The sequence below is a fragment of the Rhipicephalus sanguineus genome, chromosome 9, assembly GCF_013339695.2.
Source record: "Rhipicephalus sanguineus isolate Rsan-2018 chromosome 9, BIME_Rsan_1.4, whole genome shotgun sequence".
Taxonomy (NCBI): Eukaryota; Metazoa; Arthropoda; class Arachnida; order Ixodida; family Ixodidae; genus Rhipicephalus; species Rhipicephalus sanguineus.
The window spans coordinates 43,767,659-43,829,894 of record NC_051184.2 but is presented as its reverse complement, the minus strand read 5'-3'; the positions used below and the strand labels follow the sequence as shown (position 1 = coordinate 43,829,894).

The window sequence follows — 62,236 nt, the reverse complement described above, 5'->3', positions numbered from 1 at the left end:
CAGGGTTCCAAAGTGGTCGAGGGGAGTTCTGTGTGTAAATGGACTGCAAGATGTTTGTTTGCTTGTATGTATGTATGTATGTATGTATGTATGTATGTATGTATGTATGTATGTATGTATGTATGTATGTATGTATGTATGTATGTATGTATGTATGTATGTATGTATGTATGTATGTATGTATGTATGTATGTATGTATGTATGTATGTATCATCATCAGCAGCAGCCTGTCTACGCCCACTGCAGGGCAAAGGCCTCTCCCATGTTCCGCCAATCAACCCGGTCCTGTGCTTTCTGCTGCCACGTAATACCTGCAAACTTCTTAATCTCATCTACCCACCTAATTTTCTGTCTCCCCCTCACGCGTTTGCCATCTCTTGGAATCCAGTCAGTTACCCTTAATGACCACCGGTTATCCTGCGGACGTGCTACGTGTCCGGCCCATATGTATGTATGTATGTATGTATGTATGTATGTATGTATGTATGTATGTATGTATGTATGTATGTATGTATGTATGTATATGTGTGTATGTATGTATGTATGTATCTATGTATGTGTATGTATGTATGTATGTATGTATGTATGTATGTATGTATGTATGTATGTATGTATGTATGTATGTATGCATTCATGCATGCATGTATGTACAATGAGTCGGGGCGCTTTCGACACGGCCCACTTTCGACGGACCTTATCGCTATTAGGGAATATTAGAAATAAGACTTCAAATGCTAGGGAACGCAGACTTCCTGGCGTGCAAAAAGAACGCAGCGTACGTCACTACAACGAAATCTGCTACATGTTTTTTTTTTTTTTCACGCGTATACGCTAAGGCTCTTGTGTACGCGATTTCTACAACTCCCTATTGTCTTACCGTTCTCAATCTTTTCACTCGATGGCCTGAGGTACGGCTCTGCCTGCGAGAGGGCAGCTGCAGAATAGTCGACTGAATTTTCTTTGCCGGGTGGCTATCTCAATTCGCCGCATGCCTTGACAATTGCAGAAACACAGATATTCTCATCGCAACTGCACATGCTCCTCTCCTGTCTACTTGACGAAGGTCAGAAGTCCATAGGTCGGCAAAAAATGTGCAACTCAGTCAGACTCACTCATGAGATATAGTTTGCCCTTATAGCTCACTCGGAATAACTCACCAAAATTTTCCTCAGCTGGACTCTCTCGGGCTCAGACTCACGGCTCTATCTGAGTTTGAGTGAGTCTTAGTGAGTCGACTCATGAGTCCGTTAGCGTATAATTGGCTTTTTTGACCATGGTTTCAATGCTCTTTAACACCAATATCTCGCATATTTGGTGCTCTACTTGGCGCCTTTTGATCTCGAACCTTCAAATATGAGTTATCAGTGGTTGCAATCCAGTAAGGACATTTTTAATGAAAGTGGTGACTCATAAGAAATACTTTTATCAAGAACTTCCTGTGAAAAAGTTTGCGGGGAGGGGGGTGGTCGACCTACCCCCCCCCCCTCCCTTTCCTTCTACGTAACTCACGCCTCTGATTAATAAATAGTGAGCTGGCGTATGAACGCTAGTGCTTTGAAGTATGTGTGAGTCGGCGGATGTATAAACGTGAGCCGACATAAGGCTGATAGTCATGCTGAAGTTTTGTAGATAGAAACATATAGGTCGGCAAAGAAATGTGCAGCTCACTGAGACTCACTCAAGAAATATAGTTGGCGCTTAGGGCTCACTCGGACTCAGACTCACTAAAATTTTTCTCGACCGGGCTCACTCGGACTCAATCTCACCAAAATATTACTCACCCGGACTCACTCAGACTCATACTCACGGCTCTGAGTCTGAGTCTGAGTGAGTCAACTCATGAATGAGTTTGCCGACTTATGGTAAGAATAGACCTGAAGCGTCGGCGTTTCTAATTCCCGGTGACTGTTTAGTGGTGACCTTCTACGTCGTATTTCTCAAGAACAAAAAAAAAAAAAAGAACCTACCCGTATTTTTAATAGCCTTTACATCTTGAAGCCAAACATAAACGCCGCACGATAATTGAGGTGCGCGTAAAAGAGCACCAGATGGTCAAAATTTCCGGAGGCCTCCACTACGGCGTCTCTCATAATCAAGTCGTGGTTTTGGGGCGTTAAACCCCAACAATTATTGTTATATTAACAGCGATAATTGAACGCAACTTACTTATGAAATGACCAAGACATCGGTCCTACGCGACCTCTTTCCGCAGGTACACATTAAGCGTAATGGTCGTCGCGGGCGTCGTGCAGAGTCTTGAACTGTTAAAGCTGAGGCAGGCGCTGCACAACTCCATGGTGTCAGCGGTGGCCGACGCGTCGTCCGCCTTTCAAGGCAGTGACACTGAGACGACACCCGTGGTAGTTAAGAAGGTGAGACCGCAGAGGCCAGTTCAAATGGCAACAGCTGTGCGGAAGCATAACAAAGACGTTTTAACGAAGTTCGCACTCGAAGACGTGTCTGTGTCTGGAAGAAGCATCGCTAAAAGCGACATCCTGCGATGCCCGTGATTGCTGATGTTTAAGTTCTCGTTAGATTGCTTGGCGAGACGTTCGCGCTTTCAGGTAAGATATATCAACACCACCTAGCCCATTGAGGTAAACTACCGAATGGGGGCCATGATCCTGACCGCGATGACTGTGGGTATACAGAAGGTACATTAAATATAAACGCTTCTTTACTTCCTGGAATGCTGGCAGCCATCTGTAGAACTAACACTAGAAGAAAATACGGCTAGCAGTCAGGAGCGCCGTGCGCGCGAACTATAATGAAAAGGCAGAGCCTAGCAAACGACAAATTCGAATCCCCCTGGCAGAGCTTAGCTGAGCGTAGAGTTACTGTATATGCTACCTTTAGGTAGCATAGCATATACAGTGGCTCTAGCAGAGCGCCTTTCGTAGCGCCGCCATCCGGTGCACGAGGCAAATAACAATGCTAGCATCAATAAAAACATCAAAAAACAACAGCGCAACGACGAGTCGCTGAAGAATGTCGCAACATCTTTTCAAGTACAGACATATGTCGTTTCGGCCTGGTTTCGTCTATGTGATTTATATCCTTATGGATAGTTTTGCTTAAAAGTCCTGCACCTTGTTCGACGCTGTACTCAATTTATGGAACTATTTGCGGTTCTGCACAACTTGAGGGGAAGCAAAACGTAGTAAACAGCATGTGCGCTTTGTGCATTTGCGGAGGCTGCGGGATGAGGGATAGACGACGAGGCAGTGAAATCGCTGGCTCCGTTGGCGTAGGTCGTAGGTGTAGCTCCATGTACAGAAGGGCCGTATAGTGGCCCGAAAATATCGAATAAATGCAGTTCCACGAACGGTGTGCGGAAAGGGCCGAATAGTGGCCCGAAAATATCAAATATATTATTGAAGAATGAAAAAAAAAAGGCGCCAAGAAATGAAATCTGCTCGTGTCCTCGAGCACATGACGCGGTGAGTGACTGCTACCGAAAGACAACTGTCACACAGAAACACAAGCTGTTCCGCATCACCCGTCTTCAGGCTCTTTCACCGGTGATGTGATGGTGTTTCCTGCAGTTGGAAACGTTAGCAAGACCTGGAAGTATCTCATTTACATGAAACGTGTAAATAAGATAGATGGTCACAGTTTTGTTACGCGCTTGTTCGGGAGGCTTTTTATTTTCGCCTTTTATGGGCGCGCAAGCATGTTGATAGAAGAGCCACCATTCCAGTCAGCAGCGGTGCTCCAAACTTGCTAACGGCTAACAGAGGGTGGTACAATGGCTAAATTTTTAAAGGCTATAAAGAGGTTTATTAGCGGCGACGATACTCAACAGCGACAGTCAAGGCGGGGCCGACCCTCAGCGCGAGTTGCGTTCGTCTTTGACGAATACCTTGGTCGCAGCCGATGAACTGTCTGCCAGCGTCAAATGTGAGAATGGTGAGAGCTCCAATTCGGCTGGTGCGCAATGAATGACGGCGTCGTGGCGGGCGAGAAAATCCCATCCCAGGATGACGTCGTGAGAGCATGAAGAAATTATGATGAATTCGACGGCGTACAGAGCGTCCTGAATGATGACACGGGCTGTGCATACCGCCGTCGGGTGAATACTTTGGGTGCTGGCTGTACGGAGGGAGAGCCCGGAAAGCGGCGTCGTCACTTTTCGTAGCAGGCGGCTTAGTTTAGCATCCATAACAGATACGGCGGCTCCAGTGTCGATAAGGGCAGATGCGCGAACACCGTCCACAAAAACGTCTATCACGTTCGATGGTCTTCGCTGAGGGCTTTCGCAGTTCGATAGCGTCGCAGCCCTTGCCTCGTGGACTGCGACGACTAGTTTTCCTGGGCGCGCGGGACCGAACGTGGCCGCATCGGTGACAGCGAGCGGCGTCGTGGTGACGGTGAACGGCGGGTAGATGCAGCTGGGCGAGACGGCGGCGACGGAGGCGTAGGTGGGTCGTAATACGGCCGGTTCGACTGGATGGTGGCAGGCGACACGTCTCTAGGCGACTGCACGCGATTGCAATAGCGCGCCACGTGGCCGGCGTAACCGCATGCGAAGCATATGGGGCGGTTGTCAGGTGTGCGCCATCGGTTCGCTGGGGCAGGGCCCGCCCATGGTGCAGGGCGGGATTGACGGGGCGGCAACTGATAGGACTGCATGGTGGGCTGCAGTCGTGGCCTCTGCGTGACGTCGGCGTAGGCTACCGGTACGTCAGCTTCGAAAGAGTGAGGTCCAGTGGAGGCTTCGGAGTAAATGTGTGGGGCAGCCGTAGCGATTGATGGGGGCGGTCTTGCGACAACTTGGGCGTAACTCAAAGGTGCAGGAGCCGGATGGTGCTGGTGGTACTCGGGCATGACCTCCGCGATTTCCTGCTCAATTGCTCGTCGGAGGGGAGGCAGAAGGGTGGTCGACGGCTGTTGAGCGTACCGAGGGCGAGCAAAGTCCAGCAGAGAGAACTGGCGCGCGATTTCCTCGCGCACGAATGTCTTCATCTCTGCGAGCAACGCGGAGGGGTCGGTTACAGTCGACAAGCCAGCGAGCTCGGCGTCGCGTGATGGAGAGCGACGGGTCATCGATCGCTGCCGGCGCAGCTCCTCATAGCTTTGGCAGAGCGTTATGACCTCAGCCACTGTGCTGGGGTTCTTGGCGAGCAGCATGGTGAACACGTCGTCGTCGATGCCTTTCATGATGTGCCTGATCTTGTCACACTCGGACATGGTGGCGTCGGCTTTCTTACAGAAGTCGAGGACGTCTTCAATGTAACTGGTGAATGATTCACCGGTCTGCTGAGCGCGTTCACGTAAGAGCTGTTCGGCCTGGAGCTTACGAACGGCAGGTCGGCCGAACACGTTGATAATGGCGGTCTTGAAGTCGGACCACGTCGTAAAATCGGATGCGTGGTTGTTGTACCACAGGCCCGCCACACCCGCGACGTAGAAAACCAGGTTAGTCAATTTTCCGGCCTCGTCCCATTTATTGGGGACACTCACGCGCTCGTAAATGGCGAGCCAGTCCTCCACGTCGGTACCATCGGCGCCAGTGAAGACTGGAGGGTCGCGAATACGAGGGACACCGGGACATGTCGGTACGGGCGGGGTCGTTTGCTGGGAGGCGTCTTGAGACATGGTAGGCGGCAGGGTACGGGATCGAAGAGCCAGGGGCATCGAACGAGGGCCGAAGTTGTTGTGAAGGCTCAGCACTCTCCACCAAATTATAAAGAGGTTTATTAGCGGCGACGATACTCAACAGCGACAGTGAAGGCGGGGCCGACCCTCAGCGCGAGTTGCGTTCTCTTCGAAAAGAGCCAAAGAGGGCGACCCACTAGGAGGTGTTCGAGAGGACGACCCATTACCAAGTTCGATCGCTTCGCTACAAGGCGAAAGCCTTTAATGTCTCATGCTCGCCGTGTCCGTCGTCCGTTCGTCCGTGCCCTGGAACGGTGCCAGCTGTGGCCTCTCCCCCTCACACTTCCCAGCAATCACGTGATGGCCCTGCGGCGCGTAGCAACAGTTGCACAACGCGGCGGCGGCGTCCATCGGCGGCGTCCGTCCGTCAACGCGCAACAGCAAAGAATGTGGATTCCCCCGATACCACGGCATAGTCACTCGAATGGCCACGAGCTTTTGCCGAGCACACTTTGGAATTTACAAAGTGTCCTTCAATTTTTTCCCCTGGTAGCGCAATACGGCTCATTTGACCACGGTAATGTGCTTCATCGTCCTTAGTGCTCCGGGTCAAAAAATCTGCGGGCGCCCGTTCACAGCAGCGTTTTAACTGCGCGCCGGGCCAATGGGAGTTTCTGAACGAATGCTGCGGTGCGGCAGCGGCAACTGCACAGCGTGAACAAGTTTTCACATATGAAGCCAATCACGGAGGGTTTCGCGGGCCATAGTCGGGGCGTTTTACGGCGCTTGATGCATACGCGACCGAACTACGCAAGAAGTCCGTTCCTTCGGTTCGGAAGCGAAGTTGTGAAGGCCTTGAGAGTTTCTTCGTGTGCATTCTTTTACGTGCGGAAATGACATAATAATAATAATAATAATAATAATAATAATAATAATAATAATAATAATAATAATAATAATAATAATAATAATAATAATAATAATAATATAAACATGCTCTTGCTTTTGAAACAGAATATCGGTGAAAGTGTTAACGAAAGGCCTACTGTAACGACGCAAGCGTTAGGTTTAGCCACCTCACCCTAACCAAGTTTGCACCGTTCATTTGCTTTTGTCGCATTTTAGATATTCTTTCTGTCGAATTATTCGAAACTTCGAATACTAGCCATTCGAAAGTCGAATAGAATTATTTGATTCTGTATTATTCGTTTCGAATTCCAAACTCGAATGTTCCCACATCCATAATTACGACCATTTTCTAAACGCAGTGTTCAGCTCTAAAGGTCGTCTTTTATGTAGTCGACCTCCTCCTCTGAAGTTTGCTATGCAGATTTGGCTTACTGCTATCCAGTCGTAGAGTACGAAGTACTCTAAATCGTTAAACACTATTTCTAAAGGCACAACGTTTAAAAATTGATGTCACCCGTCTGTGATAAGTTTTGTCGAAACAAAATGTCGACATTTCTTCACTGGGTCCCCAGAGACCTGCCTAAGTCACTTTTTCCGTTGTCAAAAAAGCGACTCTATAGGCACTTTGGGGATTCTACCTACCACGGCATATCAGCCTGCGTGTGGGTGTCAGTACTCGAAGATGTAAAATGACATGTCCTGGAAGCGCAAGAGTACGACTTACCACTGTTGGAAAGAAGGTAGTTAGCACAGACTGTATTTTGCGGCCGTGCATGGTACATTTTTCATGTTGTACAGACCTCGTTGCGAATAACTAGGTCGTTGCAATCCCTTCTTGGCTCATCTTTCTGATCAGGTGGAACTGAGCTGGTCTGCCGTGCTGCTACGAATTTGTTCCCAAACAAGCGGCTGGATCTACCTAAAGAAGCACTGATAACCGAAGCAATGAATGAATGAATGAATGAATGAATGAATGAATGAATGAATGAATGAATGAATGAATGAATGAATGAATGAATGAGAAATGCACGCAGGATCTCCTTTGGGAATTGTCCAAGGAGGTTTTCTTAACCACGCAACAGCGGTGGATTCGCGTTCCGATCTGTGTGTTCACTGCCGGCTGCTTGCTCTTCGATTATTGCTTCACTTGTGACACGGTGATCAGTGTCCCGCGCGTGATCTTACTTGCTGTTTCTTAGGCACTAAGATAGGCTATTTGTTACCGAGAGCATGGCTAAACTCCGCGCTGCAAGTACTTAACGCACCTGCACTTTACTCCACAGTAGTAGCATTTTATCGCCACGCACAGCAGGTTTGTCCTGCTGTAGAATACTAGAAAACAGTGTTGTAGATACAACGGCGGTCCTGCTGCTCCCTTTGGTTTCTCGAGCCCGTCTAGCACGGGAGCCGTGTCTTGTGGAGCGCCGGCATCCTTTCTGCCTGGCCACTTCGATCCGCGACTTCATGTGGCGTCTGGGATGGAGAGTACTCCCAACGCGAGACAGACTGGAGAGGTGGGGCATGGTCCCATCTTCGACTTGTCCTAACTGTCCACTAACAAGAATCCAACCAACATGTGCAACAGCAATGTGTAACTGCAAGGGTATTTTAGAGAGCCGTTACCACTGGTTTTCGTGGCCTGGGAGTGAATTGTTTGGTGTGACCTGGTCGTTGCTCGCGTAGTCGCTTCGCACGCCTTCTCATTGCTGCGGGGGCTTTTTGCTTGTGGTGTAACGGGTGTGAGGCTGTTGCAAGGGGTCATCATCGCTGTGCTCTGTTTCCTATTCTGGAACGGTTGTACTTCGAACTTCTGTCCTTCTTGTCGGAGGATCGAATCCCGGCCGCGGCGGCTGCATTTTCATTGGAGGCGAAAATGAGGCCCGTGTGCTTAGATTTAGGTGCACGTTAGAGAACCCCAGGTGGCCGAAATTTCCGGAGCATTCCACTGCGGGGTCTCTCATAATCATATCGTGGTTTTGGGACGTTAAACCCCAGATATTATTATTATAATGAAAGAACGAACACAATGACAGGGGCTCAACGATCATCATCAGGAGCGGAGGCACCACGAGATCTGCGTTCGAACACCACCATCTTCGCCCTGTGCTCTATCGCCTGTTTCTTAGGCTTGTCCAATAAACCTCATTACATTATTAGGGGCGAAGCTCCTAAAGCCGTGGGTTTTTCCCTCCTAGCTCGTACGTGACCGCCTATGCCGCGTGTATGTGCCAGTGGTGATGGCAACGAAGCAGCGCGAGTGTTCTTGGCCCAGCGCAGGGACGAAGAAGACGTTGCAGTTCTTTCTCTGATCGATAAAGCGTGTTTGTCGTGCTCCGTGTCCTCGTCGATCCCACGTCGTTACACTGGTGGAGGTGCGGGGTAAGCTTCATGCTTGGCACTCCATCACGGAGCCGACAATCGAGCCCGGAATCGCCACTACGCGTCGAAACACCGGTCCACCGATTCAGTCGCCGTCTGCTAGTCGCCGTCATGACCGTGTACCTCGCACCCAACCTGTCCATCGGGGACGTCAAGTCGTTTATAGACGCTGCGTTACGTGACTACGACAACAAGTACAAGAACCGTCCGTTTGTGCTGGTTGGGGACTTCAACGTGGACCTCATTGCCAATGACTGGATCGTTCAACACATGCTTTCCAAATACGCACTCAGATGTATCCATATGCAACCTACCACGATCCGAGGGACGTGCATAGACTTAGTGTTTGCAAACTTCCCACTGCAGCCAGTACAAGAACCTCTCTCGCTTCATTTCACGGACCATAAAGCCATCATAATGAAGGGACCTCGCAATCCAGCCGCCATGACAACGACGAAATGAAAAGAACAAACGAAGAAACGAAACAACAAACGAACAAGAACAAAATAAAAGTTGATTTTGTATAATATACGCACAGTCTTACGTCTTTCTAATGATGTAATGGGCTAACTTTCACGGGAGAGTTACGGTTTACCGATGATCTCCCCCTCTCGAGCTTCGCCCACTTATCATCATTCATTCCGTGGATATGGCGTGATTTTTTATTATTTTTGTCGGAGCACTTGTTTTTCCTTGGGGAAGGGGAATTTCTACGGCAGTGGTCGTGCCGCTTGCTGTCAGTAGTTGATGGACGCGTGCGGCTAGCTTTTAATCTGGCCTGGCCCTTGTAGCCAGTTCATCAGGCAGTGACTGATTAATGTATATAATTGTAGAGACGTTTATTCGTTTCTCTTCTCCTCCTTCCTGTCACTGCACCCCTGCTTTTATTCCCTGTCTCCCTTAACACTCTTACAGTCCAATCGGAAAGCAGGAGCAACTCTCTCCTTGTCTCCCGGTCGGCTGCCGCTGAACGCCCCAGGCCCGGATTCTCCTCGCCACCTCCTCGCAGGATACCGCCTCTCGCCCGCCGCTCAGCTCCATTTCACCCCGGTTTCCAGAACGTTCGGCCTCAGGCGTGCCGGGTCGTCAATACAATAGGCCCGTGCATCATTGCCGCTGCCTTGGCTGTCACAGCGAAGGCGCAAGTGTACCTTCCGTCCCGTAGCCCGGCTCAGCCACCGTCCGGAAGTGATCTTTAGTGAGTCAGGAGGGCAGATCACCATCACTTTTAATGATGGCTCCCTTTAAGGTACACCGAACTGGCCTAGCGTGCCGGTCACTTGTGTTGCGGAACAACAGCCGAGCCGGTCTGGGTGCATGCGACATCCGTTGCTACACCGCGGTGATGACGGTCGAGGTCTCCGCTGTTGCTTACCCGTGCTTGCATGCGCCCGGGTAATCCAGTCGCCTTGTTTGGGCTCCACCCACGAGGTCCATGTCGGTCGTTTCCGTTCTGTGCTCGGTGACTCTGTTCGCCGCGACGGACGGCGGCCCCCTTGGTCGGGTAGGACACCGCTGGCCTTCGGCCACGCGGTACTTCCTGGGTACGTCTAGTTTGGGTGCGGCGACCAAGGTTGCCGCGCCAAACGGTACCCCAATGCGGTCGCAGTTCAGTGCCCGACGATTGGGACTCGTCGAGCCGAACTGTGGCCCCCCCGTCCGGGTAGGACCCCGCCGGCTTCCAGCCGCGCGGTATTTCCTGGGTAGTCTGTTTTGTGTGCGGCGACTGAAGTTGCCGCACCAAACTGTAGCCCCATGGCCGAGTCTCTCTGGCGTGGGGCCGTGAGGATGGCTACGTCTGGTTTGGCGCTTATTTATTATTTCTGTCGGTGCATGTCCTCGTATGCGTGTGGGTTCTTGTATATATACATTTCATGCCAACATTGTACAAACATGCAAATTACATGCACCATAACACCTGTTGTACATATATACTTGCATGTTTGTAATAAATGTGTGTATGTTAGACTTTTAGCTTCACTTGTGCTGAACGGTCTACTCTTCTAGCATTGGCGGAAGAAGAAAAGGAAGACTACAGAAGAAAGCGTCACGTCAGAATCCTGAAGCCCGTGTTCATTGACAAGTTATACGGCTTTAGTTGCATATATCGGTGCCGTTATCCAACTCGAAGAAAATTTGATGCGAAAAGGGTAGGAGAAATGTCAGCTTGTGGGAAGCCTGCTACGCAAAGCTGACCATTGGGCTTATATCTATGTTCTTGTGGGTATACATTAAAGAACTAAAGGAGGGAGGGGGTCGGGGCATACTGAGCACCCCCCCCCTTCTTTTCACCCGCCCACTGAATTTGCCCGTGTACAAACCAAAACGTTCCATAAGAGGTCCGACAAGCATGAGGACCTATTCTCAGGTAGATAGATAAGGATAGATTTCTGGACTTGGTTGGTGCGACATATTCGGTGGTAAACGCCGAACTCTGTGACGGAACGGAACACACGAGCGCTGTGTGTGTGTGTGTGTGTGTGTGAGTGTGTGTGTGTGAGCGTGTACGTGCGTGCGTGCGTGTTCCTTTCTGTCCCGTCTCGCCATATAAGTTCTGCGCTTAACACTGAATGGATAGATAACTTCATTTATCCAGAAAAGCTAGGACCGAATGTCGCTATTGCGGGGAGAGGGAAATGAGAACGGTGAGAGGTATTGAGAGAAGTTCTTCGCTCCTTGGGGCCGCAGGTTGAAGACCTGGCTTTTCCCGGCGTCAGCGCCAGCGCTTTCGGGGACGCGATCGAGGCGAAGACGCCGTACTCGAGGAACTCTAGCGTGCTGGAGCCGAGCCGTCTCAAGGCCGCGCTGGAGTCGGTGTGGAAGCACATGGCCCCGCCAGATCTGTTCCTGTGGACCAGTTGGGACGTTCTCGAACAGACCGCCCAACTCGTGGAGCCATCCCTGACAGGTTCCCCGGGGTGCGTCATTTGTATCCGTCAGAGGGAACAGGAAAGAAAAATAGACCGACACAACACCTTAAACATTTCATAAGCTCATCCGATGAAAAGAGAGGAGTAGAAACCACGCTTCGCAAGAGAAACAATATGGCAACCAAGACGCGTGTTCTGTTATTTATTTATTTACTTATTGACTACATTATTCATTTTATTCAATGCTGCGGACTCATGGTCCAAGCAGGGAACGAAAACAATAATAAAGGATGAAAAACGTTACTTTGCAGTCTGATCGCTTATTTTGATAAGGCAGTTCCATGCACTAATAGTTCTTGTGGAAATAAGAAAACCTAAGTAGGTCAGTGCGAGCAAAATACGGGTTTTGGGCGCTTTGTTGGGAATTTCGGGTTGGCCTGCTAGTGAATACGGGGATGGATCTAGATCTAGTTCGTTATTCGAAAGTTGGGAAAGGAAGAAATTTTATTCGAGATTTCTGCCTTCATGCCTGTAATAGGGAACTGTCATTGGCTTGCATTAAATGAGAAAGCGAGTGTAACGCGGAAATTGTGTTAAATATAAGTCTTATAACTGTGGCGTAGTTTGATTCCCCCTAATGCAGAACCCTGAACACAGTTATCTCCCCAGATCTTATTGAAAATGAAATAAACGATAGCTTGATTGATTGGGCAAGCGTGTTATTGACTGGTTGGCCGACGCATTGGTTGATCGAATGATTGATTGAAGTGTTTCCCATTACAAGATTTATATAATGTCTCTCAAGAGGGGCCTTGCTTCTTCCAACCGTCAGATCGGTGGAGGAAGAGGCGTTCACGTTCTTCTGCCTGCGCATGGTAGCCCACGTCATGGAACCAGCCCTGGCTGCCCTAATTCACCTCGTTTCCGACAAGGAACGGGCCGATGTCACCGGCATGACGAACGCGATAGCCAGTTGCCTAGGCAAGAAGTGAGTACGCTCCCGTGGCATCTGAGGCACTTGGGTTCTTAGGTGGGCTATTATAGTTGCTTCGCGAACCTTATATGGCATAACAACGAAAAAATACGGGACAGTGAAACACGCAGGATACAACGCTGATTCGTTGTGCGTTATTTCCTGTGCGTTTCGTAAGCATGCGCACCAGGGGGGCGGGAGGGGGGTACACCCCCCCCCCCACCCTCTTATCAATAAAAAGGGGCGCCGAGTCCACCCCACACCTTTAATCAGGCGGACCTGTCCCGTGATTCCACGCAGGTTTTTGACGATAATGCCAGCCGAGGACCCCTGATATCACATCCAAAAAACTGTTTACTACTTCCCACGGTTACCCCCGGGAAGCCGGGCATCAAAATCAGGCCGTTGTGAAAAACACGACATCGTCTCATTTTCAGTTTTGCATCCGTTGCGAAGCTAAATTGCTTTCGGACTCGACCAACCGTAAGAGGGTTGGGGGAGGGGGAGCTTCAATGACTCCTCCCCCCCCTTTCCGTGCGCACGCCTATGCGTGCGAATGCTGTGAATTCTGCAAGCAGATACCGCCAATCAAAGGGCACCGGATGTTCATGCCATGCTTTGCCATCCATGTTGTGTAGGGCGTCATGTGATGAACATGGCCCCTGCGTGAACTAGAAGTGACCTTGCCGCACAACATCTGATTGCCAGGCGGCATATCAGTCCTCAATGATAGCTACCTTTCGTGGCCATAGTATAGTGACCCGCATTTCACCGACGCCGCACTTTGTGACCATGGGCATTCGTGTTTATGAATTGCGCGCTTGGCGTGTTCATTCCCTGCTCGCAGGGGTGGTCGTTTCAGCGCTTTCGTCCAATGGGATTTCACGTCCGCAGGGCTGGCAATGGATAGCGAACGGAAAAGTAAAGCGACCCTGATGCAAGGCTTAGATGTCTGAGAGTGGCACTTGCACCGTGTGTGTTGGTAAACTTATGATTAACTGTGAGCCATCTTCATTTAACGGCGAAGCTATTCTTAGTCGAGGCTTTCGTGTCCGGTGTCGGCGTAGCGACGATCACGTGACCTCGCCGTGTGGCGAGAGTGCGGCTTGGTAGGAAGGGGAGGGCTACGCCGTGCACGCTTCGAGAGGCGAGGGCGAAGGACGTCGAGGCTCGGAGGAAGGGTGAACATTCGAGAAACGCGCCAAGATAGGGTGAGGATGAAGCTCTGTGGAGTATAAAAGAGCGTGTCAGTGTCAATGTTAAGGAGTTCGCGCTTTCAGAATGGTAAACATTTCTCGTTCTCCCGATGAAGAAGCCGCCCGACGTGCGCGTCAGCGAGAGATGACGCGAAGACGAGCGTGTCGTCGCCGAGCCAACCGCGATGTTCGCGCAAGAGAGGCCGAAGCTAAGCGCCAACGAAGCGAAGACTTGAAAAAATCACAGCATATCCACGGAGTGAATGATGATGAGTGGGCGAAGCTGCGGAGGTTCATCGGTAAATCGTGAATCTTCCGTAGGAGAGGAGAAAGAGGGGGAAGCGTAGGAGAGAAGAGGGCGATACATATCACGTACTGTCGCAGCGCATTGTCTTTAGGGAGCCTTCATGTGTGCACGCCTCCTCCGTTTTTAAAGGGGTACTGACACAAAAATGTTGGCCTCGCGTTTTTTTGCTGCAATGTGTTGCTGGGGGCCTGTTAGTCGTAACACGGCACATCGTTTGCTGCAGCGCGCGACAGATAATTAATACAGGCTCCTCATTACCGACCAGTGTCAGTTTCGGTTTCAAAAACGACAAGCCTCCGGGTGCAAACTATCACACCTAGCGGCTGCAGCGCTCGATCGTCAGCACACGGAAGTGTGACGCACTCCGCGCTGTTCGCGTCGTCTCCTCGCATTCGCACGCTTGCCGCACGTGCTGCGCGATGTCGTCGCCATCATCGTCCTCGTTGTCGTCGTCCTCCTCATCGTCGTCTGTTGGCGACGATTTCCTTGAGAACCAACAGCGCAGCGGCGGAGCGCGTCAAAACAAAAATGGCGGCTACGACGTCATCATCACAACTTGTTGTACCGCGGCTACAACGGTTACGTAGGGGAAGTAGGGGTCCGTTTTTAAGACTGGTTACACACTACTACGACGAGGACGAACGGGTGCCGCTATAAGGAGCTTCGCCCCTAAAACATAGAAGTATACGATTATAGCCTGATGAAGGAGGGACATCGGTTTCGCTGTTTCGACAGTGTTCGCGAAGTGGAGCTGTCTGGATTTTTTTCCCCTCTCAATTGATGTATCGATCCTTGCTCCCACATACCAAAAGCTTTCTTTACCTACCGTGGTTTTTGCACTGCCTCCGGAAGCACTGCAAGCTTTTTGCAGCTCACTTGGTTTTACACTGCCTCCGGAACCGGCACACCTCTGACAACGCAACAGTTTCGTGATGACGTCATTTGGTGATGTCATCTCATGTGACATCATAGTGACGCCACTTAGATTTTGTGTATTATCAGATATAGCGTGGCGCTGAAACGTTGCGAACCATCGGGAAGAGAACCGCGTGCGTTATACCATATTGAGGCGACCACCCCTGTGGAACCTGATCCGGCTCACCTGATCCGGCTTTGGTATCGAACACTCTAAAAAAAAAAAAAGGAGAGAGACAGAGCGTAAACAGGGCGTCTATTTGTCCCCAAACAATGACCATCATCTGGCTTCCTCGCGTTTCCGTTTCTTGAAAACCCGGCTCTCGCCAATTTCCTATCAAGAATGCCATGTCACGCTGATAGCGCACGCGCCGTTTATGACCGTGAAGCGCCGGAACAGCGGAAAGTACGCGAGGTAGGTGACGATTATACATATACATGGTCAATGCCGCGCGGTAAAATGCCTGAGCCGTCCTCGGAGTTCTGTTCGTAACTCGCAGAAAGCAGTGGCTGTCGGCGTTCTCGACGTCTCCGCCGCTGGTGGCCGTCGGCATGCCGCCGTACGTGGACAGCGTAAAGCTCCTGGACGCCTTCTACGCGTCGTTTCCGACGCCTCGCGGATCGTTCTTCGAGGACTGGCTCTCGACGGCGGAGGCCTGGCGTAAGCGCGTCTCCCCGCACGACTTGCACTTCGATCCGCTCGACGGCGACGTCGAAGTGGCCGCCAACGGCATGGTGCTCGTTCCCGTGCCGCTTCTCGCGGTGCCCTTCTACGCGTCGGACGGACCGGCGGCCGCCAATCTAGGAGGACTCGGCCACCTAATCGCTAGGCGCCTCGTCACCAGGTCAATAGTGCTGTAGTGCGGTCTTGTCGGTGTGACGTCATCGAGTAATATTGAGGCGCGTATAAACGGGGACACTAGAAATCGTGCGCGCGCGCGTGTGTGTGTGTGTGTGTGTGTGTGTGTGTGTGTGTGTGTGTGTGTGTGTGTGTGTGTGTGTGTGTGTGTGTGTGTGTGTGTGTGTGTGTGTACGCGTGCGTGCGTGCGTGCGTGCGCCGCATTTTCTCTCGTATAACCCGCACAACATATACAAAACATTCGGCGCTAAAAGTCGGGCTGTCTGTTATACGCGAATTTGAACGCGCAAGTTGGCTTCAGGCACTGGTTCACCGTAATGCAAGGAAGGCGGTTTCATGGCAATACGCGGAAAATTTTTTCTCTATTATTTTTCCGTGGTATGTAGTTGGGGTGCACGTTATTGTCACGTGGTCGTGACGTCTACAAAGGCAGCAGTCAGCGCTTCCGAGATTAAACTCTTTATTTGGCCAAATTTGTGGTCGGGAAACTGAAAGTCAAACTACAGCAATACAATGATGCACAGCGTACACTGATAGCGGCGAATAGAGCGTCGACCGCCGAAAAACTGACAAGCGGTGAAGCGCGTCGGAATTGATACACGTGTCGTCGAATATTCCAGCGTTATCGCTGGTTGTCGCGCAAGTTCTAGAATAAGCTCGAGTGTTCGCGTCTTGCGCGCAATGTTAACAAAACGATCTACAATAATCGCGAAGCTCCTCGAACAATGAGGCGCGGTTCGCGCCGAGCGTTGCTGACGGTCTTTGTGGGCGAAAACCGAATAGAGAAAAAGTGATAATAAGAAACGCACGTGGCATTATATTCAGGAGCGGGTAATACGCAAAAAAATACGTTATGTATGTATGTCAGGCCCGTAGCCAGGGGGGGCCCCTAGCCACCCCCCCTCCCCCCAAATTTTGGTGAAGTACGTGTTTTTACCGAAACTGAATAATGAAAATGTGTTTTCCTCAAATAGTCAAGGTTTTCAGCAAGTGCCCCCCCCCCGAAAAAAATTCCTGGCTACGGGCCTGATGTGTGTTGTGTGTGTGTGTGTGCGCGCATGCTTCTTGCTTGTATCCCCGTTTACACGACCTGTAACATTTACCGTCGTCAACTGATATCGATACGTTAGGATAAGGAGTTGGAGATCAGGAAGGCGTTTTCCGGAAAATAAAAACTGTGTGTGTGTGGGAGGGGGGGGGGGGGCTTTGTCTGTACTGCTGTTTCTTACAAAAGTTATTAGAACGAACCCTCGCGCTGCGATTGCGATGTGTCTCTATACTTTGCTCTTGTTTCTTCAGATTGTGGAGGTTCAATATAAACTCTCACTGTCACTTTAGCGGTAAGTGCGAAAGGAATGCGTTAGCATTGTCTTTAATAATGCACTGAATAGTGCGTATTTTCGGGCGTCTCTTCTATCACACTGCAATAATCGTAATCCATCTTTCGTTCGGGGCTATCCTTGCGATATCGCCGCGCGCCCGGTACTTCCAGGTCACCAACGGTGTGCGCGCTGTCAGCGTGACATTTCATTCTTGATACGCTCTTAATCAGGTCCCGGATGAAATGCTAGATATAGCGAGGAAACTAGACAAAAAAGGTCTAGCTTCCTGGCTATATCTAGCACTCTATAAGGGACTTGATTAAGAGAGGAAAGCGTCGAGCGCCGAATTTTCAAAGAAGGAAGCGAAAGCAAGCCATATGGCGATCGCTGTTGTGAAACAAACAAAAAAACAAAACATTGTTGATCCCTCCATCATAGAAATTGATGTAATACGACAGCGTTATACCGATACTTCACCTCTCCTAGGCGGCGACCCCGCCCCCGCCAATCTATGAGAGTGAGAAGTCGTGAGAGATTTAAGGCGCGTTTGTGAAACCACGTGCATTATTGTCGGTAGCGCAGTAGGTAGAGAGCCCGGCACGTATCGTTGCGTACCAAGATGTGGGTTCGACTCCCAGGTGATCCATATCAACGACGCTTCAATTTCCGTTCCTTTTTTTTGTCATCTGTTCGCGTGCATTTTACCGACGTCACTTCCGTGACGGTAACGACGTTATTGAAATCTTGGTGGACCCCGGCATAAAACACTTTCGTGTCATGAAGACCCAATATGGTGCAAACACTTTTTAGAGTGCGTACGTGTGATTTGGGCGTGCAGGTACCTCAAAGCCGGTGTCACCAACGCCAGCACTGTGCCTGCAGAGTGCCGTTCGCCGCATGGCTCGCCGACCGACGGTGTGTTCGAAAACCTCCTGGCGTACGAGTGCGTCAGAGTGGTGTTCGACGCGACGAACGCGAGTGCAGACCCGCGGCTACCCCGACTCCCCTCTCTCAACCCGCTCAGGATGGTCTACACGGTGGGCTGCCTCACGGTAAGGCCACGTGCACTTGCCACCAATACAAGGGTTCCTATGTGGGCTAGTTAGTTCATGAACATTGTGGCAGAACAGCGAAAAAAAACGGGACGGTGAACACAGGAGACAGCGCTGACTGTCATCTGAACAACTGATAGTTCTGTGTCCTGTGTGTTCACGGTCCCGCTGTATGTGATGTTCTGCCACAATGCCACCTATAGTCGAGCCCGCTTATAACGAACCCGGAAAATGCGAATTACGTTACATACCGAAAAAAAATTGGCTCAGGTTAGCCCTTGTAGACGTAGTTATCACGATCGAAAGTTATGTTTGGCTTGGTTTCCCAAAGAATGCGCCCACAGTGTTTCATTAAAGGGCCCCCTAAGCCACCAACGGATTCTCGGAGAGGTGGAGTAGGTGGTGCTGGACGAACGGACGAACGCTGGTATAAAAAGTCGACCAGTCTGCACACTGTCTCATCTATCTATCTATCTATCTATCTATCTATCTATCTATCTATCTATCTATCTATCTATCTATCTATCTATCTATCTATCTATCTATCTATCTATCTATCTATCTATCTATCTATCTATCTGTCTGTCTGTCTGTCTGTCTGTCTGTCTGTCTGTCTGTCTGTCTATCTATCTATCTATCTATCTATCTATCTATCTATCTATCTATCTATCTATCTATCTATCTATCTATCTATCTATCTATCTATCTATCTATCTATCTGTCTGTCTGTCTGTCTGTCTGTCTGTCTGTCTGTCAACTATCTATCTATCTATCTATCTATCTATCTATCTATCTATCTATCTATCTATCTATCTATCTATCTATCTATCTATCTATCTATCTATCTATCTATCTATCTATCTATCTATCTATCTATCTATCTATCTCTTTCTTTCTCATTCTCTGAGTCTCGTACTCAAAGCCTGCGTGGCGTATTTCCTCCAGGACTGCGCCGTGCAGAATGGAGGACCTGCGAGCTGTCGGGCTCCCCTGCAGTTACTCGGGTCGTTCGACAAGGCCTTCTCGTGCGCGTCGACGCAACAGCTCTGTACGCTCTCCTGAGCCGTCGAGTGGCGCTCGCGGTGTCAGAACTGCACGGCGACGTCGACGACGACGCGAGCGAACGAGGACAATTTTCGCGACGTCGAACGAAAATTTCTCACCAGCTATGCAGAAATTTTGTCTTGAACTCTTCAATGAGTCATCCAAGCTAATTGTTTTCAAACCACTCGAACGCGTACTTCTTTCTTTACAGAACTCGCGGAGCATCTTTTGATCTTGTTGCGAAGTTCGTTTTGTAACGCATGGAATGGGGAGGAGGGGGCTGCTAAACCCCAGGATACATGCTATGTTCTATGGTTTCACTAGTTCAGAAATGCAACACTCTTGGATTGTCCTCCTTGAGGTTAAATCAGTAACTTTGCCCAGAGAACACAACCTGCCTTGGAGGCAGAGAAATCTGCGGCAAACTCCCTAAAATGAGCCGCCGTAATGTGCAAAGAATTTCATGAAGTGATGCACAAGCGCAGTAGTATAAGGCGGACACCTGTTACCTGAGCGCTCTTTGTTCGACTGAGCTGCGCACTGAACGACGCTAACGCTGACCGTGTTGATGCTGTTGAAGAAGACAAAAGACGTATACAGTCGTGGGCAATATGAGCTGGAACACCGAACTCGTCTTTAAGTAAGGATTGCTTGTAATGTACCGATATGAATGCGACGCACTCAATTGCGAGAGACGCCTTTCCGCTTGAGCATTTCGTGTTGTGAAGACTTCCGCGCTAGCAGTTTAGCCACTATGACGTTTAAAAGGTGATTTCACTGTTCCATTTTATATTGTTCACGTCTGCACGCTATGCTCCCAGAACACATGCATTACTTAAATGCATTTTTTGTAACAACTGATAGCCAGCGTTACCCAGCCCGAGGAGTGGAAGAATTAAGCTCGGTTTGGCGGCTGACAGCTGTATAGTCAATTGCGAAGTGCATTTTGCGCAAGAAACCAGGGACAAGAAAGGAAGAAAAAGACACGAAACAAGCGCATAATATCAGCTTGAAATTTTATTGTCGAAAGCACACATACTATATAGTGCAAAGACACGTGGCTAAGATTAAATGCTGGGGTTAGATAATCAATTTCAAGTTTATGCAAGCTCACCGACGGCAAGCTCATCTGAGCAGCAGCTGAAAGGAAAATTGAGAGTGACACGAAAAAAACGCACTAAGTGTGACGTGAAGCACAGGCACGGGTTAGTCGAGTGTGGAAAGGGGACAGTCTATCGTATTCGCCTGTCATGTGGGAGGTGTAATAGGTGTAACATTGCTCGAACCGGACGTTGTTTCAATAACCGATTAATGGACCACATAACCTCGTTGAAGGGGCTGCCATCTTCTAATCTCTGCGTACATTATAAATACTGTGTCACCATTTACTAAATGAAACCGAAGTGTTGTCAAGGCTCAAAGAAAAGACCGCGCGAGAGATTGCTGAGGCCTCCTTCATTCATAAGTCAGGTGAGGTGTGTGTGGCAAAGCTGTCAGTGAGCTTTCACAAACTTGAAATTGATTAGCTAACCGCCAACCTTTAATCTTAACCACGTGTCTTTGCACAATACAAATGCGTGTTTCGGACAATAAAATTTCTAGTTGATAGCCTGCGCTTGTTTCGTGTTCTTTCGTCCTTTCTTGTCCCTGTTTTTTGCGCAAAATGCACTTCACCATGGATTACCAACTGGCCCAACGCTCGGTTCTTCTATGTGTAGTTAATACTATAACTTAATTGTATGACCAATCTTCATTTGTTTCGAGCGGCTGTTCTCGAGCGATGGGAATGACGGTCATAATAGGCGTTGAATTAGCACCGAGCATGTCTTGCAGCTTTTCAGTGCGAGGGGGAGAGAGCCGACGGCATAGTCGTACAAGGTGGGCGGTCACCCAAGTCCAGGATGCCGCCCACCTTGGATGAACAGCTCAGAACTTGGAGGACGCTTGAGCTTCGCCTTGAATAGTAGAACGCGATCGCTCGTAATCGGACCTCGCGCGCATCGCCTTCTCAACTCCTAGCCTGGCTTCGCGGTTCTCGATGCATGCCTCAACCGTGCCGCTAGGGAACGAACGTCTGTGCGCGTAACTTTGGCCGTTTCAAACTATCCTAGAATGCCTACTGCAAGTACAGTTGAGCAGTTCATCCATAATTCGTCCTCTTCCTCACGTCATATTCCTTCCTTTTTCGAATCAGCGAAGGGCCCCACTACGCGTCCGTAAGGCAACGCGCGAACCTACGCAGCTGCTCACTTTGTTGCTTTTGCAGCTGATGATGATTAAATATGTCTGAACGCTTTGTAATGAGCGGACCTTCACCCAATCGCTGCGCAATTCACTTAGTAGGACATGTTTACTAGCGAGAAGGACGTGGACGAGAAAAAGGAGTACAGGACAACGCTAGCGTTGTCCTGTATTCCTTCTTCTCGTCCACGTCCTTTTCGCTAGTAAAGATGTCCTATTATTCACGTTACCAACTAGCCCAACATTCCGCCTTGAAAGCAATTCGCATGTTTTGATGCCCGAAGCGATTCTACGCTTCTGCCACGCAATATTACGTGCGTTAAGGAGACTCCTCCCACTGCAAGACATTCATATAGTGTTTATTTCGAAGCTGTGGTCTGTGGTAGAACACGGGTACGTAGCCGAAACACTCGCCTTGGCTTGTTCCGAAAGATTTAAAGACGTTCAAGTGGGTGCGAAAATAAAAACAAGAGAAATAGTCTTGCACGAAAAAATGAAATTGTCTCGCTGATCGCCTGGGTCTAGTCGAGGAAATATTTGACATACACTCAGAAATGAAGTTTTCACTCGGAGGCAATAACTGAGTACGTTGTAGACGGCGATAATCAATCAACTTCAATCAATTTGTTTATTTGAGACATACATATACAATGTGAAATATGTCCACGAGGTAGGGCAAAAGGAGACGCGTATGTCTCCTCACGAGGCCTTCACCCCGGACTTGCATGTCTGACAGCCAGGAGTGAAACCTATGAAATGTTAATTATAAAAATGATTACGCTGCTCATTACACAGTACGCAAACCAGAAGGAAATTTAACCCTTTCTGCCCTGGCGTCGTCAATTGACGACACCACACAAAATTTCTCCTAGCACCTCAGAAACTAAACCAAAGCTGCTATATCTTGGGGGAGTATTTCAACCATCCTCACTGCAATCGACACCACCATTGTGGCATTTTTGCGATGTTGGGAGCCGCAAAGAACAACAAACTTGACCGCAGTCACGGGTGACGCCGAGGTGGGCAAGCTGTGGCGGGTAGGCGCCGTTTTCGGGACGAAGTCCTGAAGTTGTTTCAAGGACTTCCACGCTCCCAAATACGACGTTGGTTCAAATTTTGTGTACTCTAGTGAGTAGCAGGAGTAAAGAAGCCATTTTTTTTTCATTTCATGACCACTGAGCCCTGATGACCTAATTTCACGTCATGTCTGTAAATCTATAAATGCTTACACCAATGGCTCAATTTTTTGTTTTTAGTTTTCTGAGACCGTAACTATTAGGAAAATACGTACTAAAAAGGTATCGGACAAAAATAAAAATTTCATGGCTGGAAGGGTTAAAGAAAAAAAAAATTGGCCGCGTATCTGCGTGCTTCGCTGCAAATGTCGTGTAAAGACGATAGAAGAGGCGCTGTGTGAGATATGGACGCCATCTGGCAATACGTCGGGAAACATGAGTGCTGTGTTGCGTGCTGGTAGTCCCGGCGCAGCAGCAGGCGAAGACCGGCGGTGACCAACGCGACCGCCGGGGACGCCAGCCAGCCCGAAAACGCGGTTTGGCGCGAAGCGCTGAAGCAGAGAAACGTCCGCACTCAACGAGTACTCTCCACATACTCTTTTATTTACACGTCGCCTGGGTAAAACAGGAACGCCAGAGCGGCGCCCACAACCGGCAGCCTGAAGGCCGCCCACAACGCTGCTTTTTCATTTTTTAAATATTTTTTTTTCACCTTCTTGGCCTTCTCAAAACTAAAGTTTTGCAACACCAACCCATGGCATTCGTACAGTGCAATACAGAACCGAAACCGAAACACAACAATGAGCTCGTGCGAAGGGCACGGAGGAAGGCAAATGTCAGCGCAGTCGCATTTTCAGCTTTGTTGAAACAGCGCTCACTAGACGACGACGAAGTAAAAGAAGGCACAGGACAGGCGCTGCCTGTCCTGTGCCTTCTTTTACTTCGTCGTCGTTTAGTGAGCGCTGTTTCAACAAAGATGAACGCATACCAACTCGCTCAAGCTTCCATTCTTATGCATTTTCAGCGCAGCTTAAGAAACTAGGGTCCTTAAAATTACGCATGTATGCATTTTCTATTAAAGGAACACGCCACCTAATACTTGCCTAGTGATGTTGCACCTCAGATATGCATGATATTTACTTTTTGATCGACAACGTTCACAAGTATGAACAGCCGCACCAGTTCAAGACGGCTGGCCCTTGGGCAAGTGGTTCAACTTTGGCCGAGTGGCTGAATCGAGGGACGTGCCGACAAACAGAAAGACAGAAAGACAGACCAAAATTTCTGCGTTTAAGTTCTCCAAGAAAGACTATCGTCTTTAAAATTACAGCATATCCACGGGTGAATGATGAAGAGCTTGGGCGAAGCTCCTGAAGCAATCATGGTTACACCATAGAGAAAAACAAAAGTTAAGAGAGGACACTCCGCGAAATCTGGCCTCAGGAAGTACGTCACGACTACGTAACGAACTAGTGCTCTCACCAAACGCCAGAGGACGCAAGCGCGAAAAAAGAAGTAAGTTGTCGTCAATCCAACAGAATTGTTTTTACAAAATAATAATTATACGCCCAAAGTTGACAGGTTCTTTATACATAAAAACAATTTACTCAACACACCTCACTTGGTTATTTTCATTCAGCCGTACTGTCATAAACACCATCTCAAAGCGACAAACCCATGCATGACAGCGGGAAGGTTTCGTCCACGTCGGCTGCGTCGGTGTTTTCGTGTGTGAGGCAACAGGTGAGGCACGTTTGCAAGAGAAGCTTGTAGAATGAGATGATGTTGGGTAGTTGGATCATTCATTCAAAAAGAGGTTACAACTGCGCGAATAAGACATCACGTAAGTAACATAGAAGCTCGCACACACACACACACGTTGCTCTTCGTGTGTGTGCGTGTTTCTGACCCGGTGTCTTATTCGCGCAGTTATAACCTTTTTCTGAAGGTTGTAAGGACGGCGATGTTCGCTAAAAAAAACAGTTTGCGGCTCTATGCGGCAGCTAGACGTGAACTTTGTGCAACGTATGCGTCAAGCCAAGGCGACGCGTGCTGCGTCTGCCACCGATGCGAGCGTCTCTGCGCTGAGCTCGGTGCGAAACATTGAGGAGCGTTCGCTGGTCCTCGCATGCTTCACGGCGCGTTTCCCGAAGCCTCGGACCACGAATAAATCCTGGCTTTTCTGGTATATTGTGTCCTGTGGTTTCTGTACGCTCTTTTTTTTTCAGTGCTATATTTCGGTGAAACGCAGTCGTGACTCGCGACTTGATTGTTATGTGTATTTGACTTCTTCCTTCTTCAACTTTGTGCGCTGGGTTTTTGCCAGAGATCCTTACGGCCCAGTGTGTCATACTTCACCAGCTTCTGCCAACTCTAGCGATGTGTGCGTTGTCTGCGTTCTCTCTGTATTTGTTACAATTTATTTGTAAGCCGAGATGCATTTGTTGTCTGTCTTGCATTTCTGTGCGGTGCTGTTCTCATTTTGTGCTTTTTATATGCTCAGCCTCTACCGTGCCTTGTAATAAAAACATTGCGGATACGCTGTGTCTTTGATTGATATATAGATTGACCGCTTGTTCCAAAAGAAAAACGCAAGCGCGATAATGAAGCCGTAGTGAATTATGATTTCCTGCATCTCTTTCTATTATAACCTAAATGAAATAAAAATTACGTCACGACATCAATTCGCACGAACCATTGAATTATACAAAATAGGGAATCGCTAATTGAAAACGACAAACAATAGCTTTGCCATTTGGCCGAAGAAATAAGTAACTTTCGCCGTAGCCAAACGTCGGTTACGCACAGTAATTCAAAATTCGCGCCAGTGAAACCGAAACAGGAAGCGCAGGCCACTTGCTCTCACCAACCACCAGGTGCGCTAGGGTCGATTGGGCCGCTGGGGTCTATGGGAGTGTCCACTCTTAACTTTTTTTTCTTTCTCTATGGTTACACCGTGAAATGTTCAGTGGTTTCGCCCAGCAGTAATCAAAGCGATACGCCGCTTTGATTACTGCACGCCATCTAGCGTGCAGGGTGCCGCTGCTTTTTTTTCTTTTTTTTCTTTTTTTTGCACACATATTGCACACATCTCTATGGGACAGTGCCATCTAGTATATCGTCACCCAGTTTGCATGCATATCTATGGAACAGCGCCATCTATTGAATGATACGGGAGACGCGACGGCGGGGACACGCCGCATGGAGCGACGACCGACCAGGTGATGCTATAAGGAGCTTCGCCCCTAAAACGCTTTAACGTGAATATTAAGGGAAAGCTTTATACTTGTAGCACTCAAACTCTTGTAGCACATGCGCTTTGCATATTCTACATTGTACGCACACATTGCAACAGTCTTTGCACATGGAGCTCGTTCAATATGTAGCACAGAGATAATTATCAGCATATTATGAGACATCACTGAAAATATATTATAGGTTTGAGAAAGGCATGAAAAGTAGTTTTACTTGTTTTTTTTTTTAAACGAGACATACATGAGCTTTCATTGGCCAGTTTGATTGGTCGACACAAATTCGCGGCCGAATTTAATAGAGACGCGGACATGACGCACATGTATGGTATATTACACTCTTGGTAGCCCATTGACTACTGATACAATGAAACTTTTAATTTTGCGACGCTTTGTTTTGCGATTAAAGAAGGTGCTTTCTACATTCAGCAGCTAACAACTGGCTCGATCTCGGGCTTGAGCACCGGCTTGAGTACCGGGCTGAGCTTTAGTCCTGTCCTTCACCCGCTTGTACAGTTGCGACTATTGTTGTAATAAAACATTTAATTTTGTGACGTTTCGTTTTACGATTGAAGAAGGTGCTTTCCACATGCAGCAGCCAAAAACTGGCTCGGTCTCAGTCTTGACCACCGGCTTGAGCAGCGGCCTGAGCTTCAGCCCTCTCCTTCACCCTCTTATGCAGCTCCTGAAGTCGTGTGAGCAGCGGTTCGTACTGGATCGTGGGTGTAGCCGGCATTATAATACGTTCCAGGCACTGAGTCCACGTGGTTGTCTTTTGCTTCGACTGCTCAATCAGGGATCGAAGCAGCTGCTCGTACTTGTCGTACGACTCCGCGAACGTCTTCAGCACGGTCTCGGCCAGGTCGCGGGGCATTGGAGGCTCGTCCTTCAGGCAGCCTTGGACCGCATCGCAGATGGCCACTCGGACGGCGTCGTGCTGCACGCGTTCTTTGTACCTCCTGGCCATATCCGACATCATACCGGGTCTGGTTCCCGGCTCGTTGTAGAAGGGATCCTCGTTGAGCAGCGATTGTATCGAGACCAGGACGCTGCCGATGCACTGGGCTGGACTCCAGGGTGGGCCGTCCCAGGTGCCGAGTATGCTGAGGCACACCTGTTCGAATAGACAAGTATTTGTCACTCGACTGAGTTAACTGAGGACAGCACTGTAGCCACATTCGCGAGTTGGAGTTATCACCATAACATTGCTTTCAGTGCGCGCTGATAAGATCGTCGAGAAACGGCAGGTATGTACACTCTTTTCGGGCATTGGGCAGAGGGGAAACGACGTCACGCAAAGCGTCACTGGCGCCGAATGCGATCGTTTCAGAATACGGCCCCTGGTGTCTTAACAGCTTATTACCAATAAGTTAACCATCTTCAGCCTGCGCTAGCTTAAGTAAGCCGTGGTGAGAACATTGATTATATATGTGAAAATGTGTTAAAAACAGTAGGTGCGTCGTTCACTAACCTACTCTCCAAAGGATGCTAAGCATCTTTTGTGGATATCGCTAATTTGTCCTGCTCTTGACTACGCAACTGTAATCCGGAACCCTTATAAGCAGTGCGAAATGAGCAGACTAGAAACAATTTTATTGCGATAGCAACCATATGGTCACTCTCGACGGGTTCTTGCCGTCGCCGTCATTTTCTATATAAAGTCCAAATCGATAACATCGCCCCTCTCATCGCATTTCTACCCGCGATCAAAAGCGGGTGAGCGCTGGCGACGAACGCGGCTGAAGCAGAGATAAAACGAGCCGGCCACCTCCGTCGCACGGAGGGCGCATGCGATAACACCGCCCAGCGTGCGAGGCCTGCCGTCGATTGCTCCTCAAACAGCGAGGGAACGTCCCGCGCGTCTTTCGTTGGGCGAAGGAGCAAATGAGACGGAGGTGGGTAGGGGGCAGGGGTGCTGCGTCGCTGGAGCACCATCCGCGAACTTTGTTCATGGTTAGTCGTGAGTTGGCGCACCACCTGACCTGTAGTCCGTCTCGTAATACGAAGCGCAAGAAGAAATCATGAACAATCACCAACTAGCCCAATTAATCGTTCAGCTGAACGCTCTGCTAAATGCGAACCTCGATCAGGGTGCGGTCGATAGCGCTGGCGCGGGCGCCGTATGTCTCGGCAGACATACGCAAACGGCCCGCTTACTTCGCGTTCAGACGACAGACAGCACGAAAACCACTTCGCTGCCTGGAGCGGCCGTACTTCCTTACACCAGCGTTTTGTAGAGTTACGCGAGATCGGATCTAAAAGAGTTAGCTGCTAGCCTTACTTCGTATAACATTACAATTTGTTGCTATCGCCTTCGTTGCTTTGCCCTTGCGGCGAAACTGCGATTAAAAAAAGCTGCAAGATTTCTATGCCATCCTTATGATCGCGTCTTTCCAACCTCTTCTACACTCCCTTAATTGAATTCGATTCGATTCACTGCCTTGATGTCGCCGAAACGAATCATTACGTTTCCTGCATGCATCGTCCGCTCCTTGGTTAAACTCTCAGATAACGACTACGCCAATGTACGGTACGGTCCACTGTTAAAGGGAACACTCGAAGGAGCACCTTTCATATTACTGGCCCTCTTGCAGCTAGTGCATTGGAAAACGTTGTTCATACACTGCACTAATCTGTCAGAAGAACTCTCGACGGGTTCTTCTGACAGACTAGTGCAGTGCATGAACACTGTCAACCACCAGTAATCTTATGGAAATATAAGCCAATATACTTTTGCAAGAGAGCGAAATCCAAACATGCCATGCTCGCGAGCGTTCCCTTTAACAGTGTACCCGTCTGTACTTTCGAACGCGCTTGAAGAACGAGGACACAGTGAGGCACACGCACAAACCACAAACGAAAGCGCTCTAGGAATTCCTTTGTGGTTTGTGCGTACCTCACGGTGTCCTTGTTGTTCAAGCGCGTCCAAAAAGTACAGTATGCTATTCCAACTAGCCCAAGAAACAAAATTGCACCAAATCTGCCGATATTGTCACCCCGTATCTCGCCTCGGTTGAACAGAACACGCACCTTTCCGTTGGCGTAGAGGTTCGGGTTGAATCGCACCCTGCCGGCGTCCGTGGTCATGATGCGCACCCGGGGCGGACTGACCGGGTAGTTGGAGGGGAACTTCATGAAGAAGTGGAAGAACCCGCCCTCGTACGGGGTTCCCTCGGGTCCCACAACGAGGGCGTGGACCTGGGTGAGGTCGCTCTCCTCGGGCGAGATGAAGATGCCCGGCAGCGGGTCGGCCTTGAAGTCGGCGATGTCCCGCTTCACCCTCATGAGACACGAAGGCGTCGGCTCCTCTTTCAAGAAGAGCATCGGGTCCCAGTGCACTGTGCGCGAGTTCATTTTGTGCCCGGACCACCTCCTCCCGAGGGTCTAACCACTGCTCCCGTGCCGGCGGAGATCCGCTGCAAACGGCTGGCCTGATTCGAATGCCTCGTCAAAGGGGCGGGGCCGTAGTGGTTGACGATGATGATTTTATCCTCTTCGTGATGGCGTTCGTCCACAGACAGGGATGGACCAAGAACCGGGCGGCAGGATGTTTGAAGTAAAGACCTATGAAGCTAAAAACAAAAAACAGTGGGTATTTGACTAAAAATAGAACATGGAATAAATGAAAATGCTAAACGAGCGAGCGGTCAGACTATCAGTTTGGATTTATGACGGAAATAATGACGGATTTGGAACCAAGATTGCGAAGCGGTTAGAGTGGCGATTTTAATGATGTTGATGATGATTGCGATAATTTATATTCGAAACAGGGCACGTGCGCGCAAATGGTGATGCCAAGCATTGCGCGGTTTCATTCGAAGTTAATAACCTAATAAAAGTGAACTCAAGAGGGGTCATTGAACTCAAGACCTGTCGTTATATGGGTATTGTGTAATTTATAAGAGCTGACGAAAAAAACAAATGGCTGAGATAGCTGCGGTGGTGCTTGTTGAAAACAGAAGAAAACGGCCGCCGCATCTGGGGCATACGTATCATCATCATGGGATTAGGGTATTCCATTAAAGGGGAAGAAGACGGGGCAGCCATGGCACCGTCCATGAACCGGTCATGAACCGGCCATGAACCGGCAGACCTATCACCAGTTCAAGGCCTATGCTGAGCAGCAGTTTCCCGGAAACCCTGAACAGCAAGGCGTGCTGATCCGGCAGCTACAGGAGCAACACTATCACCAGTACATGCAACAAGTGCTCAATCAACAGCAGCAGCAACAGCAACAGTCGGGGATGGCCGACGGCGGCGACACTGCCGACGGGCGGCCGCCAGCAGACCCACAGCCCGTGGTAACCAACGGCGGTGACGCCGACATTAAAGGTGAAGAACGGAGCCCTCACGTTTACTTTGGCTCCGTACTGACTCGCCCTTGACGACGATGGCCCGATGTTCGCAAGGCAAGACAGTCCATGGAGGTCAGCAACGTGTATGCAGGCGTCGTCTGGAGGCTCGCGAGGCGGGAGCCCTTACGTCTACTTCGGCTCTGTACTGACTCGCCCTTCACGACGACTGCCCGATGTTCGCAAGGCAAGACAGTCCATGGAGGTCAGCAACGTGTATGCAGGCGTCGTCTGGAGGCTCGCGAGACGGGAGCCCTCACGTCTAATTCGGCTCTGTACTGACACGCCCTTCACGACGACGGCCCGATGTTCGCAAGGCAAGACAGTCCATGGAGGTCAGCAACGTGTATGCAGGCGTCGTCTGGAGGCTCGCGAGACGGGAGCCCTCACGTCTATTTCGGCTCTGTACTGACTCGCCCTTCACGACGACGGCCCGATGTTCGCAAGGGAAGATAGTTCATGGAGGTCAGCAGCGTACATCTTGACAGCCCAGCCACGTGACTCCAGGCGTCGTCTGGAGGCTCGCGAGACGGGAGCCCTCACGTCTACTTCGGCTCCGTACTGACTCGCCCTTTACGACGACGACCTGAGGTTTCCAAGGTCTTGGACGTGCACATAGAGAGGAACATATCGAGAGCCCTGCACCCCGACCAGTCAACGGTATCTCCGCCCATCGCAAGATTTTCTCACCAATGAGAACTTCGAGACGTGCGAGGCCAGGGCGACGAATTTCTGTCCCGACACCCGTCCTGTAGCCCAGCCTTCGAAGGAGCAGGAACATGAAGCGCAGGTGCAAATTACCATAACGAAGGCGGCTTCGATACTCAAGACCCAATAGGTGATTATTATTCTGAATCCTGATCACGCAAGATTGGCCCTTGAAACCACCTGCTGTGTACCTGCCTGCGTGATGAAAAGGTTCGCGTGGCCAGAATGCCCAGTTCCTTTGGTAGCCCAGGAGGCTTTAAGAACGAAAGGGGAAGTGGAAGCTGTACATCGCCAGCAGACGCATCGCAGCAAATGTTCTACCAAATGCAGCAACGTTAGTGACCACTTGAACATCTAACTACTGAACTCGATGCAAGCCAGTTGACGAAGTTTCGAAGTGCTGAGGGACAGTACTCGTCTTTCGATTCAGTGTGTTCATTTGGCGGCGGCGGGAATGTGTTGAAAACAGAAGAAAACGGCCGCCGCATCTGGGGCATACGTATCATCATCATGGGATTAGGGTATTCCATTAAAGGGGAAGAAGACGGGGCAGCCATGGCATCAGTCTCATTTCTTTACAGTGCTGATGAGGATGTCCATGGTGGGCCTTCAAAATAGTGCGCGTATCCGCAGTGGGGAATGGAACAACAGTTGGGTGATTGAATTCCCAGCTGACCCAAGACATGTAATTCCATCAATGATATGTTCCTAAGGAAATGTCACACAGAAAAGAAAACGATGGTGGTGTGTATGATGATAATATCCTCTTCCTGATGGCACTCACCAGCAAAGGGGAGACAGGCTAAGAACCGTGAGGCAGGGTGTTTGAGGTAAAGACCTACGAAGCAAGTGCTTCGTAGGTATTTACCTTAAACATCCTTTACCTTACCTCGTGCTTATACTGAAAACTGTCTCTGTGACATCTCGTGATGCATTTATTTGCGACTGCTGGAGTACGACTGTCGAATGTCAGCTCAAATGGGTGGGGTCGTGGCGGTTACCCAGTCGATTGTAACGACGATGATTATAACAATGTGCCTTTGAAACAGGGCACGTAACCGCAATGGGCGATGGCAAGTACTGGGTAGTTTAATTCCAAGTTAGCAACCTAATGAAGTTCATCTTAAAGGGCAAATCTGTCATTACAAGAGTGTTATGTGATCGAGAAGCGAGACCTGGTGAAATACCCGGACAGGTACACGGTCGTATGTCATTGTTGCGGAGGCACTCCAGCACTACCGCATATAACATACCCGGAGAGTCTCGGTGCACTCTAGGAATATGCGACAAATACGAACGTTGGTGAACTGTAGATCGCAAGTTAGGTACGGGATATAGGAGTAGAAAAACATACACATCACAGGGCAAGCGCTAACTCGCAACTATCCTTATTAACCCGAAAGAACCCGAAACCCCAAAGCAATGCTATCGTATAACGTTATCACAACCATATCATAACCCTAAAGAAGTTGTCAGTATGCAGGTTGTGTCAATGATACTTCTCTGGTGTTGCACAACAAAGGAAAATAATATTTAGATTTGATGTTCTAATCTGCATTCTCGCGATATGTCTTTTTGGGGTTATGATGGGCAGTGCGCTTGCGCATTCTGGTTGTATAACACACGCACGCGCGCACACACACACACACACACACACACACACACACACACACACACACACGCACGCACGCACGCACGCACGCACACACACACACACACACACACACACACACACACACACACACACACAGGTGTGTCGGATTTTTTCTGGTTTCGTCAACATGTTGCATTCATTGTAAAATTGTTTTATTAATTATTTATTTACACTAGCCGGCATCTTGTGCAGAAGGTGCAAGAAATGACACAGTGTGTTACCACTACTGTGTCATATGCCTTTGTGTGGAGCGTTTGAGATGCCGCAAACAAAGCGGCAGTTTAATTTTTTGACGTTTCCGCGGCGAGACGCTAAGCACTCCAGCTGCCCTGACACTCGTCCATCGGAACGCACTTCATGTCGTATTTTCTTCGGTACAGGCCTCTCCGGCAGAAGCATCCGTATATCCCCGCATTTCGACAGAAGAAGGCGGCGCCGGGTGGGAGTCGAGCTCTATTGTCTAGTGGACAATAGACCTTGTCGCACTCCCCCGCAGTTCGGAACTCTTCGTTCTTGGGGCACGAGGGTGCTGCGAAAAGAGCAGAAATACCGAGGGTGTGGTCTTTATTGATCGCTATTGAGCGCTATAGGTATCGAAGTAAGGTACGAAAAGTTGGAGGACGCTTGAGCTTCGCTTTCAAGAGTAGAACGCGATAGCGTAATCGGACCGTGTTCGTATCGCCTTCCCAATCGCTAGCCTTGCTTCGCTTTTCGGTGGAGACGTAGACAGTGCCTCAAGGAAAGCCAAAGTACGGACGCCCTCCGTGTCGAATATTTATGCATGCGGCAATGCGAAACACGGCCACACGGCGGGGCGATGCCTTGCGCCATCTCGCGGGGGATAATCAAGCCGCTGACGAACCGCCGAGATGTGCGTACCACCAACGCTAAATTGTGTATATAAATAGCTCGCCGCAGAGGAGGTATGCGTGGTGGCCGAGCGGTAAACAGATCGCGCCACGGAGCGAGGGGTCGCAGGTTCGAATCACCGCTCGAGCCAAATATTTTTTTTATTATTTCTTTATTAACACGAAAGTGTTTTATGCCGGTGTCCACCAAGTATATCCGTCACGGATATGACGTTGATAAAATGGACGCCAACGAGTGAGAAAGAAAAAAACCAAGAAAAAGATACCCCGCTGGGAATCGAACCCACGACGTTGCGGCCGCGACGGCAAGCGCCCGACGCACTACCGACTAAGCTAACTCGGGAGATGCTAGACACGGTGCGAACGCGCCTTATATCTTTCACACATTCTCTTTCGCGGCGGGCGGAGCGGGGCGGTGCCGCCGTCTGTGAGATGTGAAAAGAAGTAATGCTTCACGCTCGACATTTACTAGCGCTTACTCCGAGATTGCACGCAATATCGGAGGTCATGGTTAAAGCGTCTCGATACCAGAGCGGTAGACTGGCCGCGCTGGCGTCGCCGAGGCACCCTTGACGCAGTTACGTTCTTTGCTTTTGGCTTCGTGTTAGCGTGCGTCGGCTCATCGGAGTATTGCAGCTCCCACGTGCACCAACGGGATTTCTCCGCCGCCGACTGCTTCAATTGCGAGAGCACCGACTAACAAAACTGCTGCAATATGCGTTGCAGAAAGGACGCGAGTTCGACGGGCGAATGTCGTGCCTTGGTGGAGCGAGAGCAGCGCCTGTGAGACAGAGGCCAGCGGGACGCACGCGTTTGCGGCTCAGGCTACGAACCTCTACCTCCCGTGTTGCTGAAGTGCAGTGTGTTATGTATGCATGAGCACAGGCGTCGGCTACCCATTACTAGGAGGCGCACACCGTGCCGTTTCTCTCCTTAATTGACGACGCTTTGAAGAAGTGCATACCGGGTACCAATGTTGATTATGAGCTTGTTGATATCATCCTTACGCGGGATTCACGATTCGCTGTGTCCAAATATACAGGGTGTTTCAAGAAATGTGTCCAGTATTTTTTAAAAGTCACAGAAAGGAGGTATCTGCGTGCTACCTCCGGCGTTACCTTTACTGTGGGAAAGGGCATTTTGAGATGCGTACAAACATTAATTACGGCAGTAATTATAGAAATTAAGAAAATTAACTTTTTAACCAGGGGAACTAAGTGGTCGAGTCAAATGGACGAATGGAAGCCCTTCCAGAGAATAGCCCATAGCCGCTTTGAAATTTCTGAAAGGCGGCCACTGGTAATCACCGCGGAGAGATGAAATCTGGCTCATTTTGCTGGCGATACCGAAACCTATGCACCAAAAAGCGCGTCTGCCATTCACTGCGGAAACGCCCTCCGTGACGACATTGTTTCCCTCGCACGGGGTGGGGGGTGGAGGATAAGCTAGCGCCGTTATCATCCGTTCGTTTCGTGCCAACGCTTATCCTCCTCCCTCCCCCCCCCCCCCCCCCCCTCCCCGTGCGAGGGATACAGTGTCGTCACTGAGGGCGTTTCCGCAGTGAATGGCAGACGCGCTTTTTGGTGCATAGGTTTCGGTATCGCCAGCAAAATGAGCCAGATTTCATCTCTCCGCGGTGATTACCAGTTGCCGCCTTTCAGAAATTTCAAAGCGGCTATGGGCTATTCTCTGGAAGGGCTTCCATTCGCCCATTTGACTCGACCACTTAGTTCCACTAGGTAAAAAGTTAATTTTCTTAATTTCTATAATTACTGCCGTAATTCATGTTTGTACGCATCTCAAAATGCCCTCTCCCACAGTAAAGGTAACGCCGGAGGTAGCACGCAGATACCTCCTTTCTGTGATTTTTAAGAAATACTGGACACATTTCTTGAAACACCTTGTATGTTTACAGCTTCAGCTACCGTGCGCAACGGTTTAATCATGATCATGGGCGTTTGTCGTCGCGATATAGACATGCCGTCAACATGGGTGCATCCACGTCAAACGGTGCTACAGCTGCCAAACACGAATAGACATTGTGCAAGCTCTCATATATCACTACACAATAAGCAGTACTTCTGTGAAAACACGTGTCACTTTCGTGTTATACCGATTCCTATGACAGAGGGATCAGCCATATTTTTTTTGCACCTACCTCACATTTTCGTTCACGGACAACACTGTTTTTTCGCTCACAACCAAAGACGCCGCCGCCGCCGACACCGGAATTTCTGTGAAACGAGCTTTTTAACGCTATCGCGTTAAAATTGGCAGGCGCCCCTGTTCCTTCACTTTGGTGCCTTGCAGTGGCACTCGCACGTCGACGTTCGTGTGCCCTCGTGTATTCCTTCGGTTAACTTTTTGTTTCGTCGCACCGCCGAAGCGAATCTCAGAGGCCACGTACAAGGAAGCGCGTGGTTGAGATCTGCTCCGTCAGGTGCCTCAACGATCCCAGCTGCTCACATGAAAATCGTCTGCTCCTTCAATGAACCCATTCAAATAATATTCATTAGTTATTGTGACATTTAATTGACCCTTATCTTCAGTAAACTCGTACTCCGATATTGTATGTATCCAATATAACTCTTAATTTGATCTAGAGCCGTCGATTTACTACCAGTTCCATTCATTAGAAGGCATTTTTTTTAATAATCGAAAAAAAAACGGAAGTAAGTGCTCTACCGGAAGTGCTTGGAAGAGAAACAAGGGTCTCACACGATGCTCGCGCCACTAATAATTTATATTTAAAAAAAACGCGTGTCCACTCACCGGAAAACACAGTTTCCATGGCGATGAGTACGATGACCGCTGCTGGTGGTACCTTCATCGCTTTCTCAATTCGACACGATGTCCTGGATGGTTTAAGCAGGCCTCTCGAACTGAGTCGATGTTTTCTTTCACGCTTGAACGCGGGCTACTGCCAATGAACTGTCCCCAACTTTTCTACCAATCCTAGCTGTTAGCGTGACTCGACTTCTCGTAAAAAATTTAGCCTAAATAAGCTGCTTACGTTTTTTTTTTGTCTTTCTCTCCTTTACTTTCCGCCTTCTGCTTTTTATACCAAGATATGATAGTCGCTACGCGTGTGTCAGGACGTCTCGCTAGCGTTTATTTCTTGTTGAACGGAAAACAAACAGGCAGTATTGTTATTGACCGCATTGTGTTTCGGCAGGAACAAAAGACTCACAGGCTCTCGTATGCATTTGCCTAAGACGACTCGAAGGCGAAGGCCACCTTCTTTTTATGGCGATAGCAATTATATCAACAGTTTCGGCTGGTTTTCGCCGTCGCCGCATATAAATATATATATATATATATATATATATATATATATATATATATATATATATATATATATATATATTATATAGTGTGTGTGTGTGTGTGTGTGTGCACGCGCGCGTGGCTAGTGTCATCTAGCACGACAACTCGGGCTAAGTAAACGCAGTGCTAATACATTCACCGCAAGATCGGCTCTGCACATTTATTTTTGCGTTTTCCACGAAGAGTCATCGATGCGTACGCACCGCTTTGAGTGAAGCGACTCTATTTGCTCCAGCACTGGTCCATGGGGACGCATTTCTTGTCGGACTTTCTTCGGTACAGGCCGGCACGGCAGAAACATCCCGTGAACGCTTGCAGGGTACACAATTTCGGAGGTTTCTCTTTGCCGGGAGTGGGCGGAGTCGGTTTTGTTTCCGGGCAGTTGACAGGGTCGCACGCTCCCACAGTTCGATACTCTTCGTCCTTGGGACACGATGGCGCTGCAACGGAAACGTTACGTGGAACGTGACGTAGGGTGCCCCAATTTGCAGCTCAAGCCTATAAGCAGACTAATCAAAGAAGCATTTTCGAAACGCGTTTGAAGTGAGGAGGCAGGCGAAGGCAGAACATGAACTATAGGCGGCATTGTTCAAGGCCGAAAATAGTAGACAACTTTATAACTGGGTATCCAGACCAATTGTTTTTTAACCGCGAAGCCGTCTAAGCCGGCCGCAAAAAACTTTGGTGTGTACAAATGTGTACAAAGAGCTATCATCATCACGAACGGGTATTTGCCACAGAAAGTGGGCAAATCCCACCACTCACCGCTGGACCATTAAAAATGAAGAAGGCGACAGACAGGCTGGAAACACCAATTAAGATTTGTAGACAGACGTAACCAGTAATTGAGAAAAGCTTTAATAAACCGGCGGGATGAACCCAGTGATAAACACCGTGGCCGCTCGTTTCAGCTTCGCTGAAGCATCTGTACGGAGTGATTCAGCGGTACGTACAATGAGAGAATACTAGGGAACGGGAAAGGCAACGGCGGGTGCGAGAAGACCCCGAAGCGATGGAAGCTCTGCGCGAACGACAACGTGCCCGTAAATCTATGAGAAGTGCGAACGCTCGTTTTCAGCACGAGTTTCTGTCTCTGGAGTTGGACACCTGTGACGTGTCTGAGACTGTCTGGGGTTTAACTCGAACCTCTCTGTGCTGAGAATCAACGTAGGAACAACCTAGCATCACTTAGCTAAAGCCGAGCAACGACCTAGAAGCAACCTGGGAACGACCCAGCTTCACCTATATAGCTAAATCCTAGCAACTATCTAGAAGGAACCTATAAACAACCTAGCATCACCTAGCTAAGGCCTAGCAACAACCTAGAAGCAACCAGATTGGACTTAAGAATCGTCCGGCATCACTGTTTGAAGCCTTGCGAAACTTAGCGCAAGCTTTGCGAATTCTTTTTTTCGAATTCGTTGGGCTTGCGTGAGCGCTCCATTATTTTCACTTCACTTGACTTTATTACCCTAAAGACCTCTTCATAGGGGTATTGCATAAGGGGTGGTAATACATTAGTAGATAATTTGCATAATACATAGCTGAATACGAAAAAAAAGATAGGAAAAATACATGAGCTAAAGTGTTATGTACGTCAGCACAGATACACAGACCTAAATAATACCAAATAAAATTTCACGATCATATAGCAGCTTTAACACAAGTCACTTTCATTGTGAAAAGTTTTGGAGTTGGTGTTGGTCCTCCGTAAACCCAAACGAAAGTGAATCACGCCCGGATACTTCACGAGATCCGCGGGAGATTCGCACCTTGTGAACTGCGCAACGAGTGGGTGGTTTACAGGCCGACCCATTACAAAGCGCTCTGGCACAATTAATAATATCCGTCGCCATCACCAACAACATCATCAAAGCGTGCAGAGCTGTGCATATTGCCTTACGGACGCGAAGTGGGCATAGAGTGGAATCTCGTTGACACGATTCTGCATATAATACGTTTTTCGGCCTAATATACGTTTGTCTTTTTATTTCCGGCCAACGTCCCTTCCCTCGGAAATAGCGCATTTTCATGCTTTTAAAATGTTCACATGTCTGCCCAAAATTGGACAATACGGCCGCGAAAGTGGACCTTGACCGATACATCTAGAAATCCTACGTTTATCCTTCGGTATACTCAAACCGCGTCCAACAAGCCACGATCTCCACGTCGCAGATCCGCTGAGGCCGCAGCAGCGTCGGTATTGCGGCGAAAAGATTGCTGCCAACAGCAAGCGACGCACTCGAACACTTGGACGTACTTCGTAGCTTCGTCACGAATGCATAGCTGAGCGAGCAAAGTGCAGCTTCTTTTTTTTACATTTCAGAAGAATTTACTTCTTCACGCTGAAAAGATATAAAAAAATATGGCTGATCCCTCTGTCATAGGAATCGGTATAACACGAAAGTGACACGTGTTTTCACAGAAGTACTGCTTATTGTGTAGTGATATATGAGAGCTTGCACAATGTCTATTCGTGTTTGGCAGCTATAGCACCGTTTGACGTGGATGCACCCATGTTGACGGCATGTCTATATCGCGACTACAAACGCCCATGATCATGATTAAACCGTTGCGCACGGTAGCTGAAGCTGTGAACATGCAAGGTGTTTCAAGAAATGTGTCCAGTATTTCTTAAAAATCACAGAAAGGAGGTATCTGCGTGCTACCTCCGGCGTTACCTTTACTGTGGGAGAGGGCATTTTGAGATGCGTACAAACATGAATTACGGCAGTAATTATAGAAATTAAGAAAATTAACTTTTTAACCAGTGGAACTAAGTGGTCGTGTCAAATGGGCGAATGGAAGCCCTTCCAGAGAATAGCCCATAGCCGCTTTGAAATTTCTGAAAGGCGGCAACTGGTAATCACCGCGGAGAGATGAAATCTGGCTCATTTTGCTGGCGATACCGAAACCTATGCACCAAAAAGCGCGTCTGCCATTCACTGCGGAAACGACCTCAGTGACGACACTGTATCCCTCGCACGGGGAAGGGGGGGGGAGGGAGGAGGATAAGCGTTGGCACGAAACGAACGAATGATAACGGCGCTAGCTTATCCTCCACCCCCCACCCCGTGCGAGGGAAACAATGTCGTCACGGAGGGCGTTTCCGCAGTGAATGGCAGACGCGCTTTTTGGTGCATAGGTTTCGGTATCGCCAGCAAAATGAGCCAGATTTCATCTCTCCGCGGTGATTACCAGTGGCCGCCTTTCAGAAATTTCAAAGCGGCTATGGGCTATTCTCTGGAAGGGCTTCCATTCGTCCATTTGACTCGACCACTTAGTTCCCCTGGTTAAAAAGTTAATTTTCTTAATTTCTATAATTACTGCCGTAATTAATGTTTGTACGCATCTCAAAATGCCCTTTCCCACAGTAAAGGTAACGCCGGAGGTAGCACGCAGATACCTCCTTTCTGTGACTTTTAAAAAATACTGGACACATTTCTTGAAACACCCTGTATATTTGGACACAGCGAATCGTGAATCCCGCGTAAGGATGACATCAACAAGCTCATAATCAGCATTGGTACCCGGTATGCACTTCTTCAAAGCGTCGTCAATTAAGGAGAGAAACGGCACGGTGTGCGCCTCCTAGTAATGGGTAGCCGACGCCTGTGCTCATGCATACATAACACACTGCACTTCAGCAACACGGGAGGTAGAGGTTCGTAGCCTGAGCCGCAAACGCGTGCGTCCCGCTGGCATCTGTCTCACAGGCGCTGCTCTCGCTCCACCAAGGCACGACATTCGCCCGTCGAACTCGCGTCCTTTCTGCAACGCATATTGCAGCAGTTTTGTTAGTCGGTGCTCTCGCAATTGAAGCAGTCGGCGGCGGAGAAATCCCGTTGGTGCACGTGGGAGCTGCAATACTCCGATGAGCCGACGCACGCTAACACGAAGCCAAAAGCAAAGAACGTAACTGCGTCAAGGGTGCCTCGGCGACGCCAGCGCGGCCAGTCTACCGCTCTGGTATCGACACGCTTTAACCATGACCTCCGATATTGCGTGCAATCTCGGAGTAAGCGCTAGTAAATGTCGAGCGTGAAGCATTACTTCTTTTCACATCTCACAGACGGCGGCACCGCCCCGCTCCGCCCGCCGCGAAAGAGAATGTGTGAAAGATATAAGGCGCGTTCGCACCGTGTCTAGCATCTCCCGAGTTAGCTTAGTCGGTAGTGCGTCGGGCGCTTGCCGTCGCGGCCGCAACGTCGTGGGTTCGATTCCCAGCGGGGTATCTTTTTCTTGGTTTTTTTCTTTCTCACTCGTTGGCGTCCATTTTATCAACGTCATATCCGTGACGGATGTACTTGGTGGACACCGGCATAAAACACTTTCGTGTTAAAAAAAACGTGCAACGCGAATTGACCAGCTATACTTCAACGTTTGCTCAATAAAAGTGAGTCGCTGACGGAATATGCGTATTTTCCTCTTGTTTTTAACCTCTTCGGTTAATGCGGTTTTTGCATGATACGTTCTATTTTCCGGTTCCCGTGAAAAAATGTATCGACTGGATTCCACCATATACTTCGCTGATTCGTAATATGACGAACTGTGGCGTGGTGGGCACTTCGCAACTTCACTCTCAGTAGGCATGCATACTAGGAGAATTTCAAACGGACAGTGGTACGCGCACAGATGTTCCTTTCCTCAAGGCACGGTTAAAGTGTCCAATAAGAAAGGAAGCCATGGCAAGCTAGTGAAAAGACGACATGAATGCGGCCCGCCCTTACAAAAACTGTATTTAGACAGTCTATAGACTGTCTATAAATGGGTTTAGACAGTCTATATAGACTGTCTAAACACATTTTTATAAGGGCGATACTCCAGAAGGCGAAGCTCAAGCGTCCGCAAGTTTTCTATACTTTATATATCAACTATAGGGTATCTGCAAAATAGAACAGCACGAAGGACGGGACGAAAGACACAATAACCACAAGACGAGTGCTGACTACCAACTGAGATTTATTTGATGAGAGGTGCCTTCTTTATATAGTGTCACATGTCACCACCGTCTTTCGCCCCGTCCTTCGTGCTATTCTGTTTTGCAAATGTAGCACCAACTTGTCCAGACAAAATCTCTGCTATAGGATATCGGCTTTATTATCATTACTCCTTGCGGCTGCTTCCCGTGCATAAAGCGGCGTTTCCCGTCCATCGGTATCTATTTCGTCGATCTAACTGACGATTGGTTAACTGTCCCTACGCATTGCGCAACAAGAATATCGGCTACCTCTCTGTATTTTCCGATTCACTCAGCTGTCCTCCCGTCTCTAAAGTGTTTCGCCCATCATTTCCCGTTACATCGCGCGCGCTGAGTGGTCTGCAACTTTTTCAACTTTTTCGAGAACTTCCGCTGTTTAGTAGCGGAGCCCCTCTTTAGTAGCGGAGCCCCTCATTTCAACAGGGTCACCACGCAATATACCCGCGTGCTTATACGTATAATAATATCTGTTGCTTCACCTCCCAAAACCACGGTATATGATTATGAGGGACGCCGTAGTGCAGAGCTTCGCTAATTTCGACCATCTCGTGTTCTTTAGCGTTCACTGACACCACGCAGTACACGGGCCCCTACCATTTCGTCTCCAACGAAATGCGACCGCCGCCGCCGCCGCCGCCGGGGTCGAACTCGCGACCTTCGGGTCAGCAGCCGAGCATCGTAACCACGGATCCACCGTGGCGGACGGCTTATACGTGTATATAGGCACGTTAAATAGTAATAATAATAAAAATTACGGCAGCTTGGCACTAGTTGTGCCAAGCCTGAAGGAAAAGCAGAGCTGGGTGGCCCTCCTTGTTTCTCCTTATTTTTTCTTTCTCTTGCTCTCTGTTTCCTGTATCTCTTTTTTTTTATGTTTCCTTCGATTTCTTTCTTTGTATCTCTGCCGATTTCTTTCTATTTCTCGCTTTTTCTATCTTTCTCTTTCTTCCCTTTCTTTATCTCTCTCTCTATTTATCGATTTCTATCTCTATCTCTCCGCTTCTTCTCTCTTTCTTTCTTTCTCTCCATTTCTGTTATTCTATCTCTTTCTGTCGTGCTTTCTGTTTCTTCTATCTCCTTTTCGTGTATGTTTGTTTCTATCTCTTTCTCTCTCTTTATATATGTCTTTCCATGTTTTCTGTCTTTTTATGTCTCTATTTTTATCTCCCTTTATCTTTCTATTGCTTTCTTTCTCTCTCTCTCTCTCTCTCAATTTTCTCTTTCTTTCTATCACTTCTTTTTTTTTCTTTCTGTTTCACGTCTTCCAATTCAACGGGCAAAGTGTTCGTTTAACTTAAAGACTGTAGGATTGGGCGTGTTGGTACATGATTATGAGTGCAAAACAGCGCAGCCGACGTGAGGGGACAGAAGAGGACACAGAGCGCTGAACTTCCAACAGTTTATTTCTTTTGAATGCCTTCGCTTTTATACAGTTAAACACTGTTACATTAGCCATGCGCGGAACACAACGATGTTACAATTCATCACGTGGACAAACCTTAATAGATCTTTTCCCTATCTTTGAGAGCGACAGAGGGGGTACTTACACAATCATCCTTTAAAGAAAAAATCTTACCAGCATCGATGATTCCGCGTGCGATCCGATCTCTGCTTTTGGCGACAATGCTACAATCTGAATATCTTGGTCGACACCCACACGTGCTACAGTGAGCGGACAGCCACCCTTGCTTTGACCGATCAACATTGTACAGATGCTCTTTCAACCTGTCATTCAAACACCGACCCGTCTGACCAACGTAATATTTTCCGCATGACAACGGCAGCTGATAAACTACGTTACATAGACAATCTCTAAATTTAATTGCGTAGTTTGTAGTACACGCCCGATTGGGTCTGGACGCTGGGACAGACATTTTGCACAAACTGCTCAATTTTTGTGGGGCCGAAAATCGAAAGAGTTCGGATCACACGCGAAATGATCGAGGCTGGTAAGATTTTTTCTTTAAAGGATGATTGCGTAAGTACCCCCTCTGTCGCTCTCAATGATAGGGAAAAGATCTATTTAGGTTTGTCCGCGTGATGAATTGTAACATCATTGTGTTCCGCGCATGGCTGGTGTAACAGTATGTAACTGTATAAAAGCGAAGGCATTCAAAAGAAATAAACTGTTGGAAGTCAGCGCTCTGTGTCCTCTTCTGTCCCCTCATGTCAACTGCGCTGTTTTGCACTGATACTCAATTCGTTTAACGCTAGCGCCTGCAGTACTCAGTGGTGCTTGTCATGTATGCAAATCAAATCAAATAATAAATAAATAAATAAATAAATAATTCCTGTGGCACATACCCACCTGTGGAGACTTGCACGACGGAGCACAAGTTACCGATAGCTTAAATAGCTTCGTTGATAATAATCGTTGGGGCTTAAGGTGCCAAACCACAGTGTGATTTTGAGGCACACCCAAGTTCGGAACTCCGGATAGATGCCGACCAATGTCTTTAACGTCTACTCACCTAAATCTAAGTATACGAGTGTTTTTGCAATTCACCTTCATTGAAATGCGGCCGGGAATCGAACCCGCATCCTCGACCTTAGCAGGGTGACACCTAACCTGCTGGGTTACCACAGCGGATAGGTATACGTTCAAGAAACCCCCAGATGGTCAAGGTTAATCGGATGTTTCCTGCTATACCCGCCTCGGTGGTCTAGTGGTTATAGCGCTTGACTACTGACCCGAAAGTCGCGGGATCGCATCCCGGCTTCGGCGGCTGCGTTTCATTGCGATAGCAATTATATGGGCAGTCTCGATGGGTTTTTGCCGTCGCCGTCGCCGTCGCCGTCGCCCAAATTGATAAGATCCCCCCCGCGCATGGTATGTTTTACCGCGGGTAAAAGCGCGCGAGCGGGGGCGACGAACGCGGCCGAAGCAGAGATCAAACGAGACAGCCCATTTCCTTCACTCGGAGGGTGCATCCGATAACATCACCCCGCTCGGGCGGCCTGCCGTCGAAGCAGACAGGAAACGCCCCGCCCGTCTTTCATGACCATGAAAAAAGACGCGAGGTGGGTGTGTGTGTGGGGGGGGGGGGGAGTTGTCGCGCCAGCAGCCACTTTGAACTTTGAATCTGAGGGCGCGGTCGCGATCGCTGGCGCGCGCGCTATCTCGAAAGCCATCACAGCGGGCGGCTCGTATACCTTTCTACGTGCTGCGCTCTCAACGCTAAGTGACTATGCGGAGAGCATCTCTCCCTGGAGCGGCCGTATTCTCTTACACCAGTGTTTTGTAGTTACGCGAGATCGGATACAGAACAGCTGCCAGCCTCACTTCGTATAACACTACAATTTGTTGCTATCGCATTCATTGCTTCCCCCTTGCGGTGAAACCATGACTTTTTTTTATGAAGGCAAAAATGTTTGAGGCCCGTGTACTTAGATTTAGGTGCACGTTAAAGAACCCCAGGTGGTCGAAATTTCCGGAGCTCTCCACTACGGCTCCTCTCATAATGATATCGTTTTGGGACGTAAACCCAACATTTATGGTGGTCCCCTGCTATATACGATGTGCCTCATAACTGCATCGCGCTTTTGGCGCGCGGAACCCCATATTTGTTATTGCAGTAACGAAGCCCTTGAATATTCGTCGACTCAACGTTTGCGACTCAACGTTTGCGACCAACAGAAAGGAATATCCGATTACTAAAGCGTAGAAAAACCATTTGTACAATTGACGAGTCGTATACTGACCTGAAAGCACAGCAACCACGGTGACAAGTACGACCACGACGATAAATAACTTTGGCATCATTTCCGGTTGTTCTTGACGGCTCTTAAGATCGACTTACAGGTTTATATGCAGCCGAGTTGAAGTGGTTTCCTTACTTTTTTCTTCTTCAAATACGTGCGCTGCTTCAAATGATTCATTCGTGGCTTTGTGCTGACCTGAAGGGCTGACAGAACGTGGAATCACGAAACAATGGATTCCGTCGAAAAGTGCTGATTATTTATTTTTCGGTTCTTTACGGCCCGTATTCGATTCTTCACTCCCCATGCAAGTTTCGTGCATGTGTCACGCAACGTGTTATAGCGTTTATTTCTTCCCATGCAGAAAACATGAAGCCATTCTTTTTTGTCGTTCTGTTAAAGGGGCCATAGCACGGTCACCCGACAGTCCGCGGTTTTCAGCAAAAAATAGAAGTCGAGGGTCTATTGTGCGTATACATGTATGAAAAATGCGCTGTACAAGAATATTTCAGTACAAAATAAGCCCTATAGGTCGCCGGCTTTAAACCCCGCCCACCGCCGGCGAACGCCATTTTTCCATGGCATGTGTGACGTCATGTGCTGCAAGAAACGGAGCCGTCGTCTTCTACCGAAGTTTCAGCCACTGCAACCCGGTTCAGTTTTCAATGTCAAGCTGAAGAAAGCTGACACGGCTCGATCGCAGACGCTCGCACAGCAAACAGCTTGTTACGTCACGGCTCGCGAGCGCGCCAGTGTTGCCCGAGTCTCAGGCCACACGCGTCTGAGTAAAAGTATTCAATCACAAATTCAGTGCTCGACCAAATGCGCTAAAACTTTCGCCAGCTTGTTTGTGAACGCACAGGGATTAACCACATAAAACGGATTATGATCGAAAATTGGGTGTCATGGCCCCTTTAGACGTGACGGGCTGCACACGCTGGTCATCCTTTTTAACCCAATAGAGAGAAATATTGCTCCGATTGGCTTGCAGTAAGAATGGCGACTGCGACGGAGGCGCATTGGGAAAAATAGTTCACTGAACCCTTGCTAGATCAAGAGTGGTGTAGAAAAACATGGCTGATCCCTCCGTCATAGGAATCGGTATAACACGAAAGTGAAACGTGTCTTCACAGAAGTAGTGCTTATGATATATGAGAGCTTGTACAATATCTATTCGTGTTTGGCAGCTATAGCACCGTTTGACGTGGATGCAGCCATGTTGACAGCATGTCTCTATCGCGACGACTAACGGCCATGATCATGATTAAACCGTTGAGGTAGCTGACGGTGTGAACATATATTTGGACACAGCGAATCGTGAATCCCGCGTAAGGATGATATCAACAAGCTCATAATCAACATTGGTACCCGGTATGCACTTCTTCAAAGCGTCGTCAATTAAGGAGAGAAATGGCACGGTGTGCGCTTTCTAGTAATGGGTAGCCGACGCCTGTGCTCATGCATACATAACACACACTGCACTTCAGCAACGCGGGAGGTAGAGGTTCGTAGCCTGAGCCGCAAACGCGTGCGTCCCGCTGGCCTCTGTCTCGCAGGCGCTGCTCTCGCTCCACCAAGGCACGACATTCGCCCGTCGAAATCGCGTCCTTTCTGCAACGCATATTGCAGCAGTTTTGTTAGTCGGTGCTCTCGCAATTGAAGCAGTCGGCGGCAGAGAAATCCCGTTCGTGCACGTGGAAGCTGCACTACTCCGATGAGCCGACGCACGCTAACACGAATCCAAAGGCAAAGAACGTAACTGCGTCAAGGGTGCCTCGGCGACGCCAGCGCGGCCAGTCTACATCTCTGGTATCGAGACGCTTTAACCATGACCTCCGATATCACGTGCAATCTCGGAGTAAGCGCTAGTAAGTGTCGATCGTGAAGCATTACTTCTTTTCACCTCTCACAGACGGCGGCACCGCCCCGCTCCGCCCGCCGCGAAAGAGAAGGTGTGAAAGATATAAGGCGCGTTCGCGCCGTGCCTAGCATCTCCCGAGTTGGCTTAGTCGGTAGAGCGTCGGGCGCTTGCCGTCGCGGCCGCAACGTCGTGGGTTCGATTCCCAGCGGGGTATCTTTTTCTTGGTTTTTTTTCTTTCTCACCCGTGGCGTCCATTTTATCAACGTCATATCCGTGACGGATGTACTTGGTGGACCCCGGCATAAAACACTTTCGTGTTAAAAAGGAAGTGCAGTGGCGCTCAATACGACTTCAGCACGGGAGCGCATGGCCTCGCGTGCTCAAAGCTCCACTAGCCCTTATTTTCACAACTAACTGCTTTAGTCTCACTTGGGTCGATCTCAAACAGGAAAAATGTTTAGTCGTTTAAATGAGGGCAAGTTCAAGTCCTGCGTGATCTATGAGCTCGTGAAGCGACGCGCTCTCGTCTTGCATGTGAATGGAGCGCGACTGTACACAGACGTGTCCACTGTTAAAGAGAACACTTGCGTGAGGGCACGTCCGGATCTTTCTCTCCGGTGAAATCATAGTGGCTTATATTTGCATAAGACTACTGGTGGTTGACAGTCGGGACTCCTTTTGACAGAACATTGCTATGCAATGCATGAACATTGTCTCTACATCCACTTGCAGTTAGGGAACCAGTAGTATGAAAGCTGCTAATTCGAGCGTTCCCCTGAAAGCTCGTCCGGTAATGGTGACGGATGTGCCATTTATGGGCGTGCTATGCAATCATCTCGAACGTGTGTACCTAGGATTCATCATTTCATCAGGCAACCGAATGGTAAGCGATCACGCGTTGACCTATAACCTTAAACATCTTAGGAACAACTTACGCAAACTATAGTTTAATTATGCCGTCAATTATGGTCATATAACTTATTTATTAGACGCCAAACATGACGCCCTAGAACTGTCCTGTTTGCCTTCGGCTACATTAAAGTTCTGCCCCTTTGGACTATGAAGCGATCAAATATTTGTCTGCCCGGTCTATGGGGGAAGATACCGTTTCGCCGTTTTAGCGCAATTGCCGTTTTTGACGTTGTATATACAGCAGTGTTAGTAAAGTAAGTGGCAAGCAGTTGTACGACTTGCATTAGCCACTGCGAAAAGGCACCCCGCTGGAATCCGGCGCTTATGTGCTATGCAGTGAAGGCGAGGCAAAGGGAAACTTCGCACAACCTTGTGGTTGTTCAGTTGAAAAACTCTTTTCTCGCTTAAAAACAAAGAAATTTTCTTTTCAAACTTTTTGTATATTATACCAACAAGCCATATTCTTACTTGGACTCCTACATTGCGAAAATGAAGCCGCAATATGGGTTGAAATGCTATTTTCCCAAATCTGTCACAATATTGTGCTAATATTTTTGCTTCACTCGCTCACGCAGTGTTTTTATCATTTATTTCATCAACTTATAAAGCCCACAATGTAAATGCATTACTCGCGAAAAGATCTGAGCTTTTTCTAAAATAACGCTAAACATGCAGCATATTGCAACTTTTCGTCAAGCTTAAAAATAATGAAAGTTAAAACAAAAATGAATAAATTATCATAGCCATGAAAGATTGGCGCCTTCATATTAAGAAAAATTTTTTCCTATTAATGGCTCAAACGAGGAATTTTATATAAACTATTTAGCGCTACACAGTGTCACTTACGTGCACAATGTTCCAAGCGCCCTCTGGGCGACACAAAGTTTTTTCCCGAAATATAACGCCTCAATAACTACTTCTCACATTTACATTTACAAGCACGATTTTTTTCAGCATGACCGCGGAGACGCTTTCTGTTTGTTCACGTTGATGTATTTGTTTGGTAGAGTCTCAATAAGCTTTTAGAGAAGAGCTCATCTATGTGCTTCTGAATCTTGACGAAGCCTGGCCTCCAACCCCCATCCGCGAGGCATGCACTCCCCAAGCCAGAAAATGCAGGCAGGCGCAAGAATTGCAGGCTCTGTTATAAGCAGAAGGAAGCCGAGTTGAAAAAAAAAAGATTTTTTTTTTCAGTACTTGTCAAGTAGATTCGTTTTTAAGAAAGGAAAAATAGACAACCACCCATTTGTAGCACGAAGCCTTGTGGCTTCGTGCTACAAATGCGTGGTTGTCTATTTTCCCTTCCTTAACCCTTCCGCCACCTTGCGGGCTTCCGCAGAACTGATTTTCAATATGTGTCCAGTTGCTTCGAGTTGTCAATGAATTCGCCCTCGCGCTGCCAATTGCTGGCTTCCTGGTTAGCTCAATTGGTAGAGCGACCGCCCCGGAAAGGCGTTGGTCCCGGGTTCGAACACCGGACCAGGATGAATTTTTCGGCGACTATGAGGCTTTATGTCTGAGAAATCCGTATGGCTTTCCTTGTGGCTTCGTGCTACAAATGGGTGGTTGTCTATTTTCCCTTTCTTAACCCTTCCGCCACCTGCGGGCTTCCGCATAACTGATTTTCAATAGATTCGTCTTTCACTACTGCGCGGAACTGCTTAGTTGAGTAGCACAAGCCCCATTGGGCATGAGTACTGCACTTGTTGAGAAGCAGGCCAAAAAAAAAGTGCTGTAGATACGTGTACCAAACTTTTCAAGGTAAGAAAAGGGGCAATGAGGCATGTTTTGTATATCTCAGATTTTTTTTACATTACTATTTTCTCCCAAGTATCTATGTTTATTCCAACTTTGTTGCCCTTGCAGCAAGTGTTCAATAAGACATTTTTATTATTACTACGTATAATCTTTACGCGTGATATTTCAATCTGTATGAAGGACCATTTCATTGCCTTCATTTTGATGTACTTATCAGAAAATATAGCGCCATCACTTGATTTATTTTTTAAAAAGTTGGCCGCGTATCTGCGTGCTTCGCTGCAAATGTCGTCGAAACACGATAGTCTTCTGCCGGCCGTACTGGCCGTACTACATGAGTCCTCCTCCTCTATGTTGAATCGCAGCATCTGGCTCCTAGCGTCGCATTTGCAGCGCAGCCCAAAAAACACTAGCATTTTCAGCGCAGCGCAAGAAACACTAGGGTCTCTGGAATTACGTATCTATGTATTTTCTAGTAAAGGAACACACCGCCTAATACTTGCGTATTGATGTTGCCCCTCAGGTATGCGTAACATTTGTTTTTGATCGACAGTGTTCACAAGTATGAACGGCGATACCAGTGCAAGATGGCTGGGCGTTCAGAAAGTGGTTAAACTTTGGCCGCGTGGTTGAATCGGGTGACAGACAGACGACCAGAAAGACAGATAGACCAAATTTTCTGCGTCAAAGTTCCCCAAGAAAGACTATCGTCTTTTAAAAAACTTCTGACACCCTTCCCGATTGCCTCTTTTTTACGCGGTCCCGCAAGAGTTACGTCCACCCAAATCTGATACATGGGCCTCTAGCATTTCGCGTCCATCGAAATGCGGTCGCCGCGGCCGGGATCCGATTCCGCGACCTTCGGTTCAGTAGTCGAGCACATGATACTCGTAGTCGTAGCCACTGTACTGTGCTGCATAGCCCAACGCGTGCGGCGCCTTTCGAGCGGTTTGTTATCGAAATTTCTCTCGCGTGGTACTGGATTACGAAGTCTGAAGAATGGGGTTGCTTTGCATTGCGCGCGTTTCAAACATCAGCGATTTGAAAGATCGCGTGGATGTAAGTTTGACTTATATATGATGCGATTGACTAAAAAGATTCTAAATGCAATAGAAGAAGCATTTGTGTAACAGACGATGTCTTGGCCTAGTGTATCTTTGTTCTTCCTGCTAAATTATTCAAGGAGTTCTTTTAATCATAACTTGATTTTAGCGCAAGTGCTTTCTTTATTGTCCTCCGCTTGCATCCCTTACATTACCTAAGCCTCTGTATAGTTTTTGCCCATCTGTTTACTGCGATATTCCTTTTGTAAGCTGCTGCTAAAATATGTTCTCTGCGTTATTCTTATTTTTTACCCGTCTACGGCAATCCTGCTATTTACATATCTACATTCCATTTGAGTTTACTGTTGTGTCAAAGCAATGTTGAGAACAGAGGTAAACAAATATTCCGGCTGTACCTAAAGTATAAATTAACAAAAATTCTGCTTCCGATTTAGTAAAATAGCGAAATTTAATTTGGGAAATTTAGTTTGCGTGGAAATTATAACCAAATATCTTAAGGATATTAGGACGGGGATTCGAGCAACATTACAATACTAACTACACCATTTTCGTCATTAGCGCTCCCGCGAGCCGTTTTACGCTATTTTCCATAGGCAATGAGCTTTCTATTGTCTTACCTTAACATCTAAGCTGACGATGCTCGACTGCTGACCCGAAGGTCGCGGGATCGAATCCCGCGACCTTCGATTTAGGTGCACGTCAAAGAACCCCAGGTGATCGAAATTTCCGGAGCCCTCAGCTACGGCGTCCCTCATAATCATATCGTGGTTTTGGGACGTTAAACCCCAACAGAGAGAAGAGAGTCTTGTATCAGTATATCAAGTGCTTCATTCCCGAGTATCTTTTGTAGTATCACGATCCAATACCAAAGTATCTTTCTCCAGCTCTGTCCTGTCCGACTCTGACCAGCACTCGTCCAAGGTGACGCACATCTGGTCGCCTCTTCTTCGCCACAGGCCTTCTTGGCACATACATCTCTTGGTTGGACAGAATGGGGGAGGATTTCTTCTGTCGGGAAGGAACATCATCGGCCTTGTCTTGGGGCAGACGTCCAGGTCGCACTCAGCTCGCACCCATTCGTCCTCGGAACACCGTGGGGCTGGAACAAAGGAAAACGTCCCGTACGTGGAATATGACTTGGCGTTACCCCGTTGGAGCACAAGCAGACTAATCAACACTCTCTGAGGGAAAAAAATTACACCATCTCCCGCTAAAGGGGACCATGAGGCGATGCGAAGCCGGAGCACTTGCACGATCGCGTTTCGTTGGCGTTCGTTGGGCAGGCTACCGACCTCGCTTCGTGGAACGCGAAGAGGGACGCTACGCGCGTCGTATCTTCCATCTAGCCCGGCCGTTAATTCTCACAGGGCGAGCGGGGAACGCGGTCGACAGGCGGGCGAGAGTGGGGCAGCGTAGGAGAGGAGGGAGAAGGGTAGGGGACGCGCATGCGCTCGAGCTCATCGCGGCGTTGCGCAGGAGAGAATTTCGGCATGTCTAGCCCGCGTGTCAGTGGAAGAGTGGAAAGGGGGAGGGGAGAGGGAAAGTGGAGAGGGGAGGGAGGGCAGAGGGAAAGTGGAGAGGGGAATGGGAGAGGGTGAGTGGAGAGGAGGTGTGTGGAGAGGGTATGCGCATGCGCAGTAAGGGTGGTCACGCCGCACACCACCACCACCACCACCGGATTGAGCTCCGCCTTAAGATACTTCGCATCTAAAACAAAGATTAAGGCAGCTTCGCTCTAATGGTGTCAAGCCTGAGGGAAGTGCGGAGATGGACGGCCTGTTTCTTTTTTTTTTTGTTCTCTTTAGTTTTCTTATTGTTTCTTCCTCTCTTTCCCTCACTTCCTTTTTTCACTCTCTCTTTTGTTTGCCACCATCAATTTCTCTTTCTTGCTCTTTCTATCTTTGTCTTTCTTTCTCTGATTCTTTCTCTCTCTCTTTCTCTTGCTTACTTTCTTTCCCTCTGTTTCCCTCTTGCTCATTCTGTCTATGCTGTGCCTTACTCTCTTCTTTTTCTCTTCACCGTCACATCTCACCTCCTCGCCCCCACTTCCCTTTCCGGCCCTCTTGCTATACTATACTATAGAAGTCTACGCTGTTATCTAGTACAGGGTTGCCAGGTTTGGTTACTTTGCGCCAATTTAGGTACTTTTTTTTTTCTTTAAAGCTGGTGGCTCAAGAAAAAAACGTCTTGGCTTATACTTGGCTACATTCTGGCTACTTTCTTATCCCTCGAATTGAGCCAGATCATCAATACCTGACAACGTCGCAGCGGCTGGCGTTCGAGTATTCGGCGTGATAACATCGCGGCAAAAGCGTGTTTCCAGCTCGCAAAATTGAATTCGGTATATATATATATATATATATATATATATATATACTATATATATCTATATATATATATATATATATATATATATATATAGTTGAAGGAGTGGTTGCCGATAAGCATGAGAGGTGGCACTTCAAGAAAACTTCATTTATTACTTCGACGTTTCGGTCAGAGCCAGACCGAGAAAGATCAGGCTCTGACCGAAACATCGAAGTAATAAATGAAGTTTCCTTGAAGTGCCACCTCTCATGCTTATATATATTACGCAAAAGGCAAAGACTTTTGTTTATGTGACTGCGATTAGGAGAAAATTGTTGCATGGGACGTCATTTTGCAGACCACCTCTACCTCTGTACGCGACATTAAATTGGAAGTGAATAGGACAAGCGAAAGATCTCTGCACTCACCGACATTACAAATCAGACAGCCGTCGAACTGCTTCTGTCATTTCCCAGGATCAGGTATAGATTGCCGTTCAGGAATATGGACTGCTCGGACATCAATAATAATATCTTGGATCTTATGCGCCAAAACCACGATGTGATTAGGGGGCGCGCCATGTAGTAGAGAGCTCCGGAAATTTCGTGCTCGGATTTCGTCATCACGCCAGAACTGATTTCAAAAGTGACTATAACTTATGCGTCAATCGCAGCAACTGTGATTTTGAGCACATTCGTGTCATACTGATTTTACAGCGAAGCTCCGAAGCTTTTCGTGATGCCCCGTGGCGTGACCTGAAAATTATCATCATCGTGAACCGACACGCGATCTCTTCGCCCTTTTCTTCGTCTCCTGCCTCGCTCCCAGATCACGTGCTCCGATTTGTCCGGCGTGGGATGCAATAACTCGATTATCTATCCTACGCATTACGCGACTCGCACAGGTCCACTCCTTTTTCTCTTAAAGGGACCGACAACCAACTTTTGTGGTACCCGTTTTCTTGAGTGCAATGGGAAGCTTACCGGTCAGAGCTTCTAATCACGGAGTGGTAACGCAGAGAACGCCGTAAAACATTTGTAATCAGAGTTTTTCGATCTGCAGCGATTATGCAGTCTTATTATCACATGCTGCAAACAGTGAGAGGTGAGCGCGATAGCGATTATACGCCAGCAGTGGTGACAAGTTAACACTAAGTATGAAAAGGCAATGTTACGTTTGCAAAGCCTGCGGTGCCACGACTACTGCTTTCTAGCCTATTAAATTATTTTACAATAGTTATAGCGTTTTTCTGGGGCTTCTTTGGCCGTACACAGGTCGCTTTATCACATTTTAGTCAAGCCAAGCCAAGCTAAGCCTTCGAAAACGAAACAAGTGGTAGGATACACCTGCAGTGCTGTTCATGAAGTCGTAGCAATCCTCCACAGAACAGTAAGTCGATGGCATTTTGCGAGCAGCAGCGCAAACTCGCGTGCTACTCTTCGAAAGTCCGATACGACGAGAGCCGACGAGAGTCGAGCTACGCGGGAAACGCCGCCGGACGCCGCGCGCATGCGCCGCAGCCTCCGTTTCACTGGAAGCCACGAAAGCAGCGCCGCATCTCATGCTTTACTTCTTTTACCTTAGAAACAAACGGGAATTGACAATAACATACATATTCAAATTTTCAGCCCTCGTTCTGGTGCGTGTAAAAGCATTAGATTACGTACAACAAAGTGCTTAAGACTGCATACGTCTGGTTCATGGCGCTCGCGCTAGGCTGCGCGACATACCGGTTTTCGTTACTCTTAAACGCGATTTAAAAATATAAATCCTACTCAGATCGCGAAAAGTATTCTGGAATCTGTCACTATAATTCACGGCCTTTTCATTTCCACCAGGATCTAATCACCCGTTCTGGCCAGTTGTCGGTCCCTTTAATGACAACAAGGATATCGCTACCCATGTCAGTAACGTAGCCAGAAATTTTTTTCGGAGGGGGGGAGGGGATTCGACCGTACTTTTTATATGTTCGTGCGTCCGTTTGTATGGGTGCCTGTATACATACCCATCTAAAATTGAAAATTTCGGAAGGGTGGAAAAGATTGTCCCCCCCCCCCCCCCCTGGCTACGGCAGTGACCACTGCGTATCCTCTGGTCTGCGCTGTTGTCTTCCTGGCATAGAATGTATCGCCTATCACTTTCCGTTTCTATCGTACGCTGCGTAGTCTGCAATTTCTTTAAGTGTCTCAAAAATTTACACACACTGTTTTATAACAGAGTCGCTCGTTTCAACGGGGGCACCAACTCAAAACACCCGTGTGATTGTATATAGTGTGCATGTTAAATAATGATAACAATAATCGCGGGGACTTTACGTGCCAAAACCACAATATGATAATGTGGCACACTGTGGTGGGGAACACCGCGGATTAATATCGGCCAGCTGCGTTTCTTTAAAGGGACCGACACCTGGCCAGAACGTGGCATTAGATCATGGTATAAACGAAAAGACCGTAAAATGAAGTGACCGATTCTAACATCCTTTTCGCGTTGCGAGTAGGATTTATATATTTTTAAATTGTGCATAGAAGTAACAAAAACCGGTATGTCGCTCAGCCTAGCGGAAGAGCCTTGAAGCTGGATTATGAAGTCGATCACTTTGCTGTACGTAGTTTGACGCTGTCATGAATGCCATAATTAGTCCTCAAAGTCAGAGTATGTATATTATTATCCAGCCCCACTCAATTCTGTGCTGCTTACGAGCTAAAAGGAGCTGCAGGGTAAGAAGCGGCGCCGCCTTCGCGGCCGCCAGTGGCCCCTGTCGAGCCGCGGCGCATGCGCGCGAAGTGCACGCATGCGCAGTAACTCACCGCACTCGAACACGAACCGCTTTCGCGCTCACTGTTTGCAGCATATGCTATCTCGTGTGTATAGTGACTTCGTATTCGCCGTAGATGGAAAAGTTCTGATTACAAATGTTTCGCGGCGTTTTCCACGTTACAATTCCGTGATTAGGCACTCTGACCGGTGAGCTTTCCGCTGCGCTGAAGAAAATAGGTACCGTGAAAATTGGTTGTCTGTCCTTTTAACATGCATGCACCTTAACTCACTCGGGTGTCTTTGCATTCCGCTTTCGTCGAAGTGCAACCTGAAGTCGAACCCGCGTCCTCGAGATTAGCAGGGCGACAGCTAACCTGATAAGCTACCACAGCGCATCATCATCATCATCATCATCATCAGCAGCAGCAGCAGCAGCAGTCTGACTACGCCTACTGCAGTGCAAAGACAACTCCCATGTTTCTCCAATTAACCCGGTCCTGTGCTTGCTGTAGCCACGTTATCCCCGTTTTAATCTTAGCCTTATCTTAGCCTCATCTTAATCTCAGTCTTAGTCTCATCTGCCCACGTTTCTGCCTCCCCCTCGTTCGCTTGCCTTCTCTTGGAATATAGTCCGTCACTTTTAATGACCAGCGGTTATATTGCCTTCTCGCTACACGCACGTTCCCACAGCGAATAGGTACACGCTAACGACACTACCGATGGTCAAGGTTAGACCGGAGTCCCCTGCTCACAACTGCATCGTGATCACGGCTCCAAGAATTTCATATTTGTCGCTGCAGTAGCGGAGCCCTTGAGTATTCGGGGACTCGGCGTTTGCTAGACCATCGACCAGCAAAAAAATATATATATCCGATTACTAAAGCATATGAAAACCATTCGTGCAATTAACGAGTCGTGTACTCACCTGAAAGTACAGCAACCGCGGGGAAAAGTACCAGTATGGCGGTCAATAACTTATGCATCTTTTCCCGTTGATTTTGACGGCTCTGCGATCGACTTGCAGGTTTATATATATATGGAAGCCGAGTTGACGTGCTTTTCCTCACATTTTTTTTTTCTCTCGAATACGTGCCTTTCTGCAAACGATTCATTCGCGGTTCTTTGCTTATCTGAATGGCTGACAGAACGGGACATAAAAAACAATAGAGTCCGTTCAAAAGTACTGATTATTAATGTTTTATATTTTTTACATCCCGCATTCAATTCTTCACTCGCGGTGTGTGGATCGTGTGTACGTGTCAGGCAGCGTGCTGTCGCGTTTATTTCGAGTCGTGCGGGAAACATTCGTAGAGGCCAGTTTTCCTTTTTTTTTCTTTTTTTTTCATCGTATTATGAAACGTGACGGGTAACAAAAGTAGTGGCCATCCTTTTTAACCCAATAAATCAACTAGGGCTAGTTGATTTATAATAAGAAGGGCGACTACAGCTGAGGCTTATCGGGAAAAAAAATGCTTCGCTACACCTTTTTTATAGATCAAAGATGGTGTATAAAAACAAAAAGAGGGGGGGGGGTAGCCCAGCTTGCACTAGGTTGTGCAAGGTTGCGTCACAGCATAGCTGCTGGGCTATAGAACCTAGCCGGTCCTAGCTAGGCTAGGGTTTTACCCTCTCAGCTCTCTCTTTCCCACCCCTTGCTGTACTGTACTAAACATGGCTACGCTTGCTCCCTTTTTTTCATATTTTTTTGGCCTGTGTCTTTTCTATCTCTTTTTCTTTATGTCTTTCTTCCTCTCTCTGTAGTGTTTCAGCTTCTCTTGTAAACATCTGTACAGAATGCTTGGGCCGTGATTGAGCGCGTGCCGGTTCACGATGATGATAATTTTCTATCTACGACACACGGCAATAACAGCTCTGCTGTAAAAAATAAAACTCACAGGGTCTCATATGCATTCGCCTAAGACGACCCGGAGGCTAAAACCATTTGTATTGAAACTCCCTCGCCCCACCTCCGAAACCTCTCTGCACCTAACGCGATTTTGCACTGCCTCCAAGATCGGAGGCATTGCAAGCTTTTTTTACAACCCACCTGGTTTTGCACTGCCTCCGTAATCGGCGCACCTTTGACCGAGCGACGATGGCGTGTGATCACGTCATCGTGGAAATTCACGTTATGTGACGTCGTGATGGTCTCACCGAATTGTGGTGATCTGTAATGTCGTCATGACGTCATGTGGCGACGTCATCATGTGATGATGATTTCTTGCATCACTTGTGTTGACGCCGACGCCGCCGACGCTTTTGATGGGGCATCTAAGGCTTTCGCGTTTATATACAGCTAGCATTGGCACGCAGGAAGCATGCGTGCGGTAGTAGACGAAGCATCGGGCCGGAGTGTTCGAATACACTGGTGCCAGAGTTTCGATCGCTCATTGATAAGGGATCGATCGGTGACCTATTCGTCAAAGAAACATAATCATCATCCTTCATGATCAGGAGATACCCGGAGAGATTCGCAAAGACTGCTTCGATTCATAACGCGAAACGTGAGAATGCGGTGAGAGTGAAATTGAGCAGGGGAGGAATGACAACAAGACCATACATGGGAGACTCCCCCTAATCTGCTGTCCTTGGCGGCGTTTCATGCGCAAACGTGTAGGCCCCACCTGTGAAAAAAAACGTCGTGCAATTTGTCCGCGCAAAGCAACTCCATCATAAAACAAAAAAAAAACTTTGCCGTGTTACCCGATGTGGGAATCAAATCCAGGCACGGGGATGCCGTTGGTGGCTGCTTTGCTCCTAGTCGGCTACATTACGACCCTGATCCGCCGCGGCTATCTAGTGTACTTAAAGTCGCGGGCTCGAATCCCGGCCGCAACGGCCGCAATTCGATGGAGGCGAAATGCTGGAGGCCCGTGTACTCAGATTCAGGTGCACGTTAAAGGGTCGAAATTTCTGAAGCCCCCCAACTACGGCGTCTCTAATAATCATATCGTGATTTTGGGGCGTTAAACTGCTACAATTATTATACATTACTTCGCTACCCCGCCTGGCGACAAAACTTTCATGTTGGCAGCTGCATTTTAGCGCGTTTACTCTCCGTGTTTCTTTTTTTTTTTTACATTTACAAGTAAGCATAAAAACAACCGGTTTTTTTAAAAAAAGATTCCCTTCGTATGTCCCTATGCGCTCTCGTTTTAACTCTGTCAAAACGAAGATACGAAACGAAATGACTGTTCATCTTCAACCAGATTTCAGTGCTTGAAGCTGGACAGGTGTTATGGTAATTCTACCAATCACACTTGGTCTAGGTCTTCAAGAAAAAACTTCTTCAACGTTTAGTGTTCCTGCTGAACTTTTGACTATATGCTAATGTTCCTCTGGTGAGAACACTCTACTTGAGATTACCTAAGTGCAAGCGCACTGAACTTATAATAATTTAGTTAAACTTACCTGTAGCCTGAAGTGCAAGCAGGAAATACACTAATTGTGTTCTTTGTTATATGTTTATTTCTATGAAAACGATATTACTTAATGATTGATAGTCGAAAGTGTGTTCATAATATCGCTTCTGTTCCATTTTGGCTGCAGATTTGACGCTAAGATTAAAGGACGGGGCTTCTTTTCGTTTCACTTCAGGTCCCTTTTACATTATGCCCAACGGCAACCCTGCCCAGACATTCCGTGCTGCAATCAAGTATTCTACCACAGCCGGAGCCACGCCACTGCTTGAAACTGTTTCGGGGAAAAAAAGAACCTATAGAGGGGTCATGTCGGATAAGAAGTCGCGTTAATAGGCATAATATTGTGTGGCAGAAGGGCAGAATCGCATCGGGCGTCGCATCATGTAAGCTGCGCAGCGAGTAGACGGTATAAAGCCTTCCACCCATCAGGAAGAGGCTCAGCCTTAATTCATAATCCCCATCAGCAACAGCATAAAAAAGTGTGCAGCTACGCAGGCGCGTGCATTGACTACCTCGCTAACTCGCAGCTAGTGAATTCGGTCTACGAAGTTCCTACTGACTTGTTGGCTACAATATCCTAAATTTACTCTGGCACGACCTCTACCTCTATTTATAACTTACGTGCAGACACTCTCAACTTATAATTTATTCGTCTATTGACGACTTGCCTGTCGCTTGAAGACCAAGGAAGAACGGAGGCAATGATATCTTAATTCCATGTTTTTGCCGAATCAAAACTGTGTGGTTGCATGTTCAATCATAAAGGCTCTATTCGTAAATAATATCGCTTGTCTTCTTTTCTTTGCAAGGAATTCGGCGTCGACATTAAACGGCTTGGCTACTAGTGGATACTTTTAGCTAAACCTCTGGTTCCATTTCCAATCTTTCCGTGGCAAACCTGCGACTGGTCACCGCATATCTGTTCTACGCATCGCGGGTCTTGCCCAGGTTGATCTTGTGCTCGTAATGTCAGCTATAGAGTGCCGTCGGCTGCTGCGCCTCTCTCTCTCTCTCTGTCTCTCTCTCTCTCTCTCTCTCTCTCTATATATATATATATATATATATATATATATATATATATATATATATATATATATATATATATATATATATATATATATATATATATATATATATATATCCATTGGTGTCCGTTAATCTTGTACACCAAAGTAACATGAGCAAAGTGAAGGACAAAACTTGCAGTGGTGAAGTGGTGAGTGCTCACGCATTCACTTCTGCACCACTGCTCACGCATTCGCCGCAAGCTCATCACTGCATATTTATTTTTGTTTTCTTTTGTTTTCTTTTTTTCTCACAAGGAGGTATGACTTCTAGACCACCTTGAGTGCAGTGGCTCTAGCGGCTCCAGCACTGGTCCATGGGGACGCATTTCTTGTCCGATTTTCTTCGGTACAGGCCGGTGCGGCAGAAGCATCCGTAGATCAATTGCAGGGTGCAGGGTTTTATAGGTCCCTCTTTACCGGGACTGGGCGTCGTCGGCCGTGTTTTTGGGCAGTCGGCTTGGTAGCACGCTCCCACAGATTTATACACTTCGTCCTTGGGACACGACCGCGCTGGCCGCCCTAACGGCGCTGCAGTGGAAGCATTACAGACATTTAGTGCCAGGACCCCAAAGCGACTTTCGTACGCAAGCCCATGTGTTCATTTGTATCCTCCGTGGGTGCGGCTGGGACTACAAAGGAACGCAAGAGAGTGCGTACGCGAGTGGCTTGGGGTCCCCGGCACTAAAGCTCTCTATAGAGAGTGCAGTGGTGAATGCAGTGGTAAAACTCTCTATTAGAGAGTTATGGTGCCGGGACCCCTAGCCGTTTTGTAGCCGCGTTCTTTCGCATTCCTCCCGCTTTCTTCCGTTCGCGATACGCACCCAAGAAGAGTACAATAGAACCCAAGAGCTTTCCGCAGCAAAACAGCAAGACGCGTGGATTTTGGCGTTAATCGGATAGCTATAGTTGCTGTACACAACGCAGTTCGAAAAAAATTAAGGCGGCCTCTCACTAGTGGTGCCAAGCGTGAAGGAAGAGCATAGCTGGGCGACCTGCTTTGTTTCTCTTTAGTTTCCTCTTTCTTTTTCTCATCTCTCTGTTTTTACCATGTTCTTTCCTCTGCTCATTTATATTTATTTACTTTCTCTCTCTCTATTTCTCTATCTTTCTTCCTTTTCTTTCTATCTTTTTCCTCTCTCTTTCTTTGATTATCTTTATTTCTGTCTTTCTTTCTGCCTTTCTTTCTCTGTATTTCTCTCTTTGTCACTATTTCTATGCTATGCTTTACTCTCTCCCCTGCTTTTTTCTCTCCTCCTCAACCTCACTTCCCTTTCCCACCTCCTTGCTATACTATAATAGTATATACAAGGCTATGCTTTGCTAGCATGTCTGGACAGCCGGGTGGTTATGATGCTCACCTTCGGATGGTGGATACGCGTGTTCGAATCCAACCTCGCCAATTTTTTTTTGTTTCTCTTTCTTTCTCTCTCTCTCTGAACTCCTTCTCTCTCCAGTCAGAGTTATTTCATCCCACGCCTTACAAATCGGCGCACGTGTTCTGGGAGCGAAGCAGACGATGAAGAAGAGGAAGATGAGGTCGAAGAGAGCGTGTGCTTTTAAAA

General features: G+C 48.1%; 3 protein-coding genes across 3 annotated transcripts; 1 reads left to right on the top strand and 2 right to left on the bottom strand.

Annotated features, from left to right (window-relative positions):
* The first annotated feature begins 2,246 nt into the window (after positions 1-2,246).
* Positions 2,247-11,978, top strand: LOC125759824 (uncharacterized). The gene is made up of 2 exons (XM_049419197.1): positions 2,247-2,373; positions 11,576-11,978. The coding sequence occupies exons 1-2, from the start codon at positions 2,296-2,298 to the stop codon at positions 11,876-11,878; spliced, it is 381 nt and encodes a 126-aa protein (XP_049275154.1). The 5' UTR covers positions 2,247-2,295; the 3' UTR covers positions 11,879-11,978.
* A 14,035-nt stretch (positions 11,979-26,013) lies between these two features.
* On the bottom strand, positions 26,014-29,370 carry LOC119404123 (ubiquitin-conjugating enzyme E2 Z). The gene is made up of 2 exons (XM_037670726.1): positions 28,964-29,370; positions 26,014-27,047 (listed from the first exon to the last, which is right to left on the bottom strand). Exons 1-2 carry the CDS (start codon positions 29,285-29,287, stop codon positions 26,550-26,552), a joined length of 822 nt encoding a protein of 273 aa, XP_037526654.1. The 5' UTR covers positions 29,288-29,370; the 3' UTR covers positions 26,014-26,549.
* A 7,628-nt stretch (positions 29,371-36,998) lies between these two features.
* On the bottom strand, positions 36,999-45,585 carry LOC119404122 (chymotrypsin inhibitor Ani s 6-like). The gene is made up of 2 exons (XM_037670725.2): positions 45,527-45,585; positions 36,999-37,283 (listed from the first exon to the last, which is right to left on the bottom strand). Exons 1-2 carry the CDS (start codon positions 45,582-45,584, stop codon positions 37,066-37,068), a joined length of 276 nt encoding a protein of 91 aa, XP_037526653.1. The 5' UTR covers position 45,585; the 3' UTR covers positions 36,999-37,065.
* Between the last annotated feature and the right edge of the window lie 16,651 nt (positions 45,586-62,236).

What these genes read in the sequence shown, in the direction of transcription:
- LOC125759824 (XM_049419197.1), top strand. Translation starts at nt 2,296, where the DNA reads ATGGTGTCAGCGGTGGCCGACGCGTCGTCCGCCTTTCAAGGCAGTGAC. An exon ending in CACCCGTGGTAGTTAAGAAG is followed by an intron (nt 2,374 to 11,575) that starts GTGAGACCGCAG and finishes TTGGGGCCGCAG; the next exon opens with GTTGAAGACCTGGCTTTTCC.
- LOC119404123 (XM_037670726.1), bottom strand. Translation starts at nt 29,287, where the DNA reads ATGAACTCGCGCACAGTGCACTGGGACCCGATGCTCTTCTTGAAAGAG. An exon ending in ACCTCTACGCCAACGGAAAG is followed by an intron (nt 27,048 to 28,963) that starts GTGCGTGTTCTG and finishes CTATTCGAACAG; the next exon opens with GTGTGCCTCAGCATACTCGG.
- LOC119404122 (XM_037670725.2), bottom strand. Translation starts at nt 45,584, where the DNA reads ATGCCAAAGTTATTTATCGTCGTGGTCGTACTTGTCACCGTGGTTGCT. An exon ending in CGTGGTTGCTGTGCTTTCAG is followed by an intron (nt 37,284 to 45,526) that starts GTCAGTATACGA and finishes TTTCCGTTGCAG; the next exon opens with CGCCATCGTGTCCCAAGGAC.